Source organism: Octopus bimaculoides, chromosome 5 (genome assembly GCF_046866305.1).
Source record: "Octopus bimaculoides isolate indiv1 chromosome 5, ASM4686630v1, whole genome shotgun sequence".
NCBI lineage: Eukaryota > Metazoa > Mollusca > Cephalopoda > Octopoda > Octopodidae > Octopus > Octopus bimaculoides.
This window is the reverse complement of record NC_142932.1, coordinates 122,677,342-122,749,430: the sequence shown is the minus strand read 5'-3', so window position 1 is coordinate 122,749,430 and position 72,089 is coordinate 122,677,342. Positions and strand designations below refer to the sequence as shown.

The following is a 72,089-nucleotide window of genomic DNA, read 5'->3' as shown; positions in this document are numbered from 1 at the left end:
ATGCATGTATGTATGTATGTATGCATGCATGTATGTATGTATGTATGTATGTATGTATGTATGTATGCATGTATGTATGTATATATGTATGCATACATGTATGTATGCATGCATGCATGTATGTATGTATGTATGTATGCATGTATGTATGTATATATGTATGTATGTATATATGTATGCATACATATATGTATGCATGTATGCATGTATGTATGTATGTATGCATGTATATATGTATGCATTCATGTATGTATGTATATATGTATGCATGTATGTATGTATGCATTCATTTATCCGTTTATTTGTTTCAGTCATTAGATTACGGCCATGCTGGAGCACTGCCTTGAAGGATTTTTAGTCAAATGGATCGACCGTAGTATTTAATTTTTGAAACCCGGCACTTATTCTATCAGTCTCTTTTGTTGAACCGCTAAATTACGGGGACAGAAACACACCAACACCGGTTGTCAAGTAGAATTGGGGACAAACACAGACACAAGTACACATACACACACGCGCGCTCACACACACGCGCTCACACACACACGCACACATATGTCGGGCGTCTTTCCGTTTCCGTCTACCAAATCCACTCACAAGGCTTTGGTCAACCCGAGGTTACAGTAGAAGACACTTGCCTAATGTGTCACACAGTGGAACTGAATCCGGATTCATGTGGTTGAGAAGCAAACTTCTTACCACACACCCACTTCTGCGCCTGCCCCTGTTCGAAAATATAAGGACACAGAATTTTTGTGTCGTATAACTAGCGGGAAACGATGTTTCCTGGGGCTAATGAACAGTAAAATTCGTCACATCCTGGGACTGCCACATTATGTTGGCAAAGAATCATTACTTTATGATGCTGTTACTGTATATCTCTCTTTGAGAGATTTAGAAATAATAATATTTCTATTTTGTAGATCAGTGACTGTGTGTCAATTTCAGATCTATATATTTTCGACAGCAGTTCAGTAGTGTCATCTAGCCAACCAAGCTACTCCACGCTGATAAAGAGCAATAACCCAGAAACCGGTCCGTGGATGCGAAGTTGAGGCGGGTGGAGCTGCTGATCTCCCCTGTTCGAAAATATAAAGACACAGAATCTTTTGTGTAGTATAACCAGCTGGAAACGATGTTTCCTGGGGCTAAAGAACAGTAACATTCATCCCATCCTGGGACTGCCATATTATGTTGACAAAAAGTCATTACTATATATATATATATATATATATATATATATATATATATATATATATATATATATATATATATATATATATATATATGCATACACATATATATATATATATATATATATATATATATATATATGCATATACATATATATATGCATATACATATATATATATAAAATACAAAAATGGGACAACAAAACATCCAGATAGACGATACAAGGAAAACAGAGTTTTCAGAGTTTTCTATCCTCAGTAGAGTTCCAAATTATCTCAGCAATTTCGGCTGGTTATACTCGAGATTTCTCCAATCTGGCCAGCCCCAAGGAAAAAATAAGCTAAGAGCATTAGATTCCTTGGAAAAAAAGCAGCGAATGTATACGAAAACAAGGACAGAAAAAAAAACAGAGAAATGTTACACAAATACAAATGCAATTAACAGGACATAGCAACAAGTGTTTTTCGACAAAGAAAGAATTAAATTAAGCTTGCGTGTGTGGAAGTAAAGCCTTGCGGCAGGGACATAGGATTTAACAGGCACAGGGAGGAATATAGATGTTGCACGGATGGTAGTCGAATCAAGAAAGAAAGGACAGGCCTGGCTGAACACCGGTCAGTTGGGGAGAGGAGAGCGAGAGGTAGAGGCACAGGGATAGAAGGATTAAGGAGGGACAAGAAAAAATAAAAGAGATACAGTGAAGTGAAAGAGGAGGGAAAGTGAGCAGGAAGAGAAGGCCAGGAAATGTGAGAGAGGGGGAGCGAAAGAACGAAGAGTGGAATGAACGAAGTTTGAAAGGGCTGATAGAAAGAAGGAAAGAATGAAAGAATACAAAGAATAATAGACTCGTACAAAATTAGATATATATATACTTACATATAAGAGACCTAAGTGTACGTACGCCACTATATTTTTTATATATAAAAAATACGAAAATTGGACAAGAACGCAAAACATCCAGACAGTTAGGTGATACAAAAAAGAGACAACAAAACATCCAGACAGACGATACAAGGAAAACAAGGACAGCTCATTCGGAGTTTTCTATCCTCAGTCGAGTTCCAGATTATCTTTGCAATTTCGACTGGCTATACTCGAGATTGCTATATATAATTTACTGTTTCGTTTAAGCAAGAGCAAAGAAAAAGTATTCCATCTAGTTAGAGATAAATAACGTTTTATGTATACAGTATAAAGATGCCAGCCACAGGGCAACTTATAAAAACCTCCCTAGACACGTGTCTCCAATGCAAGAAACTAATAGTACCTCGTATCTTTATGCTATGTACATTAGATTATATATGTGTGAGGGAGAGAGAGAGCGTGCGTGAGTGTGTGCGTGTGGGAGTATCGATAGATGTCATTCATATTTGTTTATTTATCCGTTTCCTGTAAATATTTTGTTTAATTCCATTATTATTTTAAATACATTCTTATTTCCATATTTATTTATTGATGCCGATTCTTTTCCTCTCTTCTCCGTTTTATCAAACTTATAAAATACTGTTTTCTATTGTTTCATTTTCTATACAATGTGTATATACACTCAACGATTAATTTTTTTGTTTCAGATTTATCCAATCAAATATATGTGACTCTACTTTCAGTGTTTTGTACTCTCTTTCCGCCATCGGCTACCCCTCCACCCCCACCCCCACCCCCACACACACTCACACATAAACAAACAAACAAGCAAACAATCAGTAACAGAGACACAAGCATATGTGCGTCTTAGTCTCTTTATAAGTGAGGTGTGTCTGTGTGTGCATGCATGTATGTATGCGTGTGTGCGTGTGTGTATACATACATATATATATATTAGTCCATGCTTATACAGTTTGCTAGCATAATCAAATTTACTACTGGAATACAGTACTGATGAAGGAAATTGATTATTATCAATCATGATCTAGAAACGCGTTTACTGTTAAACATCGGAATTGGTTAGTTTTCATTGTTTTTTTCTTCTTGTTTTTGCCTTTGTGAGTTACAAGTGATGCTATCTGTGGGATTCTCAGCTTTTTTAGCTGCTATTTCTGAACTTCGGTATATGGTGAAGCAAATATTTGCTGATCCCTTAATTATATTTATAAATTTATATATATATATATATATATATATATATATATATATATATATATATATATATATATATATATATATATATAATTCAAACAAAGAAGAAAAACAAGAAAAAAACAATAATGCGAGGACGTGGTACAAGTAATGTATTATTAGACGCTCAGGAAAGCAAGGAAAGAGGATTTAACGTTTCGAGCAAAGCTTTTCTTCAGAAATAGAGGAAAGTCCAAAGGAAGGGAAACCGGAGGAAGAAAATCGCCAACGATACACATGTGGTTACATTTTGAAATGACCGGAAGGGAATGGGCGAAGAAAAAGTTCTTTCTAAGACAGGAGAGAAGGGATTGAAGGTGCTTATAAGTGATGTTGTTCATTTTACTAATATTGTTTAACGTTCGAATTTATTTATTTAATAACACTATCTTTTTATATGTATTTCTGTTCGTAAAGATATTTACCATTAGTCCATAGATATCATTTTATTTTAGAAGAATAATACCTTTAACTGGAATGATTAGTATTAAGCATTTACATGTAATCTATTGTACTAACGTGAGTTTTACTAAAAGTACTGATATTTTTAATTATTAAGTAAGATACGTTTTTTTAAGCTCATTTTTCTAGAGACCTGAGGAGTGACCGTATTCTGAGTAGAATATAATCGTTATCAATTTATTGTGAATTGTACTGATTTTATCTGCTATAATGCGGCCACGAAACGCGCGTAGTCAATACTTTACCTTCTATTTTATCAATTTACTAAGTTGAACTAATTTTTTAGCCTAGTATTTTATAGGTTTTAATGTATTTTATACTTTCTATTGGATTTTGTAGATTTTTAAATTAGTATTTTGTAGAGCACGTTTTTCTGGACGGTGATTGGTCTCCTTCATTGTTTGAATTGTATATCGGTGGTTCTTCTCTGAATTATATTTATATACATATATTATTTATTATAAAATTCAATTTGGTACTATTAAATTGAATATTCCTGTATGTTTGGAATTTACATTCCCTAATATTATTATTATATATATATATATATATATATATATATATATATATATATACAAAGTATGCGGGTTTAGTTCACAGGTGATCTAAACGATTAGGTACGCTAGTACTGTAACGGATTACTAGGGCTCCAAGGTTATAGCCGAGACGGTAGTTATGGAGCCATTGCAGATTTTCGATATAGCGGATATATATAATTGTTAAAGAGGACAACAAACGTTAAGGTAAGGAAAACATCTCAAGTCGTATACATTATTATTATTGGATAACAATGTATATGACTTGAGATATTTGCCTTGCCTTAACGTTTGTTGTCCTCTTGAACAATTATATATATATTGAGAAAAAAAGTCGTCAGAATTTTGGAAAAAATCTTTTTATTTCTTCATTATTAACACTTTCGTTCCTTTCTCGAACTTGTAAAATAAAATTTTCTGAATGTACAAACAGCTTGTTCATTTATATAAAACAGGCAACATGTCCAACAAGAGGAATTATGCAAGATTCCATTAAGCAAGAATCTTGAAATATGCAGCAACGGAAAATTTTAAATTTTTCCCTTTTACAAATGTGCACTGGACGATCCGCAATACCGAAAAGCAATGGAACTACATTTCATCAAAAAATTCTCTCCAAAATTGAATGTTGGAAAGAAAAGCGGAGACAATACATTTTGTGTTATATTAATGTTCTCTAATGCAAAAAACTTGAAATTGAAAGGGGTGTGATCGAAGTTACACAGTATAAATATGGACATGTTCCCAAACACACACAAACACAACACACGCACACACATACACACGCACACACATACACACAAACACACATACACACACACACTTCATCAAGGGATTCTCTCCAAAATTGAATGTTTGAAGGTAAAGTGGAAAATTTGGATTTTTTATTCCAAATGTGGCTCATCTCTACAAATGTTCAGATATATCTAGGTGTAGTATTGGGATGTTCTAGCTTTACGTATACATATATGTATATATATATTTTTTCATTTTATTTTATTTATTGATTGATTTTTTAAATTGTTAATTTGCAAATATACTAATGTTTTTTCATGCAGAACTGCATTTTATCAAAAGAATCCCCTCCAAAAATGAATGTTTGGAGGGGATGACAGTACATTTTGTTTTCTAAATATAACTCAGAGAGGAGAAAAAGAAAGAGGGGAAAAAGAAGGAAAGAGGAAGAAAGAAAGCAAAATTACTTTCAGTGACGACCAAACTGCACCTTCTTTTTTTTTTTTTTTGAAGATGTCACCATCCTTAAACCCATTCCAATACAACGGGGTAAAGGACTAAATAAATAAATGAATGAATATTTTTTTAATATTTTAAAATGTTTTAGTTGCAAAGCTGCAGTCATGCTGGAGCACCACCATTGACTCAGCTACACCATTATTTGAAACCTTCTCTAATATGTGGCATTTGGTCAATGAGGGAGTTTGATGCTGGTGCCCTCCTCTGTGTTTCCTGCCGTGAGGTAGGCTCGTCTGGAACCCGTAATAGGAAGAGATCCAGTTTTGTCTTAAAGACTCTTACATCCGCACCATGCAGGTCTCTCAGGCATTTTGGAAGGATATTAAAGAGCTATGGGCCCTTGAAGCCCAAGCTGTTGCAGTATCTGGACCTGTATTTTGATGGCGATGCTGGGATCCTTGGCACTATGCAGTTTGAACAACTTTCAATGCCAAAGTTTTGTACAAGGCCTTGTAGGATTTTCCAGATGTATCTCACTGCATATCTCTCCCGCCTTCGTTCCAGGGAGAAGAGTTTTAGTTCTTTCAGTCTTTCCTAGTAGCCTGACATGTTACATCGAGACGATTCTCTTAGTGTAGCTTCGTTGGATTGCTTCGAGTTCGGCCGTGGATATTTTGTTGTGTGGTGACCATAGTTGGGAGCAATAGTTTAAGCGGCTGAGAACGTATGTCCGCCAAAGGACCATCAGTGTCTCCTTTTCTCTTGTTTTGAAAGTTAGGAGCAGCTATCCAGCTAGCCGTCTGCATTTTATTACCAAATCGGTAATATGCTCTTGGAAAGATGCATCATTGCTCATGTCAATGCCCATGTCACGCACTGATTTTGATTCAGGATTTCGATTCCTCATGGGCTAGTGTGTCCTGTCTGCATGTCGTTTAGCTTTGTGTGTTAGTAGCGTAGGGGCTGGAATTTTCCTGCATTAAACTGTATGTTGTTGTCCTCAGCCCACCTGTATATTGCGTCCAACTCTTGTTGCAGATGTGCAATATTTCCAAGGTTTTGTATTGTCTGAGAGAGTTTTGTGTCATCTACATAGCTAGCAAGGGTAGCTATCTAAGCAGCCAAGAGCATGTCTGAGAGGGCCACTATGAAAAGCAGTGGCCCCAAGATATTGCCCTGTGGAACACCACTTGCTATTTGCGTTTGCCCGGAGGTGGCCCCATTGGCCACTACTGTCTGACGTCTATCCTTTAGAAAGTTGCGCAGCCATTCATTGCTCGTGTTCCATTCAGCTGGGGAATAATACACACCACAGAATCTGGGGTACCGGCCTTATGAGCCCATGGCTCAGGAGGGACCCTTGATCCTTTGTTTGACCGTATTAAGTTATAAACACATTATGCAGTTGCCCAGGGGTCAAAAGAGGAAGCCCTCTACACAGTTGTTCAACCTACAAGGAATAGCAACCAAATTTCCCTCAATTCACACCACCCAAGAACAGGACAAGACAGATTAAATCATATAGATTTTCATATAATTGAAAATAGCAGAATGGCCACAGCTGGAGTGTTTTTAGTCCAATATCATCTTAAGGCTAATGGTCCAAGGCTTAAGTATGTTGTAGTTTGCCGTTAATAACTGCTATGAGTTCCTCTGCTTTGCTTTGTCCGGAGTCCAGCAATTCTTTACGGGCCCTGCATTGACCAGGCCTAAACAACAACGACAGAAACAACATAAATATTATTGATATTTTTACTATTGCAAAACTGATAATGTGAGCCATATTTTTCACCGCGATGCATTTCAGAGTCCATCAATAAAATTTTCTTTAAAAATAAATTAGCAATAAAGAAATTAGGATTGAAATTGTGAGAATTGTGGCTGAAACACATATATCAAACAAGCAGGCAAACAACAACAACACTTATAACGGTAACAATAGCGTCAGGATAATTAACAGCAACAGAGCAGTAATATCCTTGCTTCCAATGAAGTGTCAGGTGAAGTAATTAAACTTGTACGAAAGCAGCACGATAAATTATGAGCTTATCAGGTAACGACTGTAAACAGGTAGATAGATAGATAGATAGATAGATAGATAGATAGATAGATAGATAGATAGATGGATGGATGGATGGATGGATGGATGAATGGATGAATGGATGGATGGAGAGAGTGAAAGAGAGATGCAAACATACATACATGCATACATAGACAGGCAGGCATGCAGGCAGGCAGGCAGGCAGGTAGGTAGGTAGGTAGGTAGGTAGGCATACAGACAGACAGACAGACAGACAGATAGATAGATAGATAGATAGATAGATAGATAGATAGATAGATGAATGAATGATCGGATAGGTAGGTACGTATGTATGAACGTACGTATATACATATATATAGACTGACAGACAGATAGATTGAAAAACGTGTGTGTGTGTGTGTGTGTGTGTGTGTGTGTGTGTGTGTGTCTGTCTGTCTGTCTGTGTGTGTGCGTGTGCGTGGCAAAAATCTGCATAAAACACGCCATTATCGAAGTCAATTCCAGAAAACAGCTGCTGAAGAGAAATTTATGTCAAAGTTTCTGGTTTTCCTTGGCCGTTTCTTTTCAGCTTTATTTTCTCTGTTCAATTTTTCCCATATAATATATATACCTCTGTGTGTGTGTGTGTGTGTGTGTGTGTGTGTGTGTGTGTGTGTGTGTGTGTGGTCTCTATTGCTCAGCCTCAGATCAATCTTGATCGAGCAGACCTACGACCAAAGGCATTCTAGCCGTGACCATCCCAACGCTTACCAATACGCGAGGGAACTTACAACCGTATCATCCAGTGTGTCCTTTTTCTCAGATGGCAAGGTTTTAATTTCTTAGGAATTTCGGCTGATGTTTCTAGCAGAATGAGTGACCACCTAGAGGTTGCCTCATATTTAGTCATTGCTAGAAGTCATGGTAGCGAAATAATGGAGACACTTCTCTCTTCCTCTCTCTCTCTCTCTCTCTCTCTCTCTCTCTCTCTCTCTCTCTCTCTCTCTCTCTCTCTCTCTCTCTCTTCTCTCTCTCTCTCTCTCTCTCTCTGACTGCGGCCATGCTGGAGCACCGCCTTTAGCCGAACAAATCTACCCCCATAACTTGTTCTTTGTAAGCCTAGTACTTATTCTATCGGTCTATTTTGCCGAACCGCTAAGTTACGGGGCGTGAACACACCAGCATCGGTTGTCAAGCGATAGTGGGGGGACAAACACAGACGCACAAACATATACACGTATATATATAGCTATATATATGATAAGAATATTAGTGATAAGAATCCAAATTTACAGGGAAAATTCAATTTAATTTATCAAAATTAAAATTAAATTAAATTTCACAACATATAATATATAAATATATAATTTAGAGAAAAGACCACAATTATTGAATTCATCCATGAAAATCCACAGTGACATATAGAAAAATTTAATAAGTACATACACTAAAAAGACCTATAATAAAAATACAAAGTAATAAATATTAAAATAATAAAATAATATATATATATATATATATATATATATATACGACGGGCTTCTTTCAGTTTCCGTCTACCAAATCCACTCACAAGGCTTTGGTCGACCCAAGGCTATAGCAGAAGTCACTTGCCCAAGGTGCCACGCAGTGGAACTGAACACGGAACCATGTGGCTGGTAAGCAAGCTACTTACCACACAGCAAGCTCCTGCTGCTGGTTTTTTTTTTTTTTCTTCTTTAGATTTTTCCGTTTTTCTTTCCGAAGAAGAGTTATGCTCGAAACGTCAAACACTCTTTTTTTTTTTCACTGAGCGTGAAACTAATACACTCCATTTGCACGTCCGCTCGTTTGTTATTTTTATTTTTTAATGTCCGTTTATTTGATGTGACTCTATTCATCCAAGCTTGGCTTCGCGCTGTATGACATTACCATCATCGACAGCAGAACCAGCAGCACCAACGCCACCACTATCATTATCATTACCACCACCACAATCACCTCTACCATAATGCTGTCACCACCACCGCCGCCGCCATCATCATTATCACTTGCACCTCCACCACCACCAACACCTCCATCATCATCATCAACAGCGCTACCGCCACCGTCCCACGACTATCATCAGTAACATGAATGAAAAGAACGGCAACAGCAGCAACAAACCGCCGGAGTGTGAAGACAAATTTTGGTAGAAAAATAAATAAATAAATAAATAAATAAATAAATAAATTTGCAGAAAATGAAAATGAGACGAAATCATACGTTCTCGCCTGGTAATTAATGAAGTAATTAAAGTACATGACATTCTTTAACCAAAAAGAAAAAAATGGGTAAAACGAAAGAAAATTATTACCCTGCATGTACTACAATTTTGTCACACAGTCGAAAATCAATAACTTTGTTTGAAGCGTCTGGTGAGGGAGAGAAAGAGAGAGAGAGACAGACACAGAGAAAGAGAGAGGGAGGAGAGAGAGAGAGAGAGAGAGTGACTTTCTTCGCTCATCACCTCAGAAGGAAAACAGAATTCTTTCCGTTGACTGAGTTTTCCATTCTTTCTTTCTGTCACCAACATCACCAGACATAACCATATGCTGGAGCGTGTCTGTGTCTAGGTCTGGGTGTGCACATTTATGCGCGCACGCGTGTGTGATTATATATATATATATATATATATATATATATATATGTGTGCTAACTTTAGGTCGGTTATAATATGTTTCTGACATATTTCAACCTCTAAACGCAGAGTCACTATTGCAGAGAAAATAATTTTTTCTTATGGTAAATAAGGTGTAAAAACAGCTTATCAGTCTAGTGCTTCCCCCTGCTGGATTCCCAGACGCATTCCTAGCTCTTCAGCTATTATCAAGGGGAAATGCGGAAGAAAGGTAACTCTTTAAAGCTTGATACTTATTCTGTCCTTTCCTTTTATCGAACCGCTACGTTACGGGAACGTAAACACACCAACACCGGTTATCAAGCAGTGGGAGGAGACAAACACAGACGCAAAGATATTTATGTATATATTTGCGACTGACTTCCACACAGTTTCCGTCTACAAATCCACTCACACGGATCTGGTCAACCCGACACTATAGTAGAAGGCACTTATCCAAAGTGCCACGCAGTGGGACTGAACCCAGAACGATGTGCATGAGAAACTAACTTCTTACCACACAGCCACGCCTGTGCCAGCTCCAAATTATAAAGATCCATAGCTCATCTGACAAAATATTTCAACATTATGTACATTATTTACATTTGACAGATGTTTGTCCTCATCTTGTTTGTTGTTAACACAACGTTTCAGCTGATATACCCTCCAGCCTTCATCAGGTGTCTTGGGAAAATTTCGAATCTGGGTTCTCATTCCTAAGGTATTTTGCGATGTTGTTGTTGTTGTTGTTGTTATTATTCAAGTCACTGCCTGGAATCGAACTCGGAATCTTGGGGTTAGTTAGCCTGCGCTCTTAACCCCTACGCCATATGCCCGTGGGCACATGTGAATAATGTACATAATTCCTCATCTCTTAAAAATAGAACCGTAAAATATTTTAACTCCTTATTGTACCCAGAACTATTAACGAGTCAACCATCCACAATACCCTCCATCAAGTTAATTATATCAGCAATTTACAATCCATTACTTCGTGAATTACTACGAAAGTTAAATGATCTTATTATGTTATAAATGATATCACATTTCTAACATTACTTATGTATTCTGTATACACGTTTCTTATAGTTGTGTCTCTGTGGTATTTAACTAGATTTATTACGCAATATTTATTTATTCCTATTATTCAAATCCGATCCATTATTACTTAATCACCTGTTCAGTTAACCATCGAACAGTTTATTAACCATTAAAATTTCTCTCTATAACCATAATGCTACATGTGTGCCCGTGAGCATTATATATATATACACACACACGTATACATGTCTATACATATACATCTCTAATATATATATGTATATATATATATATATATATATATATATATATATATATATATATATATATATATATATATATATATATATATATATATATATATATAGGTGTATGTATGTGTGTATTTATGTATGTATGTATGTATGTATAGATAGATAGATAGATAGATAGATAGATAGATAGATAGATAGATAGATAGATAGATAGATAGATACTGTTCCGAAATCTCATTAATCGTATAATCTTCCATAAATTATATATCCCTCGTTATCAAATTTAAGTTAATCTTCAACGAATCTTTATAATACGCATCTAAAATCAATAACATTGCATAATTATATAAGCATTGCTATTCATAGTTGGCAAACTGTTCAATTGATAGCAAGGATATATCTCAGCGTTGATAATGAATTTCTCCACACCAAATTAAAACACAAAGTTTACTTATCATTAAATGAGGTTAAGATAAACTCTTTAAAACCTGCATTTCATTTACATAATGGAAGAGCCATTCTAGATATTCAGAGAAGTTAAATTTATGTTATTTCAAGAATTGTCAAAATTTTCGTCGCACATCTGTGGCCTGATCAATGACAGGTTCTACTGCAAACTAAAGTCTGTAAACCTGATCTTTGTTTCAAATTCGTTTCTCGCCTGTCATGTAAATCTTCTAGTCTTTCTTTTGTATTCTTCGTTTACTTGTTTCAGTCCTGGGACTGCGGCCATTCTGGGCCAACGCCTTGACGGATTTAGTCGAACAAATCGACTCCAGCACTTATTATTAAGCCTGATACTAATTCTATCTTTTTATGTTTTCTTTTTTTTTTCCCCCGACCCGTTAGATTTCGGGGGCGTAAACAAACCTGCACCGGTTGTCAAGCAATGCTGAGAGACAAACATAAACGCACACGCACTGTTATGTGGATGTATGTATACGCTCACACACACACACACACACACACACACACACACACACACACATACATATATATGAACGTATATACATACATGTACATATATATGCATATACTCATATATTGTTTATATATATATATATATATATATATATATATATATATATATATATATATATATATATATATATATATATATATATATATATATATATATATATATAAGTAAATAAATGGAGTTAAACGCAGATGTTATTCAAATTCTCTTTCTTTCATGATGAGGAGATTATATTATTTTATATCATTTATTCTTTTGGAATAAAACCAATGTTGTCTTCGAAACATATGTTGAAAGTAAAAGAATTTGAATAACATCTGCGTTCAACTCCATTTATTTACTTATACTATACAAATTACTGCACATCAACACGGAGTTTCTACCGTTGAATTGGTCGCTACATCCTTGTTACTTAAGTGAATTTTGCTATCCTGGTGACTGTTTATTGAATTTTCCGTGTTAACTGTAAACAAAGGATAATTCATTCATCCATTATATATATATATATATATATATATATATATATATATATATATATATATATATATATACGAGCAAACACGCGAACTTACTTCGTCCCGCTTCCAGTTCGTTGCTTCACAGCGTTCTATATACACATATTTTTTCACGTCTGGCCGTATAGCCTTTTCCGTTTGTTTTCCTGTCTTGTTTTCTGTCCGCCACTACATTCCTCCATGGTACAAATTTAATTTGTGTATGCAAATTTAATTTGTGGTTCGTGGGAAGAGCCATTTTAACGATGCGTCTTGCCCTAACTCTTCGAAACGCCTGTGTTAGAATGGGTGTAGCTGATGAAGGAAAATGTTCTCTATGTAGCCTGTGTGTGTTCTGTACTCTGGTTATTATTATCTTTTTGTCTACATTTTGCTTGCAATGTCCTGTACCCAGATATGCATCTATATATACAGGTAGACCTAGGTGAGTTGATTGTATTGTTTTACAGCATTTTTATTCCCTCCGGAATAATCTCAATGCTTTCTTCGAAACATATGTTGGAAGTATAAATGATATGAATAACAACTGCATTTGACTCCATTTCTTAATCTATCCATGTTATAAATAAACATTTCAGTTAACCTTGGAATTTCTACCTTTATAAGTAGATTGTAATATCCTTGGCACTTATGTGAATTTTTGCAATCCTAGTAATTATTTGTTTATTTATTTTTCCTTGTTATTTGTGCACATTGAATAAATATACATACACACACACACACACATATATATATATATATATATATATATATATATATGTACGTGTGTATGTAAATATATATATATATATATATATATATACACATATATATACGTATATGCATACATATGTACGTGTATATGTGTGTACATACAAACTTACTTACATACATACAAACAAACGGTGAGGTGCTGAAAAGTTCTTGGCCTTAAGCGTGTCTTAAAAGGCCTGAGTGGAGGCCCAGCCTTCAGAGTTCTTTTCCGGGGCTTAGAAAGACTGAAGGGCCGCTGTAATGAGTGTGTGAACCTAAAAGGGGAATATGTTAGATAAGATCATAATTAACTGATCTTCCTGTATTTTCTTTTACCCAGGAACTTTTCAGTACCTCTTCGTACATATATACACATACACACACACACTTATCTATATTATATATCTATATTATATATATATATATATATATATAACGTATTGTGTCTACAAGAACATTATCCAATGTCATTTTTCACCCACTTTTAGCAGGTCGACCGACATGGCAGACGATCTATTGTTGTCTACGAATCCCAAATCTCTCTTGATCGAGCCGTCTTATAGCCAAAGACAACTCATCCTTTTTCAGATACAATGTATCCAAGACTAGAATGTCTTATAAGGCGGCGAGCTGGTAGAATCGTTAGCATGCCGGGCGAAATGCTTAGCGGTATTTCGTCTGCCGCTACGTTCTGAGTTCAAATTCTGCCGTGGTCGACTTTGCCTTTCATCCTTTCGAGGTCGATAAATTAAGTACCAGTTACGAACTGGAGTCGATGTAATCGACTTAATCCCTTTGTCTGTCCTTGTTTGTCTATCCCTTTGTGGGCAGTAAAGAAATAAGAAACGTTAGCACGCCAGGCGAAATGCTTAGCGGTATTTCGTCTGTCTTTACGTTCTGAGTTCAAATTCCGCCGAGGTCGACTGCCTTTCATCTATTCGGAGTCGATAAATTAATTACCAGTTGCGTACTGGAGTCGATCTAATCGACTTTCCCTCTCCCCAAAAATGTCCAGCCTTGTGCCTAGAGTAGAAAAGATTATTTAATGTCTTTCTTTCTTCTTAAGTTAGTAGAATGATTATATATAAAAACAAAAAATTAACTTCCATGCCAGTAAAGAACATGGATGTCACTTATTTGAATGCTTATAAATCTAGCTCGCTTTAAAGGGACGAAACCTACGTATATACAAATTATCTCCCTTAGATTAGTAATTTGTGTTTTACATTACCTGGATTTAATTCAATCTTGGAATTTGAGTGTAAATACGATTTCCTTTAAATATTCTTTCAAGAGAAGCCGGCGGTGAGTATGATAGAATTCTTAGAGCCTCAGCAGTTGCTACTGCGTTTTTATAATGTCTCCAGATTCAAAGTCTATGTAACTGACTCTTCGCTTTTAGCCAGTTTAAAAGTTCATGCTTATGTAATGAATATTCTTTTGAATACAAAAAGCATCCTATAGTTGAAAGTCTGCTAGAACAAATATCCCCAGACCTATGCAAGCATGGAAAAAATGGATCCGCATCTTCGTCATCTTTTAATGCCAGTTTTCCATGCTAGCATCGGCTGGATGTTAAAACAATGATTTAAATAATTCATTTAATAGAACTCAATACTAATCCAGAGCATCGGATTAGTGGATTTGTTAGGTATTTGATGGGATATTTTTACTATTTATTCCGCCTGTCATAAGAAAACCATGACCCTTTGGTCAGGAGTTGACAACTTGGAAGTGGAGAAAGAAAACTGAAAAATGCCAAAAGACCCTTAACAGGTTGGCAAATCATGAGGTATATTACCAATTATGATTTAAACCTCAAAATGATAATTAACCCAGGTAAATGGAGAGTACTTTTTGTTTATTTGTCAATAACAATTTTTTAGAAAAAACAGCACATCATGGATGATGAGAAAATGTTTTTATATTGAACTAGATACAAAAACAGCATCTTTAAATCCCTCAGTCAATCGGTAATCAATGTCACTGGTAGAAATATTGAAGAAATAGCAAATAAGTTTGTTGTGATGGAAAATGGATCCTACTACACCAACCCATGCACGCATGGAAAACGGACGTTAAACGATATTGATGATGATGATGATGAGAGCAGAGGCGTTTTAGCGAAGGTTTTAAATGCAACTTTAAGTCAGAAATTTGACATACAAGCGCAGGCATGGCTGAGTGGTAAGAAGCTTGCTTCCCAACCACATGGTTCCAGGTTCAGTCCTACTGCGTGACACCTTGGGCAAGTGTCTTCTATCTTCGTGGCACTCTGTCGGTTACGACGACGAGGGTTCCAGTTGATCCGATCAATGGAACAACATGCTTGTGAAATTAATGTGCAAGCGGCTGAGTACTCCACAGACAAGTGTACCCCTAATGTAGTTCTCGGGTAGATTCAGCGTGACACAGAGTGTGACAAGGTTGGCCCTTTGAAATACTGGTACAAGAGAAAAAAGAAGGAAGAGTGAGAGAAAGTTGTGGTGAAAGAGTGCAGCAGGGATCGCCACCTGCCGGAGCCTCGTGGAGCTGAAGCTGTTTTTGCTCAATAAACACTCACAACGCCCGGTCTGGGAATCGAAACTGCGAGTCCACTGCACCTCCCTTCTACTATAACCTCGAGCCAACCCAAGCCTTGTGTGGATTTGGTAGACAGAAACTGAAAGAAGCCCATCGTATGTGTGTGTGGTACAGAGGAGGGTAATAAAAGTGAGTAATAAACCCCGAGAAGGGAAAGTGTTAGGAGTTATGGGGTGAATATGGAAATATAATGATCAAGTTTCTAAAAATAAACATAGGCAGTTATAAGAAGTCAGAGTGTACTGGCTAAAGTGATACTGGGGATTGATAAATCAGTGAGAAAGAAAAATATGCACATATATATATATATGTATATATATATACGCACGTGAATATAGGCCTGCATACTCACACACACATATATATTAAAAAATAAAGAAATTAAAAAGTCAAATGAGGTTGTTCAATGTTACCTAGGGGTATTTGGTATATGTAATGTGGTTGATTTAGGTTGCATTTAGATCTGTGGTAAAATTTGAAGGTGTGAAAAAAGCAGTGGTTGCATGTACCTAGGGCCTCATTTTACTTATTTAGTAATAGTGAAGAATTATGTTATTTAATATATGGAACACCTCTTTTAGGCATAACTTACAGGCTGAGCATTGACCCTGGTATGGAAGCCCTAATCTATTATGGACCATAAGTTCTACGGAGTATTCCTATTTTTGAAATGATGTGACTGGCAAGGGTTGTGGATTTACTGTTTCTCATATCTAAAAGAATTGAGATGTGCAGAGTATCTCTGTTTAAAGTTTATGATTGACTCTATATATGCTTGTGGAGTTGTGTAGCATGTTGAGGACAGTAAATTTGTAAATTACATTAGACCTTCTGCCGTGGGTTTGTAGAGGGCATATAGTCCTAGGGCAACAGTTACATGGTAGAACATTGTGGGGATTAATCTCAGGAGTGAAGGATGGAATACTGTCTAGGGAGAGGTTAGAGATAGGGGTAGATATATACATATATATAAGTATGTATGTATAAGAAAAGAAAATGGAGAAATCGACAGATAGACATTAACTTATTAACATAGCTCCAATTTCAAACACTGATTTCTTATAACCTACAATTGTTACTATATTCAATTCATTCAAATTACAAATAATTAAGTCAGGAAACTTGACTGCTAACATCTCTTTAAGAGGTAAAAATCCTCATAATAATAATAATATATATATATATAGGTATGTTGATGCAAACAGGAAAAACAGAACTCAAAATATGTGTGTGTGTATTTTTCAGTTCTATATTTAAGAGATGAGGAATTATGTACATTTGACAGATATCTGTCCTCGTCTTGTTTGTTGTTAACATAACGTTTAAAGCTGATATACCCTCCAGCCTTCATCAAGTTAAAATAATAGACAGAGAACACCACTGGAAAATACGAAAACTAAAAGAGGCAGCACATATGCTAGGACACAACAACCTCCAAAGCAGACCGAGTGCAAATATGAGTAACACGTGGGAACCGGTATTAAGGAAGGATAGGAAAATATTAGATTCATAAACCCTAAAATTCACTCCATAATTACCCATGGGCATATGGCGTAGTGGTTAAAAGCACGGGCTACTAACACCAAGATTCCAAGTTCGATTCAAGGCAGTGACCTGAATAATTATAATATAAATATCAAAAAATACCTTAGGAATACCCAGGTTCGAAATTTCCCCAAAACACCTGATGAAGGCTGGAGGGTATATCAGCCGAAACGTTGTGTTAACAACAAACAAGATGAGGACAAATATTCGTCAAATGTAAATAATGTATAACAGAGTGACTCAAGGTCAGAGTGCTTCATTCGCTGATAGATAAGTGCATGAGAGTCTCAGACATCGAGTCACTCTGTTACTTCTGCTAAATATTAATAAAACTAAATATATATATATATATATTATACATACACATGCGCAGACACACTAAAGTTTGATAAAAGAAACAGGATAGTAGAACTTGAAACATGAATATATATTTTTTATTTAATCAATAGAAGTTACAAAGTTACTCAATGGCTGAGAGTTTTGTACATTCCCACTTCATTACTTTGTAACTCTTGCCAATTAAGTAAATATGTACATATATGCCAGTGCCGCCTGACTGACACCCATGCTGGTGGCACGTAAAAAGTACCATTCAAGCGTGTCCAAAGCCAGTGCCACCTGACTGGCACCCGTAAAAAGCACCCACTAGACTCTCGGAGTGATTGGCATTAAGGGCATCCAGCTGTAGAAACCTTGTCAAATCAGATTGGTGCAGCCTCCTGGTTTGCCAGTTCTCAGTCAAACCCATGCCAGCATGGAAAGCAGATGTTAAACGACGATGATGATGATGATATATATTATGTGGACAAGCAAAAGGGGTACTCATCACACTCGGTAGAGTTACATTTCTTAATAAGTTTGACTCAGCTGCAACATGGTTTCAAATTTTGTGGGTGCATTGGATGAGCCTATTTCATCATAAATTGGAAGAGTGAGGGATTTGAGACAAATTCAAACTAGCTTAAGTTATTGGGCTTCTAATGGTCACCACAGTTTACATAGAGTTGATGGTAAGGAAGTAATACCAGATCTTTTCTTTATTCTTAGGCCCACGTGTTCAGACTGTATGTTGGCAATGAGCTGTCACAGTGTCATGTATTCAATATCAGATCATTCCATTTGGTGCCACACATGATAGGGTGGGGTGTTGTCACAGTTTAGAAGTTCAGTCACTGTTCAGTGGAGCGTTAATACAATAACAGCAGTACTCTTTACTTCAGAGTAACCAGATTTGATAGCATTAGGACAAAATGTTAGGTTAAAATTGAAGCTGGATGACCAACAGGGGTACAGCTGTAGTTTATACAAGTGGCATGGATTAAATACCCTCCCCTTGTGTGGTGGGCAGCCAGTCCTAGAGTGGTATATCTGGATTATCATTATCAGGGCACCTCTGGTGATAACAGTAACATAGTTAATTCGTCTTGTTGATGGATACTGCTGGGAGGTAGAGTATATGTAGTCTTTCAAGGAAACAGAATTGGCAAATGTGAGTTCCAGGTGAGTAAAGTGGGGTCCTGTCAATACTCCATTTGATGTGGGAGAAGTTGTTCTGGAGTATCCAAATGAAGTGGAACACAGAAATGGAATTTTCCTTATCCTGCATGTGGACAAGTGCATATGCTATGTATAACTTCTCTTAAAACGACTGGCTGTGATACTGATGGGGTGAGGGTAGTTCTACAGACTACAGCCTTTGAGAGGCAGGATCATCGCAGTTGGTATTTGGTAGGATTTCGAGTTACAGGTTAGAGCATGAATAGGAGGCTTTATAGGTATTTGTGTTTACTATAGCATGTGATATTTGAAGTGATTTATCTAAGCAAGAGTAAATGACCATTACATTGTGGGGATTGAAGAGCTTATAATGCAAATGGTTTCTTGGAAAATGTCTTGATTAAAGCCAGGAAGCAGAAACCACCTATGTTAGCTGAGACTTCTAGGTTACATGGAGGATTGAACCAGATTTTTTTTTCTGTAACTCATACTGGATTCAGGGGTGGGGTAGGATGTCCTCCATATAGTAACAACTCAATGAATCAACTGGCAGCCAACAATCCTGATATAAATCATGTGTGTGTGCGTGAGTATGCGTGTGTCAGCTCTTGTTTAGACATGACATGATGGTTGTAAAGGAGCATCATCATCCTATAAGCAGAGCTGTTTGTTTCCAACCTTCCATAAAAAGCATGTCTGGCCATGGAGAACTATGACCTTCCTTAGAAACAAGCAAAGGTTACCAATAACAAAAACTCTGCCTCAACATATTCCATCCAATTAGTGCAAGCAGGGAAAAGTGGGTGATAATGATACCCACACACACATATATAAGGAAGCGTAGCCATTGTCGTGGCATTAGTGAAGTAAGGCAAGTGGTAATGGAATATCTTGCAGTTAATGTTTTACCATTCTTTGGATGTTTTTGTTTTTTTTTTTGCAGTTCTCATCATAGTTCAGACTGATACACAGCAAATGTTTACTGTTGGAACAGTTCTCAAGAATTGAGAGGTAATTTTGCAACATCTTGTACAATTGTTCAAGCAAGATCAGACGAATGCAGCTGAACCATGAATATTTATTAAGCAAATTACATCCATCGTTGCTCGTTAATTGAGAGCCTTCTGGTATTTAAGAATTAAAATTTGGATTGTTAGTCCCAGTATTAACATTTCCTGCTTGTTGAGGAGGCCACTGGTTGGTATTGGGAAGAAATCTTTGTGTCTGAGCAAAAGAATTTTGAGTCCAGCTTGGTGCATTTGGAGGAGGGTTGTTTGGGAGTGTGGCAGATGGTTGGCTCATGGAGTTTGAGGAGGAGCTATTCAAAATATTTGGTGGGGGAACGCTAAAAGGATTTGGGGGAAGACTGTTAGGATTAGAAGACCAATTGGTAGGCCAGTTTGAAGACCAGGTATTAGGATTAATTTGAGATGAGCCATGAGGGATATTTTGTGCTGAAATGTTAGGAGTATTTTGAGACCAACTATTAGGATTATTTTGGGTCCAACTATTCAGTGCAGGCCAGTTATTAGGGGTCATTTGAGTTGAACTGTTTGGGGTATTTTGGAATGAAGTGTTAGGATTATTTTGGGACCAATTATTTGGAGCATTCAAGGACCAGTTATTTGGGGTATTCTGAGACCAATTATTTGGGGTACTTTGAGACCAGCTGTTTGGGGTACCTTGAGACCAACTGTTTGGGGTACCTTGAGACCAACTGTTTGGGGTACCTTGAGACCAACTGTTTGGGGTTCTTGGCCATTTGTTAGGACCATTTGTAGAAGGCCAGTTATTGGTCCCAGTTTGGCCCCAACTGTTTGCAGGATTTGAGGGCCACTGGTTAGGGGGATTTGTGGACCAATTGTTAGGTGGATTTGGAGGTCTGTTGCCATAGGTGTTAGGAAACCTATTGTTAGAGGCTTCAAAAGATTGAGGTCTTGGTTCTTTTGGTGGCCAACTGGTATAAGCATTAGAATGCCAATTGTTGATTTGTTGTGGCTTGGATCCTTGATCATTTCGGTGGCCTTGATGAGTGAAACCCTCTGAAAAAAAAAATTTTTAAAGTATAAAATAAAAAATAAAATAATAATAATAATATTAATAACAACAACAATAACAATAGTACATTATTTTGTCTTGGTATAAAAGATGGGCTACAACAAATATTCTGCTTAATACCACTGATTTGCTTGTCAGTTGTTTGACCTTAAGTAGTTGAGCATGTCCCTTGGTGGCTGACGATATGTGCATCTCTGATCATGAGCAGAAGTAGTGGGGGAGCATCATAACCATGTGTTGAGAGGAATTCTTTGGGGTTTGAATAATTCACCTTTGGAAACATGGGTGTTTTGCTCAACATCCTTAAACAAACCTTATTCAGGGACCTTTTGAGCGGGATGGGTGACTCACCCTGAAGAAAATAATTCTAACTGGGACCCACCTGCGAGGTCATGCGCTGTTTATCTTGATATGGGATCACCATGTCGCACACATATGGTTGTGATGCATGTGCCTGGTGTACCCTTATCAGACGGGTAGTCATGATGGGTATAATGGGCTTCATATATTTTACCCCAGTGTCACTTTGATGGCATGCACTGCTCTCTCACTCAATAATAATAATAATGGTAGACATTAGTACATGAGCTATTGTACCAAATCCAGCTAATAAGTGTTTCATTAACCTGAGAAGAATATAAAGGCAAGAATACGTTATGGCAGGATTTGCAACCAGAAAATAGAGGGACACAAATGAATAGTGTTAGAGGTTTCATCAGATACATTATTTACATTTGACGGATATTTGTCCTCATCTTGTTTGTTGCTAACACAACGTTTCGGCTGATATACCCTCCAGCCTTCATCAGGTGTCTTGGGGAAATTTCGAACCTGGGTTCTCATTCCTAATGATGTTACTATTATTATATTATTATTATTAATACTATTAATCAGGTCGCTGCCGTGAATCGAACTCGGAACCTTGGGGTTAGTAGCCCGTGCTCTTAACCACTACGCCATATGCCCGTGGGCAATTATGGAGTGAATAATAGTATTAATAATAATAATATAATAATAGTAACATCGTTAGGAATGAGAACCCAGGTTCGAAATTTCCCCAAGACACCTGATGAAGGCTGGAGGGTGTATCAGCCGAAACGTTGTGTAAGCAACAAACATGATGAGGACAAATATCCGTCAAATGTAAATAATGTAAATAATGTAAATAATTCCTCATCTCTTAAATATAGAACTGTTTCATCAGATGTTCTACCATTTGTTCCATTACACACTCGACTTCTTCACTGTCTGTGACACACTTTTAGAATAGGTACACCATCACCTCGCATGTCACAAAAGGTGACCAAACGGGCTGGCGGCAACAAGGACATCAGAAAACCCTGTCAATCTCCATGCCAGCAAGGTAAGGCAGATAAAAAAAACGATAGGTTATCTCCCCTGGCACAGCTGCAAACTTAACCATCCATCCAGATCTTCTCATTTTCTCTTATAATCGTCCTCTTGTAAATTCAAAACTACGTCCTAATACCTTCTTACCACAATGTATATCTCACTTTCCAGTTACGCCCATCCACCCTTACATCACACACAGAATATACAACAGCCATGTATCTTCTCTACTGCAAGACACCCATTCTAGTCTGTCCCACTCAAAACTTGGCCTAAAGCCACACCTTTCTCTCGACCGCACCTCCGTTCAGTTAAGGGGGTTTTGTATCTCTGGAGTTAGATAGTGACTTCATGGCAATGCCATGAAAACAGCCCCCAGTACACTCAGTAAAGTGGTTGGTATGAAGAAGGGCATCAAGCAGTAGAAACCACACTGGGGTTCTATGCAGTTCTCTGGTTCATCAGATCCTGTCAAATGACCCAACCCATGCCAGCCTGGAAGATGAACTTTAAATGGTGACAATGATGATGATGACAATGAATACAAGTAAAAGACCAACAAGCTTCGTGTGGAGGGTCAAATCTTGTCAAATTAACAGCCATATAATATTCTTACTGTTGTTATTCGCTCCCATGCCAGTGGCACGTAAAAAGCACCATTTCAGTACGATCGTTTCCAGCTTCGCCTTACTGGCACTTGTGCGAGTGGCATGTGAACAAAACATTGGACTGACTACTGTGCAGGTGGCACGTAAAAAACACCAGTTGAGCGTGGCCGTTGCCAGTACTGCCGGACTGGCCCTCGTGCCGGTGGCATGTAAAAAGCCCCCACTACACTCTTGGAGTAGTTGGCGTTAGGAAGGGTATCCAGCTGTAGAAACTCTGCCAAATCAGACTGGAGTCTGGTGTAGCCATCTGCTTCGCCAGTCCTCAGTCAAATCATTCAACCCATGCTAGCATGGAAAGCGGACGTTAAACGATGATGATTACTACCGAGATAGCATGGAAAATGGACATTAAAAGATGATGATGATAAAGCAAATAAGCAGAATCATTTGGAAATCAGACAAAATGATTAGCAGCATTCCTTCCAACTCTTCAAGTTCCGAGTTCAAACCCCACCAAGGCCAACTTTGCCATTCAGTTCTTTCAGTGTCAATAAAAGTATCTGTCAAATACTGGGGTCAACGTAATTGACCACGCCCCAAAATTGCTGGCTTTGTGAAAAAATTTGAAAACATTATTATTATTGGCCAATGCCAGTGCCACCTGACTGGCTCTTATACCAGTGGCACATAAAAAGCATCCACTAAATTCTCGGAGTGGTTGGCATTAGGAAGGGCATCCAACTGTAGAAACATTGCCAGATCAGATTGGAGCCTGGTACAGCCTTCTGGCTTGTTAGTCCTCAGTCAAACTGTCCAACCCACGCCAGCATGGAAAGTGGACGTTAAACGACGATGATGATTACATCCTCCGTAACTTAGCAGTTTAACAAAAGGGACCAATAGAATAAGGGTCAATTTGCTTGGCTAAAACCTTCAAGGTGGTACCCCAGCATGGGCACAGTCAAATGACTGAAACAAGCAAAAGATAAAGGATATGTCTAACATGGCTTATAGTCCAAAGAGGGTAATGACATACAGATAGCATTTATAAGGAGAAAAGAAATAATATTGTACGTTACCAGATTTCTTCTTATAGTTTTTACTGTTCTTCTGCGTTACTGGAGAGTCATTTCTATAAAAAAGATTTTTAAAAGTATCAATAACTGAATTCAAAGAGGAAAAAAAAATATGGTGGCTGTGTGGTAAGAAGTTTGCTTATCAACCACATGGTTCTGGGTTCAGTCCCACTGCATGGCACCTTGGGCAAGTGTCTTCTACTACAGCCCCAGGCCAACCAAAGCCTTGTAAGTGGATCTGGTATATGAAAACTGAAAGAAGGCCATCGTGTATGTGTGTGTGTGTGCGTGTGTGTATATATATATATATATATATATATATATATATATATATATATATATATATATACCATGTACCATGTGGCTGGCAAGCCAGTGACTTACACACACAGCCACTCCTGCACCTATAATAAAAAAAAAATCTAATAGAGTCCATTCATTCATTAATGTTACACTAGTTTTCCATTCTAGCTTGGGTTAGACAAATAGAGGTACTGTTTAGTAGCCAAATGCCTTTCCTGACACTTTTAAAATTTTGTTTGAAGGGAACTCTAATTCCACACAGTTTTGAAAGTTCGAGAATGCTTTATTAACAGAAGCATTGGCTAGCAATTTTATTATGATACTTTTGTATAAGCAAGCAAAACTGTAAACAAAACACAGACAAACGCATAAATACTGTTGACATCATAAGAATTTGAAAACTTAAAAAATGTGAAATAATTCTTTTTTAGGAAGAGTGAATCTCCAAGCGAAATAAAGCTATAAACCAATAGATACACACCACGATTTACAGCTGCAAATGCTTTGACTCACCATCCCTGAAAAATGTATGTATGGTTATGTGTTAAGAAGTTTGCTTCGCAACCACATGTTTCCAGGTTCAGTCCCACTGAGTGGCACCTTGGGCAAGTGTCTTCTACTATAGCCTTGGGCTTATCAGAGCCTTGTGTGTCAATTTGTTAGACAGAAACTGAAAGAACAGTGTAACACTAGGTGTGTGTGGGCGCACTGATATCAATAGTGAACACCATCATCATTATTTTAATGTCTGTTTTCCATGCTGGCATGGGTTGGAAGGCATGTACACCAACATATACAGTAATCCCTCGCCATATCGCGGTTTATTATTTAAGCTTACGTCGATTCCTCTTTGGTGTTGTTTTGCATTCATAATAGAATAAATATATACAAATTATAAAAATAATAAAAAACAAATATACAGTACTGTTTCTACTTCACGGATTTTCACCTATCGCGGCGGGTTTGCAATGAAATACCCGTCACAGTGGAGGGGTTACGGTACCTCGCGTGTAACACTCGTAAATGGGCATTTAGTGCGAAGGGAGGTAACCCATTACATAGAGGGACGTAATTCTAGTTAAACCATTCGACAAATACAGACGCGGACTGGTCTGAGTGATATACCTTATTTTAATGTGTATAAGCAACCCCCGTGTATAAGGAACCCCCTAATTTTGGGGGGCTTAAAATTAGGAAAAAAAGTTTTGTAAGGGATCATAATTTTTAACAAAAAAGGGTTCCTTATACATGTTAAAATATAGTAATTGCTATAATTAACTAAAAATTCTTAAAACAATTGCCCAGCATGGCCGCAGTCCAATGTCCGAAGCCGATAAATAGAACAAGAACAAAATAACAAATTCCTTACTTCAAATAGAATGGATTGTTGGAATTTTTCTTTCGGTGTGCCTGGTTTTTACCTTCCTTGTTCGAATCATCACTTTCAGAATTGTCATCACGAGATTTCTTTTTATTCTTCTTCATCAAACGTTCTTTTTCATCATCAGAATAATCCAAGAACTAAATGTGAAGCAGACAAAACAAGATTTAAGATAAAAAGAAAAAAAGAGAAGAAATGGTAAAGAAATACAAGACCTCATAGAATTTACAAAAGGTTACAGATAACATCAGTTGAACCAGACACAAGAATCACAAAGTTTGGAAATTGTAATTTCATAATTTTTACAGGAATCACTGAAAGACAGAGCTTGAATATTACAGTAATTAACCAGTAACATTAAGCACAGGATATTAATCTGAACAATCACCATTCAAGCATGGTCGTTGCTAGTGCCGCCTGTGTAGCTCCCATGCTGGTGGCACATTAAAAGCACCATTCAAGCACGGTCAATGCCAGTGCCACCAGACTGGTCCCATGCCAGAGGCACGTAAAAAACACCATTTGAGTGTGGTCGTTACCAGTGCTGCCTGTGTGGCTCCCGTGCCGGTGGCACATAAAAAGCACTATTCAAGCATGGTCGATGCCAGTACCGCCTGACTGGAACCCATGCCGGTGGCAAGTAAAAAGCACCCACTACACTCTTGGAGTGGTTGGTGTGAGGAAGAGCATCCAGCTGTAGAAACATTGCCTGATCAGATTGAGCCTGGTGCAGCCTTCTGGCTTGCCAGTCCTTAGTCAAATCATCCAACCCATATCAGCATGGAAAGTGGACATTAAATGATGATGACGACGACCATTGTCGGGTACAGGCATGACTGCATGATAAAAGGAGCTCATTGAGATGAGCTGTCAGATTACTCTGTCAAATGTGATGCTTATTTATTCACATTGTTTGGAATTAATCATGGATTATCTCAAAGTTTCGAGATTTCGATGATGTGATTGTTAAGTTTTAGAATGACATTGTAGGGTTGGTGTGAGAGGTTGAATCTGGCCAATTTGAAAATAAAACAAATAAAATATTGGGTCAGATATGGCAAAATGAGTTGGACCTGTATTGTAGTTCAAAGGGCCAGCCTTGTCACATTTTGTGCAACACTGAATCTCCCTGAGAACTACATTAAGGGTACACTTGTCTGTGGTGTATTTGACCACTGGCACATTAACTTCATGAACAGGCTTTCCATTGATCAGATCAACTGGAAACCTTGTTGTTATAACTGATAGGGAGCTTTAGCAATTAAACCAGTCATATCCAGCCAAAATATTCTGCCTGTTTTATATTCAAACTGGCCAGATCCAACCTCTCGCACCAACCCTTCAATATCATTCTAAAAACTGGCAGTTACCTCATCAAAATCTCAAAGCTACAAGATAATGCATGCTTAATTCAAGCTTGTTAATAAAGAAGCAATACATTTGACAAAATAATGTGACTGCTAAAGGGTTCAAATTATACTTAGACCAATTTGAATGTTAGCAGACCAGAATTGTTAACATGCCACACAAAATGCTTTAGAGACATTCCTTCCGGTTTTATGCTTTGAGTTCAAATTCTGCCAAGGTGAACTTTGCCTTTCATCCTGTCAGGGATGAACACTGGGATTGATATAATGAACTAGTATGTCTCCTAAAATTTCAAACCCTTTGACTACACCAGAAGCAATTACCTGAGACCTGCATAAACATCTTTGTCTGAATTAATTTAATGGGCTTTAACTCATCATTTGACCATGGAGTAGAAATACCAGGCATTATGAAACTATTTAACTACTGAAAGATTTTGAGGCACTCAGCTACAGTAAAATACATTTCCAATAAATACCAAAGAGTTCTAATAAGATCTTTTATGACACAATAAAAGGTAATTTGCTCCAATCAGTAAATATTAAGGCTTAAGGAATAAAGAAAAAACAAATAAATAACAAGTAAGCATTCTAACCTTATCTGGAGGTTCCAAGTCATGTTCCCAAGATGCATCAGAACCCTTTTGTCTAGAGGGAGAGAAAAAAAGGGGGAGAATCACAAAGTGAATTATTTCTTAAAAAAGAAAAAATAAAGATATCAGCCAAACAAGTTAAGACTATTGTGAATTATTAACTCAAAATTAATCTACAAAGTTGTTGTGTAATTGTGGTACTCTCTTGTGGGCATCACAGCAAATGAAAGTAATCTATTGAACACTTAAGAATATCCTATCATGGAAATATAAGTCTTAGATAATAGGTCCGTTGGAAATGCCATCGTTTTATTACCAATCCAGCTTTGGCTATAAGCAATATTTGGTTCAGACATCTTAATTTAACCGTTCAACAGGTGATCTCTATAAACAGAAGCAACTTATTTAACCCATTAACTTGTCTGTAGAAAACCTGAATTCCATGAAATTCCACTCCAATCAAAGTTTCAATGTTTTCATCCTGACTAATAACAGCACCAACCTAACTTATTTCACAAACCTAACACAATGAGACTCCTTTTCAACAAGTTTTGGAAAAAATTCCTTTTATTTTGCTCCATTCTGAGTCAAAAGTTACATAAAAGCAGAAACTTACTTCATCAAGTCCTGTACAAACACGTAGTTTGTATACTTCAACTCTTTAGGGGCATAATAAATTTCTGTCCCAACTTTCAAACCCTTTTCTTGGATATCTTGAGTGGTGTTAAACCGAACAGAATACATAGGGTTCCGTACAGGACCAAATATTTCAAACACCTGTTAGAAAAAACAAAAGGTAAAAAAAAATTACAGGCAAACTGCTTAATCAATATTTCACTGTTCCAACATAAAAACTAACTTAGCCCTGCAAGAATGGCAAAAATAAATGGGAATTCATGTTATTGCTTGCTTAGTTGACACACTTCATTATATAATCATTTTCATACGCTGTATTAAAAGGAAAAAAAGTTTTAACAAGTGAAACAGTATAATCCAAAGAAATAAGTAATGTTCTATGTTTACAAATTCCACATGATTTTCCTTCAACAAAGAGCCCAGCCCCAAAACGTCAAACACCTTCTCTTCCTCATGGCAAACCAACTTCTTTCTCTATTTTAATGGTTTATATTCATTTTTTTAATTCGATTTTTTCATTTTTACACCTGTTTCAGTCATTATACTGCAGCCTCGCTGAAGAATTTTAGTCGAATGAATCAACTCCAGAACATAATTTTTTAAAGCCTCGTACAGATTTCATCAGTCTCTTTTCACAAACTGCTAAGTTAATAGGGACATAAACACATCATCACGAAATGTCAAGCAGTGGTGTGGAGCGAACACACACACACACACACACTATATATATATATATATATATATATATATATATACACGTTGTTGTTGTTGTTTTACTCCTGATTGTTGAAACTGAAAGAGTTAGAGGTTCTGGCAATGTATCATGTTAAAAAAAATATATATATGTTAGTGACAGAGGCAGTATCAATGCCAAGACGTAATATCTATTCCCTTCATGCGGGTGACACTTAAAAGCACCCACTACACTCTCTGAGTGGTTGGCGTTAGGAAGGGCATCCAGCTGTAGAAACTCTGCCAAATCAGATTGGAGCCTGGTGTAGCCATCTGGTTTCACCAGTCCTCAGTCAAATCGTCCAACCTATGCTAGCATGGAAAGCGGACGTTAAACGACGACGACGACGACATACATGACAGGCTTCTTTCAGTTTCCATCAACCAAATCAACTCACATGGCTTTGATCAGCCTGAGGCTATAGCAGAACTTGCCCAATGTGCCATGCAGTGGGACTGAACCTGGAATCATGTGGTTGGGAAGCAAACTTCTTACCACACAGCCAAGCCTACACCTGTATTCCTTTATTTGTTTCAGTCATTTGACTGCGGCCATTCTGGAGCACTGCCCCTAATCAAGAAAACCAACCCTAGGACTTACTCTTTGTAAGCCTGGTACTTATTCTATCAGTCTCTTTTGTCGAACTGCTAAGTTATGGGGACGTAAACACACAAGCATCAGTTGTCAAGCAATGTTGGGGGAAGAAACTCAGAAACACAAACACATACATACATATACATATATATATGTATGACAGGCTTCTTTCAGTTTCCATCAACCAAATCCATTCACAAAGCTTTGGTCAGCCCAAGGTTATAGTGGAAGAATCAACAGGCATTGATACCAGAAATAAAGACCAATCCAAAAATCCTAAAAACATCATCATCATCATCATCATCATCGTTTAACGTCCGCTTTCCATGCTAGCATGGGTTGGACGATTTGACTGAGGACTGGTGAAACCGGATGGCAACACCAGGCTCCAGTCTGATTTGGCAGAGTTTCTACAGCTGGATGCCCTTCCTAACGCCAACCACTCAGAGAGTGTAGTGGGTGCTTTTACGTGTCACCCGCACGAAAACGGCCACGCTCGAAATGGTGTCTTTTATGTGCCACCCGCACAAGCCAGTCCAGGGGCACTGGCAACGATCTCGCTCGAAAATCCTACAGGAGCCAGTCAGGCGGTACTGGCAACGGCCACGCTCAAAATGGTGCATCTCATGTGCCACCCGCACAAGAACCAGTCCAGGGGCACTGGCAACGATCTTACTTGGCTTGCCGGGTCTTCTCACGCACAGCCCATTTCCACAATTTTGAAATTATCAATGCCAACAGGTATGGCCGAGCGGCTGAGCAGCTCACATTGCAACCACACGGTTTGGGGTTCAGTCCCACCGTATGCTACTTTGGGTATATGTTTTCTAATACAGCCCTGTGCTGACAAATGCTTTGTGAGTAGATCTGATAGGCAGAAATAGATGGAAACTGTGTCAAAACCCAACATGATCATCGTTTAATGTCTGTTTTCCATGCTGGCATGGGTTGGATGGTTTGACAGGAACTGGTAATGCCAGGGGTTGCACCAGGTTCCATAGTCTGTTTTGGCTTGGTTTCTACAGCTGGATGCCTTGCCTAACACCAACCACTTTAAAGAGAGCTCCAGCATGGCTGCAGTCCAATGACTGAAACAAGTAGAAAAGATAAAAGATATAAAAAAAAAAAACCTAAACAACATCCAGAAATTTGTAAAAAGAGTCATTTCTAGAATGTTCCTACCTGTCCCAAGGAGGTTCGGTCCTTTAGAAACAAGATGCTGTCATCGTTGAGTGGAGAAGATTCAGATTCAAGAGATTGAACTACAACTGGAAAATAATTCAAGTAGAAATGAAACACTGAAAGACATACAGAAAAATGGTAGCATTCTCTATATTTTACCAACGTGTCTTGGCAAACGGAACCAATAATATAAGCAGCAGACTTGAAGAAAAACTTAAGTATTGGGATCAATGTCTTCAACAAAAACCCTTCAAAGCAGTGCTCCAGCATGGACTCAGTCCAATGACTGAAAGGAACAAAAGATATGTGTGCATATGTGTATATAGGTCTATGCAACTGTGTATGTTACCCCCACATGTGGGTGAGTGTTTGAAAGGACGGATGGATGGGTGTCTTCAAAAGAAGTTTTGATTAAAGCTTTATTGCAAGTTTTATTCAGTTCTTTCTTTCTTACAGCCTATTATGTAGCTTTCAAGTTTTTAACCCCAAACATGGCTATTGTAATAACCCTTCATAAAACAGCTCAACTTTCCACTTTTCCACGAGAAAGAAAGACAGGGCCAATCTCTTCAAAAATATAGATTTCTTCTTTTTTTAAAAAAGAACTTCAAATAAAAACACTAATTCTTTTTATATTTTTTCAAATTTACTTTATCCATATTGGTGTCAAAGAATATTATTAGAATTCATTGGCTAAGTTGAGCACACTTTAACCCATTACCTCCCATAATTCTATTAACTGAAATTTTTTTATGAAACTTTAATTTCTAGCATAAAACAGCCTTAGAAACACACTGGAATGATCAAAATAACATTTTAAATAGAAATAAGCAAGATATTGGGTGAAAAATTAGCAAACCTCATTTGAATATCAGAGAAATATACCTAGTAGATATAGCAAAAAGGTTAGATATGTGTAAATATTGACAGATAATTACAAAATTTTTAAGTGATCTCATATGAGATCACTGGTAGGTAATGGTTTAAATAAACCCTTGATTCAGAATGAAATGATTCGTTTTAAGCATCTTTGATCAGACTCAACTTTGGACTATGACAAGAGATAAGAAGGATCCCCTAATGAGACCAATCAACCTGCATGAAATAGGTGGTAAATCTCCTTCAAACCACACCCTAGCATCTTAAGAAAGAACAGACTGGATAATATAGTGACAAAAGTCAGGATGGTCATGGCTTGAACGCTTTTGATTATAGTTCCGCTCGATAAGTGCTAAACCACAGCCATCATATTTTCTAACATACAAATCATTGTAAAGTAAACATTCAAACATCATTACTATATCTTTCTAAATCCTGCTGCATTTCACGCGGGAATTTTGGTCTTCCAAAGTCATCCTACCTGTTTTGGCTGTAAATTTTGGTCTGAAGAATTCCACTTATATGCCAGAAAATATGGTAAACATTAATAACTTTTATAAAGTATATAATATCTGTTTACTTCATATGTGTACATGAACCCTTTCGTTACCATCCTGGTTGAAACCGGCTCTGAGTACAAATATCTTTTACGTAAGTTCTGAATTAAAATCTTCCACCAAACCTTAGTCACAATTTATGTTCCTAACACTAGCTGAATGATAACCAAGTTATTTTTGCTAAATTCTTTATATTTAAAATTAATTGAAAGAAACACAGAGCATCTCAAAATAAATACAGTAACGAAAGGGTCTCTCTTGTCCACATTTTCTTCCAATGCTTTTCATCACCAACAACTTTCTAAGCTGAGTCACGCTCAACATCATCATCATCATTTAACGTCCGCTTACCATGCTAGCATGGGTTGGACTAACCTTTATTATAATAAATATTACAGAAATCAATGAACCACAAACAAATTTCAAATAATTCTAGATTTTACCCATTCCCCTGTTATCCCGTATCTCATTTATCACATTTCCGTCAAGCAAAGGCTCTAATTAAACAATAATACTTACCAAGTGTGTCTATGATAGTGGAAATCAACCCAACACATACAAGCTGCACCTTGTCATCTGCAGTTATCTTCAGTTCTTCAATAGGAGGAAGATCCTTTAAAGTAAAAAGTAGGTAAGTGATACAGATCCTATGTGCTAAAAATATGAACCCTACTCATAGCTATCATCATTATTTAACATCTGTTTTCCATGCTGGCATAGGTGGGACGGTTTGACAGGAGCTTGTAAGCCAGAGAGCTGCATCAGGTTCCAGTCACCTGCTTTGGCAAGGTTTTTACAGCTGGACACCCTTCCAAATGCCAACCACTTTACAGAGTGTCCTGGGAGTTTTTTACATGATGCCAGCACATACCAACGTTCAATATAACACAGCTGTAAGGCAGCAGAATTGCTACCAGACTGAGCTAAATGCTTAGCAGCAATTTGCCCGTCCTCACGTTCCGAGTTCAAATTTCGCCAAGGTCTACTTTGCTGTTAGTTTGTTTCTTCAGTTGGATATATTAGCAGTGTAAATGTTGGGGAGAGATTCTTTAGCATTTAAGCCATCCATATCTGGCCCAGGAATTCTATTGGTTTTATGTTCAAACTGACCAGATCTAGCCTTTCATACCTACCCTACAATGTCCTTCTAAATATAAACAATTACGTTGTTGAAATCCTGAAGTTATGAGATGATGCAGGATGAATTCAAAATAATGCGAATAAAATTAATTAATACATTTGACAGAAAAATCTGAACGCAAAATGGTAAATACTTTAGTCACAGAAGGAAGAAGTGCGACTGCAATAGTCTACAAGATCTCCAAGACTGTGAGGAAAGCAAAGGCAACCAGACTGGAGATCTGTTCCACACACTCTTGCAAAGGAACGGTCTGCTACAAGCACCAAGTGTCAAATGGTGGAAGTAAAAAGCCAAGTAACTAATTAAGGCTTTTACTAATTTCGATACCAAATCAATGTGTAGAATGATGGGCAAGTGACAACCATAGCCCCACTTTGATTAATAGCTTAGGAGTGAAACTTAAGAAAGGAAACTGTGCAAAAGCCTCTTAACAAGTAAAAATACAGATATATAGGTATGGTGTATATCTACACCGGATTATATTTTGCTGATGTCTTTTGTGGAGGAGAAAACCAATGTCAACATCATCATCATCATTTAACATCCGTGTTCCATGCTAGTATGGGTGGGATGGTACCACAAGAGCTGGCCAAGCCAAAGCCTGCATCAGACTTCGGTGACTGCTTTGGCAGGATTTTTATAGCTGGATGCCCTTCCTAACACCAACCATTCAGCAGAATACATTTTATGTGGCACAAGCAAGGTAAGTCATGCTTTTTACACGGCACTTTTTTTAATGTGTTTAAAGTAAAAATCCTTGTGGTATTTATTCCACCCTGTGATGCATGGACATCCTTTATCAACCAGTGATTGACCAAGGCATCTATAACCAAGTCCACAAAATTCCATCCTATAGTTACAGACATGGCTGCAGAGTTAAGAAGCTCATTTTGCAACCACATGCACCTTGGGCAAGTATCTTCTACTATAGCCCCAGACTAACCAATGCCTTGTGAGAGAATTCAGTAGACAGAAACTGTGTGGAAGTTCTCATATATCAACATTTTACTGTTCACTTTTTCATGCTTGCACGGGTTGGACAGAGTTTACAGACGCAGAATTTCCATGTCCTTCTTACTGCGGACCCCCACCTGTTTCCAAGCAAAGTGATATAAACTCCATAACCAGACAATGTTTGTGCAGAATATTGGGAATGAAAGAGGACACCTGTATAACAGTGGCAATCATGTAACATATATACAATGGGCTTCTTTCAGTTTCTGTCTACTAAATCCAGTCGCAAAGCTTTAGTCAGCTTGAGGCTATAGTAGAAGAGACTTGCTCAAGGTGTCATGCAGTGGGACGGAACCCAGAACTATGTGGCTGAAAAGCAAACTTACTACACAGCCACTCCTGCACCTATCATCATCATCATCATTTAACGTCCACTTTCCATGCTGACATGGGTTAGACGGCTTGATTGGCAAGCTGGAGCACTGCACCAGGTTCCAGTCTGATTTGGTATGGTTTCAACAGCTGGATATCCTTCCTAATGCCAACCACTCCAAGAGTGTAATGGGTGCTTTTCACGTGCCATTTACATAACACCAGCAACGGCCACAACTACGATTTCACAGATGGTGTCTGTCTGTAAGTTTGTGCACCCACCGCTACACAACTAAAGTTGGTTTTTGCACATCTCCATAATTTAGTGATTCAGCAAAAAAGACTGGTAGAACAAACACCATCATCATCAACATTGTTTAGCGTACGCTTTCCATGCTGGCATGGATTGGACAGTTTGACTGAGGACTGGCAAGCCAGAAGGCTGTACCAGGCTCCAATCTGATCTGGCAAGATTTCTACATCTGGATGCCTTTCCTAACATAAACGTCCTGGGCTTGATTTGTTCAACTAAACCGTTCAAGGTGGTGCCCCAGCATGGCTGCAGTCTAAAACAAGTAAAAAGTAATAGAAATTTTAAAATAAATATTTCTAGATCAGTCTTACCTCAATACCTAATTCTCCTTTCACTTTAGGCTTTTCAATAATTTTCTTCTCACTAAAATGTCAAAGAACAAAATTTTTAAATCATGGTGAAAATTTGAATTGAATTAGAATTTCAGGAAATAGAATTTCTTACATAAACTTAATAAAACAGCTGAGCAAAGTTTAACCCTTTTGATACCAACCCGGCTGAAACCGGCTCTGAGTACAAATGCCTTGTTTTCATAAGTTCTGAATTAAAATCTACCACCAAACTTTAGTCCCAATTTATGTTCTTAACACTAGCTTAATGATAACTAAATTATTTTACTTAATTCTTTGTTGTATTTAAAATTAATTGAAGGAACCACAGAGCATCTCAACAGAAATACAACAACGAAAGGGTTAAACAACAGATTTTCTTTATACATAAAAATCTTTTCTATCAAAGGCACAAAGCCTGAAATTTGGGTGAGGAAGGGGGATAGTCAACTAGCATTTATTTTATCAACCCCGAAAGGATGAGAAGTAGAGTTGACTTTGTTGGAATTTGAACTCAGAATGTAAATTTAGAATAAACGCTGTTAAGCATTTTGTCCAGAAAGAAGGAAGAGTTGAAGACCTCAAACTGGAGACTGTACCCAAATGCTTACAACAGAGACGACCCCTTCAACAAAATCACCTAATGTGGCATGTGGTGGATTAAGTGAACCATCCAAGAAGCCCATGGTAGGATTCGAACTCAGTTTGTAGAGTTTAATGAACAGTGTAAAGCATCCATCCTGACGTTCTTAGTTCCACCAATCCACTGCCCCTATTCATACTTTTTTATTGACTCCAAAAAGATAAAAAGCAGAGTTGGCCTCAGTAGGATTTGAGCTTGAAGTGCAGAGAATCAGAAATGTTGCAAAATATTCTGTCTGCTACTCTAATGACTCTGCCAACTTACCTCATTGGAACCAAAGAGGTCAGTAGCAATCATAGGATGGACACAGCTGTTGTGCCCAGGCAAATAAAAAAACAAGTAATAATGAAGTGCACTTCCCAACAACCACAGTACAACCTTTTGTAGCTCAGTGGCCCTTTCACAGGAGAGTTTTTTCACAAATGCAATTTAACCCAATATTTCACAAAGAAAAACAAAATCCAAAGATCATTTTAATGAAAGAGAAGTGGTCCTGCAGGGTTTTATTTTTCTTGGCAATATAATCTTATATACTTTTTGCTTTTTTAATAAAAAACAAACATTCGTATATACATATACATGTATTTGTGTGTGTGTCCGGTTATATTGAAAACGTTGATCCGAAAGGCTTACACCATACTTTTGTAGAGTTTTTAATTCATCATTCTTTACCAAGAATAATAATGACAGTGATTTTATGAGGAAGGGAAGAACAGAGGAAGGAAGATATATTCAAACTACAGATCTCACTCAAACACTTGCAACAGAATGGACTCCACTAAAGGTGCCCCAAAAGCAGACGATGGTGTTAAACCAGTAGACAGATAAAGTTTACACAAATAGTTTTCTGAAAAAAATATGGCCTTCTTCAACGCACATGACTTTTTTCCTGCTTTTAGTACGGATATGAAGCTCACTGAAGACCTGGGTACCTCGTTATGCAAATGGATACCTACGGAATGTGATCTTGGAAATAAAGAAGGAAGACATCAAATCGTATAAGAATAGTACCTATAAGATCTTATTGAATATATACCAGACCATCAAGTTTTCTTTTCTATTTTGTAATAGCTACAGACGGCGGTACTACTAAAGCAGCGCGCACCCGAACGCGCAGTCGCGCTAGTTAGTCGTGAGTGGTCGATCCTAACCCTAACCCTAAACACGTATTCATTTGCACACGCGGGTTAGGGATAGGGTTAGAGTTAGGGTTAGGGTTAGAGTTAGGGTTAGGGATAGGGTTAGGGTTAGGATCGACCACTCAAGACTAGCTAGCACGGACGCGCGACTGCGCGTTCGGGTCCGCGCTGCTTTAGTAGTACCCAGACGGTGATTTGGTAATACTGGTAATAAACTATAAAGTTTATAGATTAACAGTAAAGTACATATTAATTGTATGTCTCTAATTTAAGGAGAAAAACGCGGCAAATGGAAGATTTTAAAAAAACTGGAATATTTTAGATACAAATTTGAAAATTAAATTAATTAATCTACTTACTCTGGACATTTTTCTGTTACATTTGGTTTCGTTGGTTCATCATCGTCGTTTGACGATGAAGAACTAAGAGATGAAGAGGGGTCGCTCTCATTGTCCGAAGTAACTTTGTCATCAACATTACCAGAGCGATAAATTGTGTGATTTGCATTTAAATGAAGGTCCACGTTAACTGCATTCTGCTTTGACGGCTCACATTTCTTCTCTACACCCATGGAAACCGGGTTGTTGGCAGCATTACTGATAATTCCTTCTTCCTTACCAACATTTAGAGTATTCTCTTCATTAATATGTACGATAATATTTTCTTCGTCATCAACGCTTGCCGCAACGGATTCTTCGTTAACAACTGTATCAATCATCTTTTTGTCATCAACATCTTTGTTAGATACAGCTGTGACAGAGACTTTGTTAACACCGTCATTTCTGGGATTATCATTACAGTCATTTGCCGTTGTATCATCTTTCAAGCTATCATTTTCTCTGGTGTTACTTGGTACATCCAACGTTGATTCTGCGTCAGTATCTCTAACTTCTGTTAATATAACATCTTTAAAAGTAGATTCTTTCGGATCGTTTAAATCCATGTTGGGAAAACGCTAACAAAGACTTTTTTAATCAACAAGAGACTTTATAAAGTTAAGAAATATCCATGTGAACCACTAAACATTTGCTTCTCGTTTTTAAGGTAGCGGAATCATACAAAAATAAGTTTAATTTGAATTTTGTTTATCAAACGTGTCGGTTAAAAATCAAAACATATATGTCGTTTCGTAACGCTTTTTTTTTTCTTTTTAGCTTTCCGGATATATTTCAAAACTGCAATTAAATTTACCTTTTAAGCAATAATTTTACAGAGCAGGATAGTGGAAACCGGTCCAGGACCCAGCAAAACAGACAACGACACGTGCTTCCTGCGAGGCAGTTCCAGTGATAAGGGGGGATAACTCTAATGTTATATAATTAACGCATGCGCACTATCCTTTTGACCCCGCATGGTGACTCTGTGAGGAGATTGTATATTAGCAATAAGGGTTTAAGTTCGTTTAACAGAATTATCTAGGGAAATGGACAGCGGTGGAGATCCTTCGTCGAGAAGAACATTCTTCAATCCATATTCCAGTTCTGATCCAACTATGTCAGCTGGAGGTATTTATGATTTATATAATATTCTTTGTTAAACCAATTAGTTATTGTCGCGTACTTGACAACTTGACCTTTAATTACTAGAACAATTCTCATATCGATTATACCAGCGATTTTCTATTTTACCTTTGAATTTAAATATAACAAATAATGTGTTAGAGGCACCTAATTTACAAATTTCGCAGTTCTAATTCAAGATAATTATAAAAATCGCCTTTCTATTGGTAATTTATTATGTGTTGTCTGTACATTAGTCGCTTTGTACATTGTGGTGTGGTGTATATATATAAATATATATATATATATATATACACTCTCATACAAACACACACACATGTTCCTTGATATTGTTTTTAATTGTCGAATGTCTTCTGGTTATTAACTTTTGTCTGCAATATCAGAGAAACATCCGCTTGTTCGTGCGCAATATGAGTGTGCGCGAGTTAGTATTAATAACTAAAGTGCTTCTATTATTAAATCAAAGATGACAGAAGTCATTACTATGCTCTCAGAGTCTACCTTTTAGTCAAGATTTTGAATAAATAACTTCATTTGTATGATTTGCTGATATCAAACTGTCTAAAGAATTCCATACCCTTGATATGGATGTTGAGCTTGTTGAACCATTGCATTCGTTTATGTATTCAGCTAGTATGTTACATCATCAAATTAGAAACCCTTGCTAATTCTATGTATTCAGTTTTGTTTTAATTATATTTCAGTCAAGTGTGTATAATCCCACTTATAACTTCCATTTCCTTTCCAGTTTCGGCCGGGGGCATGGGTAGTGTAATGTCACCGTACCTAAATTTCGATCCAGCGTATATTGGAGCAGTAAGTTTTGTTATTTGTTTTATTTTTTCACAGTAGTTCAGGTGTTGTGATAGTTGACTTTCCTTTTCCCGAGATCGATACGTACAAATCGGGTACTACTGATGACGTTTTAATCAACTATTTATTTCTTAGTTGTTCTTCCAGTGTCCGGTTCCAATACTTTATGATGTTTAGTTACATCCGTTTTCGTTCCGTTTTTTAAATCCTGCCAGGATTTACTTCGTTAGTACCAGTCAAATACTGACATTTAAACCAACAACTAATCCAAAAATATACAGCCTTGTATTAGAAATCATTACATTCGATATCTAATTCTTGTTTTCTTATTTTCTCATGTTTTATTATTTAATTGCTTCATGCCAATCAGTATTTTTTTACTATTATTGTCGGGAAGAAATTATTTCACACACTAACCATACATCATTTATGGTAACTTCTAATGCAGAGTGTTTTTTCTCGTTTTACTTAAAACTGACCTCGAATGACCCGAGAAAGTATTTGGGTATTGGAATCGATAGCCAGACACAGTTGCACTTGAACTTGATAAGAGAAATGAAAGTACCATGAATAGGTAGTGGATGATCATTAACCAAGTAATTAGAATATGCCTTCCCTTTTTATAATCATAAAGAATATTGTCTATTACTTTAAATTGATTTTGAAAATAATCAAAAAATTGATTTATGTAATACAAATAAGACTTCTTGGCAGTTTTCTGCCATTGACATTATATCCCAATCTTCATAATCTTCAAGGACCACCAAAAAGAATTTGATTTTGTCAGTCCAAGCAATGATGACAATTATAAGAAAGCAAGGTTTTACGATACATCTGCCAGCATGCTACAGCTTTTATCATTATACACAAATTTCTGCTAAGAATGAGTAAAAGATAGTGAGATTCTGTTTCCTCAAGACTACCTAAAAGCTGTTCACAACATACTTAGCAGTGATTTTAAAAAACTTCACTTGCAGGCAAAATAGAATGAAAAAGTCAGATGCAAATTTTGTAATATATCCTGGGTTCTCGTTTTAAGAGATCCAACCAAACTTCAAACTATGTCAGAACAACTAAACACAGAAATTATTGTAGTAGGACGAAGAATGAATGTTAAAAAACAATATTCAACAAAAATCATTGAACTCCATCAGACCCATGCATGAAAAAGTGGACATTAACATGTTGATAGACACAGGCAGGGTCAAGAAGTTTTGGGTTCAGTTCCAATGTGTGGCACTTCAGGCAAGTGTTTTCTACTATAGCTGGGCCTGACCATATGTATGTGTGTTTGTTTCACCTTATTTTAACATTGAATTATAATTGTAAATGAGGTCACTGTCATAAAAAGCAACAGGAAGGGCAACTGGTTCTAGAAAATTTGTCTTGATGAATTTCATCTGACTCATGCGAGCAGAAATAAGTGAACATTAAAACTCTGGTGGTTGAGGAACTAATATATGAAGTTCTTGATATCAAAGTGAAGAATTAGTAAAGAGCACTTCGGTCCACTTCCAACAACACAACCAGATAAATAAATAAAATGGTGAATTATTTTGATAAAGCAAACCTTATGAAGGGCAAGTTCCATTTTTAAAAGCAAAATCAGTGGAACGGCTGGCACAGGTGAATGGAGTGCAGTGGTATGGGCATGTGTTGAGGAGGGTGCTTGAGTTTGAGGTAAATGGACAGCGAATGCAAGGTAGACATAGGAAAATGTGGAGGAGGAGATTGGGAGGGTTGGCTTGAGAAGGGAGGATGCCCAAAACCGGGTGTGAGGGTGGTTGCTATGGTTTTGAGATAGATCCGGCCACCCCCCGTTAACGGGGACAAAACTCAGATTTAAAATGATGGATGGATGAAAATCTCCCTAAACCTTAAAAGATGAGCTTACATGTGCAGGAGTGGCTATGTGGTATGAAGTCTGCTTACTAATCTCATGTTCCTGGGTTCAGTCCCCCTGTAAAACACCTTGAGTAAGTGTCATCTACTGTAACCTCAAGTCAGCTAAAGCCTTGTGAGTGGATTTCGTAGATAGAAACTGAAAGAGGCCAATCATATATATATATGTCTTTGTAATTGCCCATAACTTAGCTGTCTGGCAAACGAGACTGATAGAATAACTACCAAGCTTTAAAAAAGAAGTACTGAGATCAATTCATTCGACTAAAAATTCTTCAAGGCAGTACTCCAGCACGGCCACAGTCTAATGACAAACAAGTGAAAGATAAAATCAATGAGTCATTTCGACAATTTCTGGTGGGGCAGAAAGATGAAAGTTAGCAAATGACATAACTTGCAAGTAAAGAACAGCCCAACATGTTCGCAAGCACATTGTGGTTTGATAAAACAGGGAGAGAGACCCCACAAAACAATGAAATGACTCTGGTAACATACAATACTAAATAACATCATCAGATTTATAAAATTGTTTGGACAGTGTTAAGCTGGTTGCATTCAGGAGATTAGATTCTAAGAGACCTTAAAAGAAACACGATGACTATGAACAAACATTACTGTGCTTGAGGAGACCTATTGAGTCAAGTAAAATCAAATATAATCACAATCAATTAAACTTGCATTATCTTGCAGTCTTAAGATTTTGCTGATGTGATTTGTATTTAGAATGAAATTGTTGGGTAGGTTTGAGGGGCTGGATCTGGCCAGCTCAAGATTAAAACATGTAGAATATTTTAGCCAGATATGGCTGGTTTAACCCTTTTGTTACCATATTTCTATTGAGACGTTCTGTGTTTTTTTTTCAATTAATTTTAAATATAACAAAGAATTTAGTAAAATAACCTTGTTAACATTAAGCTAGTGTTAGGAACATAAATTGTGACTAAGGTTTGGTGGAAGATTTTCATTCAAAACTTATGAAAACAAAACATTTGTACTACAGAGCCAGAGGTAGTTTCAGCCAGGTTGTTAATGAAGGGGTTAAGAATTGTTTCTCTATTTTATATTTTAACCCTTTTGTAACCATATTTCTCTTGAGATGCTCTCTGTTTCTTTCAATTAATTTTAAATATAACAGAATTTAGTAAAATAACTTAGTTATCATTCAGCTTGTGTTAGGAACATAGATTGTGACTAAGGTTTGGTAGAAGATTTGAATTCAAAACATGAAGACAAGACATTTGTACTACAGAGTCAGAGGCAGTTTCAGGCAGATTGGTAGCAAAATGGTTAAATGCTAAAGACAATTTACTTGCTGGAAGCTGTAAAAGAATGTTAACCCTTATATTTTTATTATCTCCTCAAATTTCATAAATATCCTACATTTCTACCACTGCCATTGTCTTAAACCTTTTCTGTTTGTCTCATTTTGCAGGACAGTGGATCAGACTTCATTTTCCCAGAAGGTGCAAGTCGACAACGTGGTAGACTTGAACTAGCTTTCTCTCAGATTGGAGGTTCTGTATTTGCAGGTAAAGTTCTTGATCAAAAATCTCAGGCATGATTGGTTACAAAGTGGACTTCACAACCACATGGTTTCTGTTTTGATCCTATTCTATTGCAATTTGGGTGTCGTCTCCTAAAGCCTTGGGACAACAAATACCTTGGGAGAGAAATTCAGCAAGTGGAAATCGTGCGAATGTGCATCATGCTTCCATGCTGCTCTGTGTTTCTTAAATGGTTTATAAATACCTTCCACGCTGCAATTCTTTTTGTTCCAGCACACGATCTCAGATCAGGTTACTTGCTATGCAAGTACATCTCCGTAATTCATTATTATTATTAATCATAAACAATTTAATGAGATGAATTTGAACACTTTGGCCCTTTTGAACGTAAAACGTGTAGAATATTTGGGCTGGATAGGGTTGTTTTAAATGCTAATGGATTAAGGAACTCGTGGTAATTAAAGGATATAAATTTATTTTGTTTTTTGTCTTAAACAACAGGAGCAGCTGTAGGAGGTTTAAATGGTTTATATTCAGGCTTCCGAGAAACAAGCACGGCCCAGTTGACAGGGGCTGTACGACGAACACAGTAAGTAATTTCAAATTTGCATCATCTGAAAAAACAAAACAACATTCTAATAATCTCTTTCTTTTTTTTTTTTCACCGTTGCTCTGTTGTTGAGATGCTTGGCTTTTTTACGTTTAGAACTTAAAACTTTAAACCATTTAAATTTTAAATAGAAACATTATTATTTCTAAATCTCTCAAAGAGAGATATTCAGTGTAACAGCTCTTTAAAGTAAAGGCTATTTGCCAACATAATGTGGCAGTCCTGGATGGGACTAATGTTAATGTTGTTTAGCCCAGGAAACGATGTTTCTAGCTGGTTGTACGACACAATATCTGTGTCCTTATATTTCCGAACAGGGGAGCTCAACACCCCCATCCAGCACAAAGCAACATCTGTAGACTGGTTTCTGGGTTATTTCGAATGGGAATTCAGCAGCACCATCTAGCCGAGAAACTACTCAGTGCTGATAAAGGGCAATAACCCAGAAACCGGTCCACAGATGTTGCTTTGTGCTGGTTGGGGGTAATGAGCACCCCTGTTCGAAAATATAAGGACACAGATATTGTGTCGTATTGCCAGCTGGAACCAACATTTCCTGGGGTTAAATAACAGTAACATTCATCCCATCCAGGACTGCCACATTATGTTGGTGTAACACTCCACTTGTACTCTTTTCTGTTTTTCTTCACATAAACATCTCCAGTGCTGATGCCATGTAAAAAGCACCCAGTCCATTCTGCTGGGTCGTTGGCATTTGGAAGGGCATAAGGGCATCCAACTGGAAAAACCTTGCCAAAACTGACCTCGTCTGTGCTTGTGCCACATAAAAAAAAACCACTCAGTCCACTCTGCTGGGTGGTTGGGGTTAGGAAGGGCCATAGAACCATGCCAAAACAGTTACAGAATTCTTGTGCTGTCTTCTGACTAGCCAGCTCCTGTCAAACCGTCCCACCCATGCCAGCATGGAAGGTGGACGTTAAACGATGATGATAAAACAGGTCTATATGCACAAGTATAGCTGTGTGGTTAAGAAGTTTGGTTCCCAACCACATGATCTTGGGTTCAGTCCCACTCCATGGCACATTAGGCAACTCTGTTTTCTTATAGCCCCAGGCCATCCAAAACCTTGTGAGTGGATTTGATTGGCAGAAACTAAAAGGAATCCTTTATTTATGTCGAGACATGTGTTTGTGTTTCCTTGTCTTCTAACAGTTATAAATGAACCCTTACCATCCTACAAATGGTTTCATATCCAATCTTCCATGGAGATAATATCTGGCATTGAAGAAATATTGTTTTGCTGATAAAACAAGATTAACACGAATGGCTAACAACCTTGAAAAATCCACCTCAACAAATTCTGCCTGACCCTTGCATGAGCATGGAAAAGTAGACATTAAAACTACAACAGTGTGTGGGAGAGAATAATTTCCTTTTATCGATGATTGAACCTGAATAGGGCTTTGCTAAAGTTTTTCTAATTCTTTATATCAGATTGTTTTCTAAAGCATATCTCTTTTGATTTTGCAGGATGTTAAACTTTATCACAAAACAAGGTGCTTCTTCAGCTCAATCTTTAGGTGTTATTGGTAAGTCCACAGTTAGATTAGTTCTTGGAGATCATGTTTATTGTAATCTTAATGGTTTCTCTTTCCATGTATGTATTGGCCTTTTTTGTGGGAGGGGGGGTAGGCTGCACAATAGCAGTCTATATGCTGTCTATGTACTTATGTCCTCCTGTACATTTGTACTTAAAAGTATCAGAGGATCTTGTCTGTTATGGATGTAGCCTTTCTCAATTATTCATAAATTAGGAAACAATACAGTTAAATTTGTTGCCGATAATGTTTCTCAAGCAAATCTAAAATGTGATAATACTAATATATCTTTAATAAGAACTGAAGCTGCATCAAAGACAACAGCTTGCAGTAAGATTGAAATTTTGTATTCCATCAATTCTTGTTTGGTAAAATAAATGACATTGAAATTCTTTGGTTTGTTTAAATCAGGGCTGTAGAGTCAAAACAAAAAACTTCGACTCCGACACTATTGGCATCTCTGACTCTGACTCCTCTTTATGTAATTAAATGATTGTGGTCTACATATCTCATAAAGCGGATCTTTTTTAAAACGGGGGCCACATTTTTCATTAACGAAACACTTTGAAACTTGGAACACTGGTAGAATGTGTCATATAAAACATCTTTTTCTCTTAGTCTTCTTAAAAAAAGAAGAAATCCCTAACTTATTCCATGTTAAAGTTGTCGTATTTCTGTAATTTCAACCAATCACTGACGTCCATTCAGCCGATATACATTAAGTGCCGACTACATAAACAAACGATTCTGAAACAATTCTATCGGTGTTAGGGTTAGGGTAAAACAGCAAATTTAAAAAGAAAAAAGCAAAACGAAGCTATGGAAATTAAATACGCTTTACACCGCTTAATCAGCCAAAGGAGTAAATGTAAACAACTGAATACTTGTCAGTGATTGGTTGAAATTATCGAAATAAGACAATTTTTTACATGAAATAAATTCAAATACAAAAATATTTTTCTGTTCTATAACACAAAATAGATAAGTATACGAAGTTTGAAAGTCTTTCCGTACCAAAAACATTACATAAAACATTAATGAAAAATGTGGCCCCCGTTTTAAACAAGATCCCATGAAGCATATGCATATGCTTGTACTTTGAGTAGGCCTATATGTTATGACTGGTTTATATTAAAGAATAAAAATTTTGTGAGTTGGAATCAGAGTCGTTATAGTTTTACCGACTCCAACTCCAGCTACCCCTTAATTGTTTCCAACTCCACAGCCCTGGATTAAATCAGCTTATTATTTACGAATATAGAATGGTAAATCAGTTAACTCGCCCATTCCTGTTGTAGAATCAGCAGAGCAGCTGACAAAATGTTTATCTCATTACTTTTTGAGTGCAAATACGTTTCCTTTCATCCTTTTAAGGGTTAGGGCATAAGTACTGGGCCAATTAAATTCACTCGTCTTCTGACCTCAGAATTTTGGGTGTTTTATAAATGTTAATTAGTATTATTATTATTCAATGAAAACTTTCAGCTTATTTTGCTGGGTATGATGGAGAGTGTCAGCTGCCAGCAGACTTAACTGACTCTTGTTCACGCTTCAAAAACTTTATTATTATTATTGCCGACTTTGCCTTTCATCCTTTCGGTGTCAATAAAATTAAATATTAGTTGAGCACTAGGGGTCGATGTAATCGACTTACCCCAACACTTTCTGTAGAAGCTCTACAGAACATTCCATTCCAATCTCCTTCAACCATTTCTCTTTATCTTTACTCACAGTTCCCAACAAACCAATTTTCATAAGCGCAACCTTTACAATTTTCATATTCCAAACTCTTGCAATTTCAAAAAGAATGAACAATTCTATCACAGCAATGAACTTTTCCTCTTTTATTTCCAGCTTTGATGTACAGTGTCATTGGTGTCTTACTGCAACTCGGCCGTGGCGTTGATGATGAAATAAATACACTAACAGCAGCTACAAGTACCGGTCTGCTTTACAAATCGTCTGGTAAGAATAATTTGCTTGTCCCATTGCAGGTCGACCAACTGTGAGCAATCCTGTTAAGTGTGTTCTTTAGGATTTGTTTTTCTAGGAGAGAAATATGTGTAGATTTCACTGATATGATTACAGTAGAATCACTTATATTAAATGAATTAAGGAATGATATTCTTATAACAGAATGAATTGATTGCAATCAACTCTGTTCTCTTTGACCACTAATAATAATCATTATCATCATCATTTTAATGACCATTGTCTGTGCTGGCATGGGTTGGACGGTTTGACCAGGGCTGGTAACCACTCCAAGAGTGTAATGGTTGCTTTTACGTGCCACCGGCATGGGTGTCAATTTGCTCGACACCAGTATCTGCCACGACTGCGATTTTGTTCAGCTTGATGGGTCTTCTCAAGCACAACATAATGCCAAAAGTCATGTCTTTGTGTCCGTGAGGCCCAACACTTGAAAGGAACTCAGCTACTTTGCCTCTGTGAGGCCCAACACTCGAAAGGAACTTAGCCACTTTGCCTCCATGAGACCCAACATTTGAAAGGAACTCAGCCACTTTGCCTCCGTGAGGCCCAGCACTCAAAAGAAACTCAGTCATTTTGCCTCTGTGAGGCCCAACACTCTAAAGGTGTTCTTTACATGCCACCAGCGCAGGTGCACTTGGCCTGACAGGTCCTCTCAAGCACAGCACATTGCCAAAGTTCTCAGTCACTTTATTATGAATCTATTTCCTTGTAATGGTGAGTTTCTTATCCAATACCAATAGAACTCATATTCCAAACTCTCAATTCCACATAATTAACCCCATTCTTTACTTCATTTTGGTCACTGCCTTATAAAAGGACCTTCTGAGGGCTTGGGCTTGTGAACATATAGAGACAAGCATCTGAACACAGTAGTCTCTGTTCTTCCAAATTAAAAGTTCAGGCAGTCTTGAAAGTCACAGCCTTGGAGATAAATACTTTGGAACCATTTAATTTATTAAAATTCTAGAAACTAAAATGATTGTAGATTTGTATTATACTTTTTGGAATGGTTTTTGTTTTTTGTTTTCCAAATTTGAAAGATTAAAAAAAATATTTCATCTGTTCTTCTATTTCTATATTTTTCCAGCTGGTTTGAAAAAGTGTGTACGTGCAGGTGGAATTGGTTTCAGCTTGGCTGCTGCTTATTGCTTGTTTTCCAACCGAGACAGGATCAAATCTATGCTAAATTCTGATTAAAAGATTTTTTTTTTCCTTTTTTTTAAATTTGTTTTCATGTTTTCTTTTTTAATTAATTTATTTTTTAACATAAATGTAGTTGCTCGGTATTTCACTTTTGTTTATCATTCTTTAAAACTCATCATCGGACCATTATAAATATAAACTTTGGCATCGATCACATTAAAATTCTATTGTTCAGTGTTAAACGCCATTTCTGGCCACTTCCATGTTTTCTCACACTATTTAAAGACAATGTCAGTAAGAACTATTTATCCATTCTCCAGAAATTCCAGAGAAACTAAATAAAAAAAAGATCTAAACATTAACTGCCATTTTACCAATTTATAAAAGATGTTCTGTCTTTCTGACTTCTTTTGAACTTGATTTTTCTTTTTTTCTTTTTTCTTTTTTTTTGTTCTTTTGTGGTTCTTCAGAAATGCACAAATATATTGGGTGTTTGAACATGGGCGAAGAGTTGACACCCAGGTCTGATTGTTACAATTTATACTAGATAAGTGTGTTTGCAAATTTGAGCAAGCAAGAATTCCAGTCAAATTATCAGTCAATCATCGTCTTCTTTTAATGTCTGCTTTCCATGCTGGCATGAGTTGGACGGTTTGACTGAGGACTGGCGAGCCAGAAGGCTACACCAAGGCTCCAATCTGATCTGGCAATGTTTCTACAGCTGGATGCTCTTCCTAACGCCAACCACTGTGAGTGCAGTGGGTACTTTTTACATGCCACTGGCACGAGAGCCAGTGAGGTGGCACTGGCATCAGCCACGCTTGAATGGTGCTTTTTGCGTGCCACCAGCACAGGACCAGTCAGGCGCCACTGGTATTGATCACACTCGAATAGTGCTTTTTACATGTCACTGACACAGGTGCCAATCAGGCGGTACTGGTCATTGTTATTTAAGTTCAGCTCACCATTGACTGAGCTACATTTGATGATGGGTCCTGTTGTTTCACCCCATTCATTACCATATTTCTGTTGAAATATTTGGCTTTTGTTTCAATAATTCTTTTAAATAACAAAGAACTAAGTAAAGTGGCTTTGTCATAATTCAGCTGGCGTTTGGAACATAAATCAACAGGAAATGTGTGTTGGTGAACATAGGTGGGTTGGCATCAAAAGGATTAAAGACCATAGAGGGAGATGTGGCTACTATTGCTAGCTAGCCAAGCAGTTATGTAGAGGTTCCATCTGCCTTCTGTAATTGTTGCCCTGATGAAATTCACTTCCTTGTTCTTGGATGCTTTTAGTAAAGTTCATCACCATTTGACATCTTTTGTCCATGCTGGCATGGGTTTGACCAAGGCTGAAGGGCTGCACCAGATTCCAGTCTGATTTAGCATGGTTTCTATGGCTGTATGTCCTTTCTGACACCATTATTTGCCACGACTAAGATTTCACTTGGCTTGATGGGTCTTCTATTCAAGCACAGCATATTCTTTTCTACAATAGGCACAAGACCCGAAAGTGTTTTCCCCTGTGGTGTTGGGCAGATGATTAGATTATAGGAAAGTTAGTTATACATCATTAGATGTATACCTGACTTTCATCCTCGCCAGAAATAGGGAAAGAGGGCGGCTTATAAATGCCAAAACCTACCCTGGCGAAGAATGTACCCCACAACATAGATTAGTAGTTAGCGACTTTGGGATCAAGGCAAAATGGGTGCCCAGAATTAGACAGGCTTGGAGAAGAAGGGTGTGGAAGCTTAAAGACCCTGCAAACGGACAGAGACTTAGAGACAAGTTACTTGAAGCATTTAACGAAATAGAAGGGGATATAGCATCATACAACGTGGAAGACAATTGGAGATTTCTGCCGGACAACCTGTTGAAAGCCACCGACCAGATTTGTGGGTGGTGTAAGGTCCCCTCCCGACCCAGAGTAACGTGGTGGTGGAACAAGGAGGTAGACAGGGCTATTAGACAAAAGAAACAGGCTTGGAAGGACTGGAAGAACGGTGGTAGCAGGGAATTGTACCAATGTGCCAGAAGGGAGGCTAGGCGACAGGTTTATTTAGCCAGAGGGGAAGCAGATAAGGAAAGATTTGCCAATGTTCTGCGCAGTGAGGACCAAAGACTCGAGGTATTTCGTGTTGCAAGACAGTGTAGGAGAGAAATGTGTTCGCATGGATGATGGTACGCTTGCATTAAATGAGGATGCAAAGAAAGAGGTCTGGAGATGCCACTACGATAGATTGCTTAATAAAGAGAATGAATGGGAGAAAGAGAGCCTGCCGTATGTCGACCCAATAGAGGGACCAGCTATCCGAGTTGATAGTACCAGGGTAGATAAAGCAATTAAGAGTATGAAGGTAAAGGTGACGCTTTAGATACAAATAATTACAGAGGCATCAAGCTGTTAGATCAGGTTATGAAAGTTATAGAGAGGGTCATAGCCCAACTAATTAGGGAGCGAATCAATTTAGATGAGATGCAGTTTGGGTTCGTGCCAGGTAAAAGCACTACTGATGCCTTATTTCTAGTGAGACAGTTGCAGGAGAAATACCTGGCTTTCGTTGACATGGAGAAAGCCTTTGACAGGGTCCCCCGATCCCTTATCTGGTGGTCAATGAGGAAACTTGGGATAGAAGAATGGTTAGTGAGAGCTGTGCGAGCCATGTACAGAGATGCTGCCAGTAAGGTGAGGGTTGGAAATGAGTACAGCAATGAATTCCGGGTAGAGGTAGGGGTCCACCAAGGTTCCGTCCTCAGCCCCCTCTTATTTACCATAGTCCTCCAGGCAATCACAGAGGAGTTCAAGACAGGTTGCCCCTGGGAGCTCCTCTATGCTGATGACCTTGCCCTAATTGCGGAGTCACTATCAGAAATAGAGGAGAAGTTTCAGGTGTGGAAGCAAGGTCTAGAATTGAAGGGCCTTAGAGTCAACCTAGCTAAAACCAAAATCCTAATAAGTAGGAAGGTAGATAAAACACAAACCCCTTCAGGTAGATGGCCCTGCTCAGTATGTAGAAAAGGAGTAGGGAGTAACTCTATAAGATGTACCCGGTGCAAGCTATGGACACATAAGAGGTGCAGCAACATCAAAGGCAGGTTAACTAGCAAGTTAGTTTTTGTTTGTGGCAGATGTTCAGGTGCAATAAAGACTGCAAACAAACAGGAAACAACTTCTATCTCATTCCAGGGGCGACCAAGTTAGTAGTGGGGGTGGGTGCGCTGAAAGTGTAGCTGCTAGAATAAGAATAGCCTGGGCAAAGTTTAGAGAGCTCTTACCCCTGCTGGCGACAAAGGGACACTCACTCAGAGTAAAAGGCAGACTGTATGACGCATGCGTACGAACAACCATGCTACATGGCAGTGAAACATGGGCTGTAACTGCTGAGGACATACGTAAGCTCGCAAGGAATGAAGCCAGTATGCTCCGTTGGATGTGTAATGTCAATGTGAATACCCGTCAGAGTGTAAGTATCTTGAGAGAAAAGCTGACCATTAGAAGCATCAGTTGTGGCGTGCAAGAGAGACGATTGCGCTGGTATGGACATGTGGTGAGAATGGATGAGGATAGCTGCGTGAAAAAGTGCCACACCCTAACAGTTGAGGGAACCCGTGGAAGAGGTAGGCCCAGGAAGACCTGGGCTGAGGTGGTGAGGCAAGACCTTCGTACATTGGGCCTCACCGAGGCGATGACTACTGACCGAGACCTTTGGAAATGTGCTGTGCGTGAGAAGACCCGGCAAGCCAAGTAAGATCGTTGCCAGCGCCCCTGGACTGGTTCTTGTGCGGGTGGCACATGAGATGCACCATTTTGAGCGTGGCCGTTGCCAGTACCGCCTGACTGGCTCCTGTAGGATTTTCGAGCGAGATCGTTGCCAGTGCCCCTGGATTGGCTTGTGCGGGTGGCACATAAAAGACACCATTTCGAGCGTGGCCGTTTTCGTGCAGGTGACACGTAAAAGCACCCACTACACTCTCTAAGTGGTTGGCGTTAGGAAGGGCATCCAGCTGTAGAAACTCTGCCAAATCAGACTGGAGCCTGGTGTTGCCATCCGGTTTCACCAGTCCTCAGTCAAATCGTCCAACCCATGCTAGCATGGAAAGCGGACGTTAAACGATGATGATGATGATGATGATAATACGGAACGCTGAACTCCAGACTATCAACTTGAACAACATTTTATTCAGGTGGTAAATATATACATCTTTAGCTCTTGTTGTTACAGCTTCTATGTGTGTGAGTATAGTTGTTGGGACGTTGTTATGTAGATGTGAGCGAGCTGTCGAGTGTAAGTCCGAAAGATGGAGAGTGACAGCTATACACGTAAAGAGACTGTCTCCAGAGTTGGAATGTTGGAGACACTCTTGACACGTCCATGCTCTATTGCTGGCCAGCAAGAAAGAGAATGAATTGAGCGGGAACGCTTGCTTGTTTAATTCCACGCATGCGTGAGACTATGCATGCACACGGCGTTACTACAAGATCAAACCCAGTACGCAACTAGTACTTAATAAGTCGACTCCAAAAGAATGAAAGGCGAAATTTGAACTCGGAACGTAAGAACGGGCGAAATATCGCTAAGCATTTCGTCCGGCAAGTTAATGTTTCTGCCAGCTCACCACCTTTCAAGCACAGCACATTGCCAAAGGACAAGAAACAGTCACCAAAGAATCGAGTAACCACACGCATGGGTAGAACAATTAAAATGCCTTCCCGTGTCCAATGACAAGGAACTATGTAGGGTAGGATTCGTGACAGACGAACTGTAGACAGAAACTTCGCAGTGGACGAGCTAGGAAGTTAGCCAGCAGCAAAACAAAAGGGACTTCCGGTAGGAGAAGGAAAACAAGTGAGTGTGAAACGAATCTGAGTGAACTAAACAGAAATAACACTGACGACTTCAGCCCTGATGTACGTAAAGTAATAAACCTTTGATAAATGTATTCTCGTCTCCACTAGTTTGCGTATAGCTTAACTAAGCTATAAGGTAGTAAATAGCTTCCGTTATCTAGGTGACCAATTTAGTAGCGAAGGTGGATGCTCCAAGAGCCTAGCCGTGAGAATAAGAATTGGCTGGGCAAAGTTCAGAGAGCTCCTACCTCTGCTGGCAACAAAGGCTTCTCCCTCGGAGTGAAAGGTAGATTGTATGATACCTGTGCACGAACGACTTTGATACACGGCAGTGAAACAGGGGCTGTGACAGCCGAGGACATGCGTAGGCTTGAAAGAAATGAAGCCAGTATGCTTCACTGGATGTGCAATGTCAGTTTGAATGTACGACAGAGTGTAAGCATTTTGAGAGAAAAGTTGAGCATAAGAGGCATCAGATGTGGTGTGCAAGAGAGATGACCGTGCTTGTATGGTCATGTGATGCGTATGGACGAGGACAGCTGTGTAAAGAAGTGCCGATTTCTAACAGGGGAGGAAACCTATGGAAGGGGTTGACCCAGGAACACATAGGACGAGTTGGTGAAGCATGATCTTTGAACGTTGGGCCTTACAGAGGCAATTGCTCGTGACTGAGACCTTTGGCGATAAGCTATGCTTAAGAGACTTGTCAAGCCAGTGAAATCATAGTCGTGGCCGATGCTGGTGTCACGTAATTTGCACGTAAAAAGCTCCTTTCAAGCGCTGGGCCTCACGGAGGCAAAGTGGCTGATGCCAGTGACACGTGAAAAGTTCCTTTCGAGTTTTGGGCTTCAGGGAGGCAATGACGAATGATCGAGACCTTGGCATTATGTCGTGCTAAGAAGACCCACAAAGCTAAGTAAAATAGTAGTTGTGACAGATACTGGTGTCACGCAAATGGCACTCCTGCTGATGGCATGTAGAAGCACCCATTATACTCTCAGGGTGGTTAGCATTAGGAAGAGCATCCGGTCGTAGAAAACCATGCCAAATTAGACTACAGTCTGGTGTAGCCTTCCAGCTTGCCAGTCATAGCCAGACCGTCCAACCCATGCCAGCAGGAACAACAGACGTTAAATGATGATATATATATATATATATATATATATATATATATATATATATATATATATATATATATATATATATATATCTTTTATATGTTTCAGCCTTGAGGTTGCGGCCATGCAGATATATATATGTGTGTGTGTGTGTATTAATTTCTGTTGGTGTGTATATATTCGTTTATCCAAAGTCCAAAAATAAAAATGGAAAAAGAGGAACAAGGAAAGTAAAACAAAAAATGTAAAAACAAACAAAAAAAAAATGTGGCGCAGGAGCGGCTGTGTGGAAAGAAACTCGCTTCCCAAACACATGGTTCCGGGTTCAGTCCCACTGCATGGTGCCTTGGGCAAGAGTCTTCTACTATAGCCTCGGACCGACCAAAGCCTTGTGATTGGATTTGGTTGTCGGAAACTGAAAGAAGCCCGTCGTATATATATATATGTATGTTTGTTTGTGTGTCTGTGTTTGTCCCCCGCCATCGCTTGACAACCGATGCTGGTGTGTTTACGTCCCCATAACTTAGCGATTCGGTAATAGCATAAAAATTTACCAAAAAAACATCAGTTCAACACAAGTTCGTTTCAGTTATTTTTAAAGCATAGTTTTAAATAAATGGCAGGATTTCAGATGACATTCTTTTGAAATTCTTTGTTAAAACAATGTCTTCGAATCTGTTGCCTGACTTTGAAGAATTTCCGCGGATGACGCGAATACAGAGTTATTTCCCTTAGATTGAAAACTTTTCGAGTAGCTTCTCTTTAATTACCATAAAGTGTTTAGTGTCGTACTTTTGTGAAATCAATTGAACACATTTGATTTTCAAGAAACTTATTAAAGTGCTATAATAAATATATATAAAGCATGGTATCGACAAAATTAGAAAACTTTCAATAATTAAACTGAACTCTATAATTTGCAAACACAAATGTATCTGTGTTTATATTGTGTAACTACGGTAATCGGAAATAGGTTTGAAGGGTGAAGCTTTTAAGCATGCTGTCTCTTGGAACTGAACCATCGTCTTCTTCATAATCTTGTCTGTGGTTTAGTCTGGGTTATATCCTACTTTAGGGGGAACTTCTGAGTGGTGTCTCGACCTGGTAGAAATAGCAATCACAACAACAGAATCGATCTTCAAATGACGAGGCTTACAGAAGTATTAAATCGTGGCCGACGACCCGGTTACCATGGGAAATTCACCAATTACAAAGAAGTGTTTCCCTATAAAATGCCTTTGCCTCCGATCCTTAAAGACAGTGTATCGAATAAGAAAGACAAATCCAAAGGTAAGATCTTTATTTAGACTCTCGTATCCTAATTATGTCGAGAATCGCTTCTCTGAGTTCCTTCTTCCAGGAATAAAGCTGATCGAAGTATTGATGTCTCATATGCTTGTGTCAGTCATTGGACTGCGGTCACACTGGGGCATAGTCTGAAAGGGTTGTTTTTAGTTGAACAAATCGACCCCAAGACTTTACTGTTAGTACATCTTTTGCCGAACCAGTTGTCATGTGTTGGTGGGGGATAAACTCAGACACAAAGGGGTTGGGTTACGTCTCCGCCATGTACGCCGATAGATGCATATACACATACGACGGGCTTCTTTCAGTTTCCGTTTACCAAAGGTTAATATATAGCCGGGTGTGGATCTATATATTAACCCCAAATTTACTCACAAGGCTTTGATCGACCCGTGACTATTGTAGAAGTCATTTGCCCAATACGCCACGCATTGGGATTGTACCCGGAACAATGTTTACTCTCTAAAGATGAGGTCAATAGTTTGGAATATTATTATCATGTATGTAACTCGCCTCAATCATTAAATCATATTGGCTAATTAAACAGCCGCTAATTATTTAAACACACGTGAGCATGCCTACAAAGTCAGAAAAAGCACAGCTCCCATGACTTTTGGAAACATTTTTTCACACTCAGAGTTACTGAAGCACGGAACAAACTACCTGCATCAGTTGTTAGCTGCCAAGACATTGCATCCTTTAAAACCTCCATGCTTCCTGAAATTCGCCAACACTACACCTGATATCCCCCACCTCCATACGCATGCATACCTGTATATCATGACTCATACGCCGTTTACTTTCCTGACTTTTGTACATAATTCTATGTACTATACATACACCTGAGCACGATATACAATAATTTCATTATTATTATTATTATTATTAAGACCTGTTTGGAAAGGCAGCCTTTGACTTTTTCTGTCCAAAATGATTTTTACTACCCAATATTTACTTACTATTAATTATAGTTTTATGTGATGAGCTTGAAGAGCATATGTTCCAATAAATAAATATATGTATGTATATACAAGGTGGTATCGTAAAATTTCAGGTCATGTTTAATAAAAAATAACTTATTTATCTAAGTTTTAACATCCTCTCCCTCGTTTTGTTCACCTTGCACAGCAATGCTCCAGTCGCAGCATTGTTGGAATCCGGCCTTGAAGTTGAGCACTTTCTGTGATTTGCTCTGGATCCTGACAACGGTGTTAAAATGGCCACCTTTGAGCTACATTTTCGTCTTGGCGAACAGGTGAAAGTCCGCAGGCAAATTGGGCAGGTGCAGAAGGGATACCATGTTGTTTTTGACAAGAAACTCACAGGCAAAGAGAGCTCTGGGACAGGGTGCATTGTTGTCTTCATGGAATCCGATTCTTTGCACCCCACAGATTCAGTCACTTTCACCAAACGTCCTCCTTCAAACAATTCAAAACATCACAACAGAACTCTTCTCGATTGACAGTCTGGCCCTGGGGGTTGAATAGAACTCTTGATTGACAGTCTGGCCCTGGGGGTTGAATTCTCGATGCACAATACCACAGATGTCGAAAAAAAAAAAACTGATGAGCTTGCTCTTGATTGAGTTACAGCTCTGTCATGTCTTCTTCAGTGATGGAGATGAAAGCCTCTTCCATTGTGATGATTGCTGCTTCATCACCTTAAGCTTGCCGAAGCATGCTCAATGTCTCTGTAGCAGACCTCTCATGTTTAATGCAAAATTTCATGTTGGCTCTTTGATCCAACTTCCTGTCCATGACAGAATCGCAGACTACAGCATACAAGCGATCACAAAAACACCGATTTCACAACTTGCAAAGTAAACACATCGATGTCATTCAGCAGACTGAATCATGAGGGTCACTGCTGGCACTCTCTGCACATGCAACCATGTGCTGCCATCTGTTGGCATGCTACAGAACTATTCCAGGTACTTTTTGATACCACCTCATATGTGTATGTGTGTGTCTGTGTATTTGTTTGTCTCCACCATACTGCTTGAAAGCAGGTGTTGGTTTGCTTACATCCCTGTAGCTTAGTGTTTTGGCCAAAAGAGATCAATAGAATAAATAGCAGACAAAAAAAAAAACAAAGTAAGTGTTGGGGTTGATTTGTTCAACTAAACACTTCAAGATGGCACCCCAGCATGGCTGTAGTCATCATCATCATTTAACATCCGTTTTCCATGTTGGCATGCATTGATTCTCTTGACATATTTCTTAACTTTTGTTTTTTTACTTTTTTTTATTAATGACCACATCATAGCTCTCTTATCATCATCATCATCATCATCATCGTTTAACGTCCGCTTTCCATGCTAGCATGGGTTGGACGATTTGACTAAGGACTGGTGAAACCGGATGGCAACACCAGGCTCCAGTCTAATTTGGCAGAGTTTCTACAGCTGGATGCCCTTCCTAACGCCAACCACTCAGAGAGTGTAGTGGGTGCTTTTACGTGTCACCCGCACGAAAACGGCCACGCTCGAAATGGTGTCTTTTATGTGCCACCCGCACAAGCCAGTCCAGGGGCACTGGCAACGATCTCGCTCTAAAATCCTACGGGAGCCAGTCAGGCGGTACTGGCAACGGCCATGCTCAAAATGGTGCATCTCATGTGCCACCCACACAAGAACCAGTCCAGGGGCACTGGCAACGATCTTACTTGGCTTGCCGGGTCTTCTCACGCACAGCACATTTCCAAAGGTCTCGGTCAGTAGTCATCGCCTCGGTGAGGCCCAATGTACGAAGGTCTTGCCTCACCACCTCAGCCCAGGTCTTCCTGGGCCTACCTCTTCCACGGGTTCCCTCAACTGTTAGGGTGTGGCACTTTTTCACGCAGCTATCCTCATCCATTCTCACCACATGTCCATACCAGCGCAATCGTCTCTCTTGCAACACCACAACTGATGCTTCTAATGTTCAGCTTTTCTCTCAAGATACTTACACTCTGACGGGTATTCACATTGACATGTGGTGGAAATGATATCTTACCAAGGTCAGCTTCACCTGTCATCTTTTCTGAATCAATAAATTGTCACTCCAATTCTGGAGTTTTCATTGAATTCACTGTACTCTCCTACAAAGTATTAGTCCCAAGAAAGGCAGACTATTACTAGGTGACTGATATTAGCAGAATCCAAAAATGTTGGATCCTTCACTGTTCACAACAACTGAACTTCCTGACCTCTACTCTTAACTCCCTTATTGGTTTATGTGGACCTGGACATAATATTATAAACTGAAAGTAGAAGCCTGCCAGAATTTTAATTTCCTTAATAATCCTCTTATTGGAATGTCACTTATGTATGTAAATGCATTTTCATCATCATCATCATCATCGTTTTCCATGCTAGCATGGGTTGGACGATTTGACTGAGGACTGGTGGACCAGGAGGCGATACCAGGCTCCAATCTTATTTGGCAGAGTTTCTACAGCTGGATGCCCTTCCTAACGCCAACTACTCTGAGAGTGTAGTGGGTGTTTTACATGCTACCGGCACGAGGGCCAGTCAGGCGGAACTGGCAACGGCCAACGCTCGAAATGGTGTGTTTTACATGCCACCTGCACAGGAGCCAGCCCATCAGCACTGGTAAAGAAGCTATTTACAACATAATATTGCAAGGAGATTTTTTTTCTTTTTTTAAAGTTCATCACATGTCACCTTAAAACCCTTTTGCAAATCACCTCTGACTCACGTATGTTATAGGTCTGCCATCACTGCCTTGAAATAAGATGGGATAGTCATGAGTGGAATGCCTTTGGTTAAAAGTTTTCTCTATCAGGATTTACTTTTCAGCTTATTGACACCAACTTCTATCTATAAATGGCTGCTTATTCATAATGATTCACAGTAAGGAAAGAAATCAGAGTTGCATGTTTTTTGTCTTTCTCAGGAAATCAGAGAGAATTGTGCCATTCATTGCAGTGGCACTTATTATAATCACCTTGTAGATATTATAAACTGTTTGGTGATGGTTGTTGTTATTGTTGCTCCAGGTTTGTTGTGACCCAGGAGATATTCATGTTATGACAATTCCATAATTTGAAACAATTTTCTGATTATTGCTTTCTACAAGTTGTGAATAATTGAGGATTTGGCTGCTATTTTTAAGAGGTCAAGCAACTGCACAGAGGCTTCCCCCGTTGCTTCATAAACTGTCGGGTTGGTCAAAACGATGGGATGCTAAATGCACAACAATACTTAAGGTCAGTTCTATATTTAAGAGATGAGGAATTATGTACATTATTTACGTTATTTACATTATTTACATTTGACGGATATTTGTCCTCATCTTGTTTGTTGTTAACACAACGTTTCGGCTGATATACCCTCCAGCCTTCATCAAGTGTCTTGGGGAAATTTCAAACCCAGGTTCTCATTCCTAAGGTATGGCATAGTGGTTAAGAGCGTGGGCTACTAACCCCAAGATTCCAAGTTCGATTCCAAACAGTGACCTGAATAATAATGATAATAATAATAATAATAACATCGAAAAATACCTTAGGAATGAGAACCCAGGTTCGAAATTTCCCCCAAGACACCTCATGAAGGCTGGAGGGTAGTTCAGCCGAAACAAACAAGATGAGGAAAATTATCCGTCAAATGTAAATAATGTAAATAAATACTTAAGGACCTCCACGAACTGATTTCAAATTTGTGTTAGTCTAGAGCAGGCATGGGCAACTTTTTGCAAGAAGTGAGCCGCTTGAGACATGGTTAACCTTTAGATGGGCTGCACTACTAAAAAAATTCGAAATCATTTTTCGTTAGCTATGTCATTCAGCAAGTCCCACGGGCCACATGTGGCCACAGCAGTTTGTCTATGTGTGATGTAGAGTATACCTTCAGTTTTTTTTTTGTAATTGTGTTTCTATAAGAAATTATTATTGTTATTAGCAAAGTTTGGATTCGGTCGAGTAACGGAAAAAAGTTGCCTTATGTTTAGAGATCAAATACGCCTGAGGTATAATTTGTGTTTCAGTCTTCTGTGGTCAGCAAAAGTAACAGGGATGAGCTCAAGAGTTATTTCCCTTGGCTTAAAATTGATTTTCTTTTTCACCAAAATCGAGATTAATAATTCCGTGTGCATTTAATGCATCGTATTTAGCTGTAAAATTTTGCCCTGCATCTCCCCCTTTTTTCGTGTTATCCTTTACTGAACCCGTTTTGTTTTAAACTTATTTCAGTCATTGGACTGCGGCCATGTTGGGGCACCGCCTTCGAGTTTTTAGTTGAACGATCGACTCTAGTTCATTTCTTTTTAAAACTTAGTACTTTTTCTATCGATTCCTTTCACCTAACTACTAAGTTACGGGGACTTAGACAAACTCCGATTGTCGAGCGGTGGTGAGGGACAAACGCACATGTCTATACCATGTTTTATACTATATTCTTTATGCATAAATTTTATCAGTTAACGCTTTGCAGCCATACACTCAACATGCAGGAATTGAACACCTCTGACGAAATTCGACTTTCAAATAATTTTTAATTTTATTAATTAATTTCTGAAGGTCTTGAATTGAAAGAGATGTTTGTCAATTTTTTAATGAATAAATAATAATTTATTAATTATCTCTCTATTTTTTTAAAATCTTATATATGTATATAATATATATACTCTTTTACTTGTTTCACTCATTTGACTGTGGCCAAGCTGGAACAATGTATATAATATATATATATATGTGTATATATATATATATATATATATATATATATATATATATATATATATATATATATATATATATATATATATATATACACATATATATATATATTATATACATATATATATTATATATATATATATATATATATATATATATATATATATATATATACACATATATATATATATTATATACATATATATATTATATATATATATATATATATATATATATATATATATATATATATATATATATAATATATATATGTATATAATATATATATATATGTGTATATATATATATATATATATATATATATATATATATATATATATAATATATATATGTATATAATATATATATGTATATAATATATATATGTATATAATATATATATATATGTGTATATATATATATATATATATATATATATATAATATATATATGTATATAATATATATATATATGTGTATATATATATATATATATATATATATATATATATATATATATGATGGGTTTCTTTCAGTTTCTGTTTTCCAAACCCACTCACAAAATTTTGGTCTGCCTAGGGCTATAATGGAAGAACACTTGCCCAAGGTGTCCTGCAGTAGGACTGAACCCGGTACCCTGTGGCTGAGAAGCAAACCTATTATCACACTGCCACATCTGCACCATATGTATATATATATATAGACAATAAGGTTTTTAAGATAATTTAGACAAGTGTGACTGTGGTAAGAAATTTGCTTCCCAACCACATGGTTCCAAGTTCAGTTCCATTGCGTGGCACCTCATGTAAGCGTCTTCTGCTGTAGCCTTGAGCCAACCAAAATCTTGTGAATGGATTTGGTAGACAGAACCCATGCCAGCATCAAAAGCAGACGTGAATTGATGATATTATGTTGATGAAATTGAAAGAAGCCTGTCATGTGTGTGTGTGTGTTAGTGTTTCCGTTCCTTTGTTTAGTATTTCACCAAAAGACTAATAGAATTAGCAAATAAGAAAAAAATAGTGTTGTGGTCAATTTGTTTGACTAATATACTGTGAGACGGTGCCCCAGCATGGCCACAGTCTGATGACATAAATGAGTAAAAGATGAAAAATACATAATATACATAGACATATATTATACATGGGCTACAACAATATTTTCGAAGAAGCTGCAGTGGTGGTGGTCATGGTGATATTGATCATCATCATCATCATCATTGTTTAACGTCCATCTTCCATGCATGCATAGGTAGGACGGTTGACAGGAGCTGGCGAGGTAGAAAAACTACCCAAGGCTTCTGTGTCTGTTTTGGCAGGGATTTTACGGCTGGGTGCTCTTCCAAATGCTAACCTCTCTGCAAAGTGGACTCAGCACAGGTGAGGTTAGTATTGGCATGATTTTTACACCTGGATGCCCTTCCAGACACCAATCGTGTTACAGTGTTGACGGTAATTAATAATAAGTTGGTAACAAGCAATTCATTTTTGTAAACTGAAATTTAAAAAAGAATAATCCTGTGTTATTTAATGAATGCATTTCAATGCTAATGATTGCCATCCTTGTTATTAGTCTGAGTTCGTTAGTATGTGAGAGGAGAGAGAGACAAATGGCTGGAAAGTTGCAGATGGGTTTAGAGGTGAATGTAATGAATGGACCAAGGGTAGGATAGGGGTGGGGGTTGATGGTAAATATCAGAATGGGGAGGAAGGTGAAAGAATTGGCTCTGGAAAGGGGAGGTGGTTAGTGGCAGTACAGGAAGAGATGAGAGCAGCAGTATAATAAACCTTTAGATAGATCAGAAAACAGAGATGTGGGAGAATGGGGTGAGGTGAGAGAGAGATGGATACAGTGACAGAGATGGAAGTCAGAGGTATGTAGTGAGTTGGTAATAAAGTTTGGGGAGGTTGTTGTTAGTAGATATAAGAGGGTGATAAGAATGATAACAGATAAGAGTGGGTGCTAAGATATTGTGTAGCAGTCCTAAGAAAAAAAGGGAGAGATAACTGAAGGCACAAAAAGAGGAATCATTGGGAATATAGTGAGAATGGATGATATTGAGAATGAAGGGTGGATTTTTTAATGGCAAGTAGTTCTAGAAAGAAGGGAAGGTAACAGGTGTCACGAAGGGAGATGTAATATGTGCATATTCTGCCCTTTGCTCTAGTTCAGCTGCTGATTGGGTGCAGGATCAAGGCCCAGTGAAGGTATTAGTCTAAACATAATGCATTTTAAGACCTCACATTTGCTGAGATAGACAGGGCTTCTCAAGAAGGGCAAATCACCTGTCATCTCTTCTGTGAGGCTCAACATCTTGAGATCAGCCTTCACTACACCGTCCTATATCCTCCTCGGTTTCTTTCTTTCCCAAGTTCTCCCCATTTTTATTGATTGCCTCTTCTATATACAGGTGTCCTCAACCATACACATCACATAACCAAACCAGTGTAATCTCTCTTGCACTGCACTTGATTCCCACCTGGGGCCCAATTTTCCTCTATTATGCATTGCACTTTGTCTTACATGCACACTGATATTGCACCTGCAATAGAGCACTCTGGCTTAATTCCTTTCCAGTTTTTGCATGTCCTCTGCGTTCAGGACCCATATCTCTCTACCATGTAGCATTGTTGTTCATACACAGGTATCACACAATCAGTCTTTCACTCTGATAGAAAGAGAGTGAGACAGACCTTTTGTTACCAACAGAGTTAATAGCTTTCTAAATTATGACAGTGTGTGTGTGTGTGTGTGTGTGTTTGACAGTAAGCATCTTGAGAAAAAAGTTAGGCATAAGAGGCATCAGATGTGGTGTGCAAGAGAGCCTACTGTGCTGGTGTGGTCATGTGATGCATATGGACAAAGACAACTGTGTAAAGAACTGCCAAACTGTGGAGGGAACCTGTGGCAGAGGTAGACCCAGAAAGACATGGAATGAGGTGGTGAAGCATGATCTTCAAAGTTCAGGTCTCACAGAGGCAATGACTAGTGACCGAGACCTTTGGTGGTATGCTGTGCTTGAGAAGACCCATCAAGGCAAGAGAAATTGTAATCTTGGCTGATGTTAGTGTCACATAATTGGCACCCATGCTGGTGGCATGTAAAAAGCACCTTTTGTGCGTTGGGCCCTCACGGAGGCAAAGTGGCTGAGCTCCTTTCAAATGTTGGGCCTCACAGAGGCAATGACCAAGACCTTTGGCATTTATTGTGCTTGAGAAGAAGACCCATCAAGCCAACCATAATCATGACAGATAGCAGTGTCACACAAATGCCACCTGTGCAGGTGGCATGTAAAAGCACTCATTACACTCTCAGAGTGGTTGGTGTTAGGAAGGGCATCCAGCTGTAGAAACCATGCCAAAACAGACTGGAGTTTGGTGCAGCCTTCCAGCTTGACAGCCCTGGTCAAACCGTCCAACCCATGCCAGCATGGACGATGGACGTTAAGTGATGATGATGGTGATGATGATATGTCATGTTATTAGGAAGGGTATCCAGCCATAAAAATAGACAATGAAGCCTGGTGCGGCCTCTGACCTTGTCAGTTCCTGTCAAACCATCCAACCCATGCCAGCAGGGAAAACAGGCATTAATTGATAACGATGATGATTATGTACACACACACACACACACACACACACACACACACACACGCGCGTGGCATAATCAACTTCATTTTAATGTCCATTTTTGGATGGGATTTTGTTATTACGAATTTCCCACTGTGGGTGCCTGGTCACCAATCCTTAAGTAAGATAATATATCTCCATGTTAAGGTGGTGAGCTGGCAGAAACGTCAGTATGCCGGGGCGAAATGCTTAGCGGTATTTCGTCTGTCTTTACGTTCTGAGTTCAAATTCTGCCGAGGTCGACTTTGCCTTTCATCCTTTTGGGGTCGATAAATTAAGTACCAGTTGCATACTGAGGTCGATCTAATTGACTGCCCCCTTCTCCAAAAATTTTAGGCTTTCTGCCTAGAGTGGAACAAAATAGAAGACAAACACACACACACACATATCTGATAAGCTTCTTTCAGTTTCCTTTACCAAATTCACTCAAGGCTTTGGTTGAGCTCAGGCTATAGTGGAAGACACTTGCCCAAGGTGCCACGCAGTGGGACTGAACCTAGAACTGTTTAGCTGAGAAGCAGACTTCTTACCACAGAGCCACACCCACACCTATGTGCGCGTATGTGTGTGTGTGTATGTGTGTGTGTGTGTGTGTGTGTGTGTGTGTGTGTGAGTATTTGTAGGAAAAGGTTTGTCATTGTATTTGTCTGGATGTAGTTTATGTGGTTATGACTCTATCTATAAACGTGTGAATATGTGTGAACATTAGTTTGGGTGTGTTTAAACTCTATGTATTTTTGTGAGTGTGTTTATGTGAACACTCGTGTCTATAGCTACATATGTCCCTATAAAACTTTGTGTGTGTGTGTGTCTACGTGTGTTTGCTTGCCAGTCTCAAATCACTCTGCCTGTGTTCTGGTGAGCGTGTGAGTGCTCTTTTGCCGATGTTTTGATGGGCGTAGAAGCAAATGTGGGCAGACAGTGTGACGAGGCTAACTTTTGTCCCCCTTGTACCCCCCTCCCCCGCTGCCCTCCCTACCCCCTCCTCCACACAAATAGCCACCACCACCACCTCCTCCTACTCCACCCACATTTTACTCATCTTGTTGATTGTTGTCTGATACTTTGATGAATAATACTAATATTGGACAGAACAACTCCTTTATCACTCCCCTTCCTTCTGCATCGTCTTCACCACACACACACACATATACACACTCACACACTCTCTCTCTCTCTCTCTCTCTCTCCCTCTCTCTCTCTCTCTCTCCGTCTCTCTCATTATACATCAGACTATATTGTACTGTAACATCATATCAAAAAGCAGTCAGTCACTCATACATGTATACGTACTCACATTCAAATCGTTGTTTCAGTCATTTGACTGCGGCCATGCTGGAGCTCTGCCTTTTAGTCGATGAAATCGATCCCAGGACTTGTTCTTTGTAATCCTGATGCTTATTCTATCGTTCTCTTTTAGCAAACCGCTAGATTACAGGGATGTAGACACACCAACATCGATTGGCAAACAATGGTGGGGGTGGGGTGACAAACACAGACGCACACACACAAATATATAGGAGTGGCTGTGTGGTAAGTAGCTTGCTTACGAACCACATGGTTCCGGGTTCAGTCCCACTGCGTGGCACCTTCGGCAAGTGTCTTCTACTATAGCCTTGGGTCAACCAAAGCCTTGTGAGTGGATTTGGTAGACGGAAACTGAAAGAAGCCCGTCGTATATATGTATGTTTATATGTTTGTGTGTCTGTGTTTGTCCCCCCAACATCGCTTGACAACCGATGCTGGTGTGTTTACGCCCCCGTAACTTAGAGAACGATAGAATAAGCACTAGGCTTACAAAGAATAAGTCCTGGGGTCGATTTGCTCGACTAAAGGTGGTGCTCCAGCATGGCCACAGTCAAATGACTGAAACAAGTAAAAGAGTATATATATATATATATATATATATATATATATATATATATACACACACACACAATGGGCTTCTTTCTGTTTCTGTCTACCAAATCCACTCACAAGGCTTTGGTCAGCCCGAAGCTATAGTAGAAGACACTTGCCCAAGGTGCCACGCAGTGGGACTGAACCCAGAACCCTGTGGTTGGGAAGCAAGCTTCTTGCCACATAGCCATGCCTGCGCCTATATATATATGCAAGACAGGGTTCTTTCAGTCCCCATCTTCCAAATCCACTCGCATGGCTTTGGTTAGCCCATGGCTAAATAGAAGGCACCTTAATCCAGGTGCCACACAGTGGGACTGAGCCAGGAACCCTGTGGTTGGGAAGCAAGCTTCTTATCACACTGTCACACCCGCACCTTTACTTATAAAACATTGTTTTTTCTCTTCTCTAGCTGCACCCTGCCTTGAGGAAATTGGATTGTTGCTGACTTGCTGGAAGTCTTCAGATTTTTCCATGAAAGGATGCGAGAAGGAAGTAAAGGCGTTTAACAAATGCTATGCGGCGTCTACGGTATGTACTCTCTCCACTAATCTCTGTGGATAAAAAAACTCCATTATCCATTTTCCTTCTGGAAGATTTTCAAGAAATAACATCACTACCACCACCACCACCATCATCATCAACACCCCCCCATCATCATTATCATCACTGTCATCATTATTATCTAAACTTTCTTTCTATATTTATCCTACACACTTTACACTGTATCAACTGTGCAGAAGAACGGCAACTGATGTATGGACCTGGTACTAAAAAAGCCTCTACAGATAGATTCCATTTTCCAAATCTTCTTCAAAAAGAAAAATCTAATTAGACTTTTTAACCGTGGCCTGTGCCAGTGTCACATGACCAGCCCATTTAAGAGGACCCTTCAATCATTGGGCAATAATGGCAAAAATGGCATTGGGCAATAATGGCAATAAACTGTGCTTCTGAAGACCTGTTGAGGCAAGTGAAATTGCCGTGGCTGATGACAGTACCCCCTGATTGGCACCTGTATCAGTGGCATGTAAAATGCACCATTCGAGCATGGTCAATGCTAGTGCTGCCTGACTGGTCCCGTGCCAATGGCACATAAAAAGCAACATTCGAGTGTGGTTGTTGCCAGTGCCGCCTGACTGGCTCCTGTGGTGGTGGTGGTGGAGGAGCTGATTTCTGGAACATAAATTAGCAAGAAATTTTGATGGAAGGCTTTAGTTTGACCTTTTACTATTTAAACCAGCCATTATCTGTCCCAAATATTCTACCCATTTTCTATTCCCAAGGGTCTTCTGGCTCTTGGTTGCAAGAAACCACTAACTTACAGCTTTTTTCACTACTGTCGTTGTTGTTGCTGGTGTTGTTACAAATACTTCGAAGTCACTTCCAAATCCTTTATGTTTCTTACAGAATCAACCTCCTCAAACTGGAAACAAACTTTCCGCAGCAGAAGTGAACAAATTACTCAAGAAGTTTCCTCAGCCTCCACACTCATACAAGTAGATGATTCAGTGAAAGGTTTTTAACAAGTGAACAGCATGTGTGTAAGTATGATCTTTGCTCTTTCAGCTCCTGTTTTGCTCAACCCCTGTTGTTACATTAGAGGCAGGTTCAATTCTAGATCACAACAGCTGCAATGTTAAAGTGTTTATTTTGTAGGCACAAGCATGGTTGTGTTGCTATGATGTTTAGCTTGCAAATCATGTGGTTCCCGGCTCAATCCTAGCACACTCTATAAAATAGTTGGTGTTAGGGCACATCCCTCCATAGAAACTATTGCAAAAAGGGAACATGTGAACAAGACATGCCATCTGCCCCTAACCTGTTTAGGAGGCCAGTAACTCTGTATAAGGACTAACTCAGGATGTGATGGCCTGTCTCACCTTTGCCAGCAGAGAAAAGTTAATGTAAAATTGTAGGTGAGGCGGGGGAGTTAAGTTTAAATTAGAAACATTTAAAAAATTCTACTTTTTTTACCATCATGCTTTGTTGAAAAATCCTGCATGATTTGATCATTTTGAAAACATTGGTTCTCGTCCAATCACCGAAGTTAAGCAGCGTCGAGCCTAGTTAGTCCTTAGATGGGTGAGCGCTTGGGAAACCTAGGTGCTGTAAACGTCTTTCCATCCTTGTGCAGGTGGCACGTAAAAAACACCATTTGAGCATGGCCATTGCCAGTACCGCTGGACTGTCCCTCGTGCCGGTGGCATGTAAAAAGGTTTCTATGGCTTGATGCTCTTCCTAACCCCAACCACTTTACAGAGTGTATTGGGTGCTTTTTATGTAGAGCTGGCATGTGACTTCTAAATCCATACTGTGTTATCTATTCCTCTTTCTCTTTACAGCATCTAAGGGCAGCGTGATGCAGTCTGAAAATGTATCTATTAATTAAAATGTCTCCCATCAATATTAAATATCTTGCATTTATATCAGATCAGTCCTTAAGGCAATTTGTCCTGGCAGAATTGTTAGCACATTGGACAGTATTTTGTTTGTCTTTACGTTCTGAGTTCAAATGGTCAACTTTGTCTTTTGTCCTTTCAGGGTCAATGAAATAAGTACCAGTTACACACTAGGGTCAATGTAATTAACTTGTCCCCTTCCTCAAAACTACTGGCCTTATGCCAAATTTTGACGCCAATATATTAGATTAGCCATTAAGGCGATGGAGAACTGTTGGCTTGTTAGAGAAAAGGCTTCACAGCTTTTTGTCTGTGTCTTTATGTTCTGAGTTCAAATATCATCATGGTTGACTTTGCTTTTCATCCTTTTGGGGTTGAAATAAGTGCCAGAGCGCTGGGGGTGATATAATCAACTAACCCCTTCCCTCAAAATTTCAAGCCTCATGCTTATGATAAAAAGTATTAGCCTGGATTCTCATGTAATTATTAAAATTATTGTTATAAAAACCTAGTAGTAGTAGTAGTAGTAGTAGTAGTAAATTATAGTAGAACATTACTAATATCATATTGACCCTTTTGATACCAACCCAGCTGAAACCGTCTCTAGTTCTGAGTACAAATGTTCTTGTTTTCATAAGTTCTGAATAAAAATCTTCCATCAAACCTTAGTCACAATTTATCTTCCTAACACTAGCTTAATGATAACTAAGTTATTTTACTAAATTCTTTGTTATATTTGAAATTAATTGAAAGAAACACAGAGCATCTCAACAGAAATACAGTAATGAAAGGGTTAAAACCTAAACTCATTTTCCTTGAGATTTCTCAGAGAAAAACAGTCAGTGGTGGGGGGCAGTACTTGTCATGGTCTTTTTTCTTTCTTATTTACTTCTCTCACACTTTTTGTTTCTCTTTCTTTCTTTATCTGTTTTCCTATTTTCATTTCCTTTAATGTGATTGACAATTTTAATTTTTTGCAGGAAGGGTCCAGTGTTCAATTCACATCAGATGTCTACACAATGCTTCATGTGTTCCTCATGCCAATGTCAGCAAATTGAAGAATATTCCAGTTGCAGTAGTATTAAGGTGTCTAGCTGGCAAAATCATTGGAGTATTGGCAAAAATGCCTTGTAGCATTCATTCTGACCCTTTACGGTCAATGGTATCAACTAGCCCCTTCCCTCAAAATTTCTGGCCTTGTGCCAAAATTTGAAATAATTATTATTATTAATAACATTATGCTGTGATGATCTGTTTGAAAGTGAGAAATGACCTGAAAGAAATTTGGAATAAAAGATTGTAAATAAAGCAACTTGTGTCTTTTTGTTTAATTTAATTTTTTTTTTTAATGAAAAAGCCATAGAAACCCAGTGTGATGGTGTGGTTAGTCTATCTTTAGTTTCTAACTCTTTTTTCACTTCACATATATATTCAGAGGTGCATATACACACATGCATTTTTGTATATGTATCTACATCGATAAAACTGTGAATGTGTGTCTGTACGTGTGTCACACTCAAATGATTGAAACAAATAGCAGAGTAAAAGAGTACCGCCTGACTGGCCTTTGTGCCGGTGGCACGTAAAAAGCACCCACTACACTCTCTGAGTGGTCGGCGTTAGGAAGGGCATCCAACTGTAGAAACTCTGCCAAATCAGATTGGAGCCTGGTGTAGCCATCTGGTTTCACCAGTCCTCAGTCAAATCGTCCAACCCATGCTAGCATGGAAAGCGGACGTTAAACGACGACGACGATGATGATGATGATGATGAGATATATATATATATATATATATATATATATATATATATCATCATCATCATCATCATCATCGCTTAACGTCCGCTTTCCATGCTAGCATGGGTTGGACGATTTGATGTATGTATATACATATTTATACATGTGTAATATATATATATATCTTCACCATGATTGATTGATAGCTAGCCACTACACCTTTTATATTTTCTCTCTCTGCTTATTTCTGTGTTCCTTTTTGTTGAAGAGCGTAGGCTCGAAACGTAAAAGACTTTCTCACTTCCCGAGCGTTAAACTTAATACATCTGTTTGTTGTTTACACACCCATCTTCGTCTTTTGTTTTGTTTATAAATTCCAACTATGGATATATATATATATATATATACATGTGCGTATATATATATATATATATATATATATATATATATATATATATATATATATATATATATATAGTTATAGTTTGTTGCCAACTTAATGTGGCAGTCCCAGGAAAGGGAGGAATGCTACTGCTATTTAGCCCAGGAAACACCATTTCCACTTGGCTGTGTGACACAGCGTTCTGTGTCCTTAAGTTTTCAAACAGGGAAGACAAGCACCTCCATCCAGCAAAGCCAGCATCCAGAGACTAGTTTCAGAGTCATTGCTCTTCATCAGTCTGGAGTAGCTTATCTCCCCTTCTCCTGTTTGAAAATTTAAGGACACAGAACGCTTGTGTCACGTAACCAACTGGAAACAGTGTCTCCAGGGGTTAAATAGCAGTAGCATTCTTCCCTTTTCCTGGGACTGTAACATTAAATTGGCAACAAACCATCACTTTATCGTGCTGCTACTGTATAAGTCTCTCTGAGAGATTTAGAAATACAATATTTCTAATGATATATATA

General features: G+C 38.3%; 3 protein-coding genes across 3 annotated transcripts; 2 read left to right on the top strand and 1 right to left on the bottom strand.

Moving 5' to 3' along the window:
• Nucleotides 1-18,220: 18,220 nt before the first annotated feature.
• Nucleotides 18,221-38,774, bottom strand: LOC106868703 (uncharacterized). Its single transcript, XM_014914090.3, has 9 exons — nucleotides 37,873-38,774; nucleotides 35,714-35,765; nucleotides 33,142-33,235; nucleotides 31,187-31,272; nucleotides 28,658-28,818; nucleotides 28,045-28,096; nucleotides 26,070-26,221; nucleotides 24,401-24,453; nucleotides 18,221-21,347 (listed from the first exon to the last, which is right to left on the bottom strand). Exons 1-9 carry the CDS (start codon nucleotides 38,454-38,456, stop codon nucleotides 20,437-20,439), a joined length of 2,145 nt encoding a protein of 714 aa, XP_014769576.2. The 5' UTR covers nucleotides 38,457-38,774; the 3' UTR covers nucleotides 18,221-20,436.
• Nucleotides 37,630-48,919, top strand: LOC106868705 (mitochondrial import inner membrane translocase subunit Tim23). The gene is made up of 7 exons (XM_089353037.1): nucleotides 37,630-39,018; nucleotides 39,782-39,849; nucleotides 43,181-43,277; nucleotides 43,755-43,842; nucleotides 45,355-45,413; nucleotides 47,277-47,387; nucleotides 48,502-48,919. Exons 1-7 carry the CDS (start codon nucleotides 38,937-38,939, stop codon nucleotides 48,609-48,611), a joined length of 615 nt encoding a protein of 204 aa, XP_089209163.1. The 5' UTR covers nucleotides 37,630-38,936; the 3' UTR covers nucleotides 48,612-48,919.
• A 6,565-nt stretch (nucleotides 48,920-55,484) lies between these two features.
• LOC106868707 (small ribosomal subunit protein mS37) lies at nucleotides 55,485-70,754 on the top strand. The gene is made up of 4 exons (XM_014914094.3): nucleotides 55,485-55,822; nucleotides 67,453-67,571; nucleotides 68,451-68,584; nucleotides 70,423-70,754. Exons 1-3 carry the CDS (start codon nucleotides 55,675-55,677, stop codon nucleotides 68,541-68,543), a joined length of 360 nt encoding a protein of 119 aa, XP_014769580.1. The 5' UTR covers nucleotides 55,485-55,674; the 3' UTR covers nucleotides 68,544-68,584; nucleotides 70,423-70,754.
• The last annotated feature ends 1,335 nt before the right edge of the window (nucleotides 70,755-72,089 follow it).

Bases quoted from the DNA above. Each gene is read 5' to 3' on its own strand.
- LOC106868707 (XM_014914094.3), top strand. From the start codon at position 55,675: ATGACGAGGCTTACAGAAGTATTAAATCGTGGCCGACGACCCGGTTAC. The intron at 55,823-67,452 runs GTAAGATCTTTA...TCTCTTCTCTAG, and splicing joins TAAGAAAGACAAATCCAAAG to CTGCACCCTGCCTTGAGGAA. The intron at 67,572-68,450 runs GTATGTACTCTC...TGTTTCTTACAG, and splicing joins AATGCTATGCGGCGTCTACG to AATCAACCTCCTCAAACTGG.
- LOC106868703 (XM_014914090.3), bottom strand. From the start codon at position 38,456: ATGGATTTAAACGATCCGAAAGAATCTACTTTTAAAGATGTTATATTA. The intron at 28,097-28,657 runs GTAAGTTTCTGC...CTCTCCCTCTAG, and splicing joins TTTGTACAGGACTTGATGAA to ACAAAAGGGTTCTGATGCAT. The intron at 26,222-28,044 runs GTTAGAATGCTT...CTTCACATTTAG, and splicing joins ACTTGGAACCTCCAGATAAG to TTCTTGGATTATTCTGATGA.
- LOC106868705 (XM_089353037.1), top strand. From the start codon at position 38,937: ATGGACAGCGGTGGAGATCCTTCGTCGAGAAGAACATTCTTCAATCCA. The intron at 39,019-39,781 runs GTATTTATGATT...TTTCCTTTCCAG, and splicing joins TCCAACTATGTCAGCTGGAG to TTTCGGCCGGGGGCATGGGT. The intron at 39,850-43,180 runs GTAAGTTTTGTT...CTCATTTTGCAG, and splicing joins ATCCAGCGTATATTGGAGCA to GACAGTGGATCAGACTTCAT.